This window comes from Crocuta crocuta, unplaced genomic scaffold (genome assembly GCF_008692635.1).
Source record: "Crocuta crocuta isolate KB4526 unplaced genomic scaffold, BGI_CrCroc_1.0 scaffold367, whole genome shotgun sequence".
In the NCBI taxonomy this organism is placed as follows: Eukaryota; Metazoa; Chordata; class Mammalia; order Carnivora; family Hyaenidae; genus Crocuta; species Crocuta crocuta.
In genome coordinates, this window is record NW_027527936.1 from 22,444 (window position 1) to 92,419 (window position 69,976).

Below are 69,976 nucleotides of genomic sequence, written 5' to 3' on the forward strand. Positions count from 1 at the left end.
GGCAGTGGGGGGGGGGCCCATCTACACATTAGCACCAGCCTGGGCTGCAGGTGGAGGATGGAGCGGGGGAGGGTGAGCAGCTGGAGACTCCGGGGTCGGGGTGGCGGGAGCTGGGGGGCCGTGGGAGAAGGCCGTGGTGCTCACGCCTGCCTGCTGTCCCTTCCCTGGTCAGGTGCACCTGATGAAGCCGGACGCGGTCCCCAAGGCGTGCTGCGCACCCACCAAGCTGAGCGCCACCTCCGTGCTCTACTACGACAGCAGCAACAATGTCATCCTGCGCAAGCACCGCAACATGGTGGTCAGGGCCTGTGGCTGCCACTGAGGCCCGGCCCCGCCGCTGCAGAGCCTCCCGCCTGGGTCCGGCCCTTTTCCAGACACAGGAAACCCTCAGACCCAGCCCGGAACCCGGGGCGGGTGGGCCGCCAGAGATCAACATAACTATGCCTCTCTTTTCTTCCTGTCAGGGCTGGATCTTCTCCAGGCCCCTCTGCCCCCTTCCCTGCCTGAGGTCTGTGAAAATCTCTTGCCTCTGGCCTGATGGTCTGAGTCACCGAGCAGGTTCCCTCCCAGCCTCCTCCCCCAGAAGCACGTGCTGACCAGCGTTTTGGGGGTGACATGAAAGTCCTGTCTGAGGACCTATCAGTGTCCATTGCTGGCCCAGGCTTGTGGTGATACGGGGTGGGCTGAGGGGCACCTGGAACCCAAAATGGCTACCTCAGCCGCTTTACTATCCATTACAGGGCTTGGCTGTGTGTAGACAGAGTCTAGTCCATCTCCAGTGCCTGCCCCTCCCAGGCATTTCTGGGCACTTTTGTTAGGATGTGGACCTGCCCTGATTGCTGTGTTGTTGTGGATCTCAGTTATCAAACTGCTGGCCACAGGCAGGAACAAGGGTCAACTCAAGAAAGAGCTAAATGAACCCTGTGACATAGGGCTCAGACCAATGGCATTTGTCTCCTCTAATCTTCCTGTGTTGATCTGCCTCTGCTGTCCGGGGACATACGGCCTTTGTAGAAACAAAAACCTGGGAAGGTTTCATTCCCTTATGATTCTGTCACCATGTTGAGCTTAGCTCCATGGAAAAGTTCTCTTTTTATTGAGCCTAGCACGGTGGAGAAATTGGGTGGCCCAGGATGACAATGCCCAGTACAGATGACATGATTACTCTTTCCCTTTGGCATGGCAAACATCGATAATCAACCTTAATATTTTTTTCTTCCAAATCTGGGTAGAATTTCAAAATGATCGGTATTGGAACTGCACTGTTTGCCACCATTTGCCATAAGGAGCAATCTGTTTCACCCACTGCAGGGCAGCTGGGACACTGGGCAGCCCCTGGCTGCGTATGGGGCAAGGGCGGGGGCTTCTCAGCACCTGCTTATGTTCAGTTGTCAAAAACAGGCTGGTCGCCATAATCTGTCTGCATCACCCCGGGTGCCCAGGAGCGCCGCCTGTCACTCTAGGCCTGTGAACCAAAGAAAAGGTCCCTGTCCCAGGGGAGTGACAGAGGCAGCAATTAGGCCGACCCGGGCGCAGGTTCCCGGAAACCACTGTTCTTGGAGCGGCCGCCACAGGCAGTTGGAGTGTTTATTTGATTTCTGACTTGCTAAGCCTGTAATTTACCTGCTGGCGCAGACAGAGTCCAGCTGCCCGAGCTCTGAAATACTGGGTCATTAAAAGCCGATCCCGGGCCCGCCCAACCCACAGGCACAGCCCAGCTGGGGCGGAACCACCCCTGTGCCCAAGGACGCGCATCCCCGCCGTCACTCTACACCCTGACGAGGGGCCCCGGGACGGCAGGCCTGGCGGCAGGTGTGGACGCCGGGGCCCTGCTGCAGGACAGCAGCCACTCCACAGGGACCTGGAAGGGACTGTGGAGCTAGTACAGAGGAAAAGATCCTCCCGTGTACAGCAGCAGGCCCAGACTGCAAGGTGGAAAGTTCCCCATCAGTTAGGGACCTAAACTCTGGCCTAGATGTCAGGAGGGCTGACTAGTAGATGGTTTCCTCCTCAGGGTCTCATTTTCCCATCTGTACATGACGGCATTCGGCTTCCTGGTCTCCACATGGCCCTCTGCCAGAAATCTGTCCGCCAACCCTTTCTCACACTGAGCCCAGATGCTGCCTCGTGACCTCGAACTGGGCACTCAGGTGGTGGTCACAGATGAGAGCTGGTATAAAGTACGGAACCTGTTTGCCATTCTAGTCCTTATCTAACACTTCCATCTTCCCAACATCAAGGATGATCATGTAGTTAATGATCTAATTTAAAGGCTAATTTAAAGTTAGCCAATTATTTTGGCCACCCTTTACTTCACCATGTATCTTTCATGCCCAGCCAATAGCCCAACACAATTAGGGATACACCAGGAATGTCTGTCAAATCACCCAAAGATTTATAGACAGGGATACACGTCACCTGTCACGCTGGGCACAGCAGGGATGACTGGAGGTTTTAACCCTCCTTTTTTGTGCACAACACCTGAAAAACAGCAAGCCTCTGCCGGCCTTCCTGGGTCAGACTTCCAGCAACCTTTGCCATCCAGGCAAATGGGATCAAATAGAAAAAGCCCTGAGCAGTGAAACCATTGTGAACGGACACAAAGCTCCTGCATTTTATGCCCTGCTTATTGCATGATTTGTTGCATGGGTCCGATTTCCAGTCACCCGTGTGTGGAACCCAGCACAGCAGCTGCAGGGGCGGCCCAGGCTGGCAGTCACGCAGCACAGATGCCACTCTCTCCCTTTCTGTTACTCAGGGTATGACTTGTTTATCTGGCTGCACGGGACCCGAAGGATACACACGGGCGGGCAGTCAGGCCCACCACACGAGGAATCAATGTCGCCGGCAGGGAGGGCATGCGGGAAAGGCTGAGGACGTGTGCACGGCCGTCTCGGGTCTGGCAGTGCTGTGCTGGCCTTGAGGTTGAGGCATCGCGACATCCGTGTTCACGGTTTTCTAAGGTGGGCACGTGACCTGTCCTGGAAAATTCCTGAAGGAACAGAGGCATCATAGCAAGAGTACAAAGTTTTGGAGCCAAATGGATTGGACTCCTTGCTCTTTTTCTGAAGTAGGGCAGGATATTGGTTCTTTCCTTCCAAGCTATTGTAAAGACCAGATCCCTACATACACATTTAGGACGATGTCTGCCGTAAAGACACTTAGCAACTGGCACCTGCTGGCATTATTGCAAGAGGATTTGCTGATCTGCTGAGCCCTTTCTGTGCTTGCCCGGAATGTGTTCCACAGGTGATGCTGTACTAATTTCAGAGCTATACTTTCTCCTGAAAATCTACATCCTGCAGACTCTGGAGGGAGGACCCTGTGTTTCCCACTTGCTTTCAAGGCCTGAGGAAAGTGCCTGGTTAAGGCCAGGGCCGTGACCCGCGTTCCCGTGTTCCCACGTTCCCAGGGGCCCGGGGATCCCGCCGGCCTGCTGAAGGTACAAAGCACTCAACCCACCTTTTAAAAAATAGGTTTTTCATTTATTACAAAAATAATGCAGTTTTGGAGGACAAACTGGAAAAAAAATCTGAAATTGTCACAGTTATAGGACTCAATATTTTGGTGAATTTATTTCTAGGCTTTTTTCTTAGGACACACATATATAGATGTTTACATGGTATAGATACGTATTTTTACAAAATTGGGATCATACTATATCATAAATTGCTTTGAAAGATGCTTTTCCCACTTCATCATGTAGTAAAAATTTTCCTGTTAATAAAGTTTTTTGAAAACATGGCTTTCTAGGTTTTTAACACCCGCAGCCTACAGGACTGTGTTCACAACTAAAAAGTAGGTCCCAAATCCCTTCCTGGAGTGTTGCTGCAGGTTTCTGGGACTGTGACATCAGAGCCAGCCGCACCCGAGGGTGGGAACTCGAGCTGCCGCTGACCAACTCTGGGGTCGCAACCTGACGGAGTCAGCGCACTGGCAAAACCCAGCCCTGTTTGAGGTCCTGAGGCTGAAGCAGTGCACACGCAGACCAGGAGGCCACCTCAGACGGGAGCCAGGCAGACCCAGAAGGCCGCACGGCGCCCTTGGGTACACTTCCGATGGACCAGAGCCTTCCCAAGTAACGGGGTTGGTGGTATACCGTAAGCAGCTGAATCGGGTAGCCAGGCCACTGCCCCCCAGACAGTGGGGACCCTCCTGTCTGGCAAGGAAGAGCCCTGTTTCCTTGGGTCTCTCCAGACCAATTACAGGGGCCATGACTGTGTCTCCCCCANATCCCTACATACACATTTAGGACGATGTCTGCCGTAAAGACACTTAGCAACTGGCACCTGCTGGCATTATTGCAAGAGGATTTGCTGATCTGCTGAGCCCTTTCTGTGCTTGCCCGGAATGTGTTCCACAGGTGATGCTGTACTAATTTCAGAGCTATACTTTCTCCTGAAAATCTACATCCTGCAGACTCTGGAGGGAGGACCCTGTGTTTCCCACTTGCTTTCAAGGCCTGAGGAAAGTGCCTGGTTAAGGCCAGGGCCGTGACCCGCGTTCCCGTGTTCCCACGTTCCCAGGGGCCCGGGGATCCCGCCGGCCTGCTGAAGGTACAAAGCACTCAACCCACCTTTTAAAAAATAGGTTTTTCATTTATTACAAAAATAATGCAGTTTTGGAGGACAAACTGGAAAAAAAATCTGAAATTGTCACAGTTATAGGACTCAATATTTTGGTGAATTTATTTCTAGGCTTTTTTCTTAGGACACACATATATAGATGTTTACATGGTATAGATACGTATTTTTACAAAATTGGGATCATACTATATCATAAATTGCTTTGAAAGATGCTTTTCCCACTTCATCATGTAGTAAAAATTTTCCTGTTAATAAAGTTTTTTGAAAACATGGCTTTCTAGGTTTTTAACACCCGCAGCCTACAGGACTGTGTTCACAACTAAAAAGTAGGTCCCAAATCCCTTCCTGGAGTGTTGCTGCAGGTTTCTGGGACTGTGACATCAGAGCCAGCCGCACCCGAGGGTGGGAACTCGAGCTGCCGCAGACCAACTCTGGGGTCACAACCTGACGGAGTCAGCGCACTGGCAAAACCCAGCCCTGTTTGAGGTCCTGAGGCTGAAGCAGTGCACACGCAGACCAGGAGGCCACCTCAGACGGGAGCCAGGCAGACCCAGGAAGGCCGCACGGCGCCCTTGGGTACACTTCCGAGGGACCAGAGCCTTCCCAAGTAACGGGGTTGGTGGTATGCCGTAAGCAGCTGAATCGGGTAGCCAGGCCACTGCCCCCCAGACAGTGGGGACCCTCCTGTCTGGCAAGGAAGAGCCCTGTTTCCTTGGGTCTCTCCAGACCAATTACAGGGGCCATGACTGTGTCTCCCCCAAGGGCCTTGGGCCCCTGCCACAGGCTGAGGCTACAGCCCAGTAAGCCTCCCAGGACCCCACTTAACTAGGAGGAGGCAGGCCGAGCTTCCTAACCCAGCTGCCATGTTCTGGCCCTTTGCAGCCATGTCACCCAGGCCTTGGTTAACCTCTGTGTATAGTTCTTCCCTGGATACAGGATAACACCAGCACTGGGAGGGGCGCTGGCACTCCGTGGGTGCTACCAGGGAACAAGAGAAAGCAACAAGGTCATCACAGGAGTCAGTCCCCTCTTGGGAGGTGGCTATGCCATGCCCTTTATACACATCCGTTCCTGGTGACTGGCCTGTGATGCCATAGTTTGCCCTCAGAGTGGGGGCCTCTGCTTTGAGGGAAGGTCTCCTTTGGGAGCTCTGTAGGGTCAAGGGTAACCATGTGGTCCATCTTAGCCACAAGGAGACAGAAACCCCAAGCAGGAACTCAGACAAGGGCTGGGAGTTCACTGGACACACGGAAGCCAGAGGAAGGGCTAGCAGGCCATCGTCTCCCACAGGAGCTATCCTGGGGTCACGAGGAGTGGGAGGCACCAGGCTCATCCAGATCTCAACTCAAGATGAAAAAGCCCAGCCCCGTGGATGCTGAATGGTCCCAGCAACCCAACCAGAGAGGTGCCTAGTGACCACAGGACTCAGTCCCTGCTCGGGCCTTCGGCAGGTGAGGGATGCTTGAAAGCCACCTCACTGAGCAATATACAGAAAGAGCATGGAGAGAGAAGCCAGCCTGACTTGAGCTCCGAGCAGTGGCTGCATTAGGAGGACCAGACTGTGAGCTCAGCATGGGCTGAGACCATTTGCTTAAGCCATCAGCAAACTCTTTCTGCAAAGGTTCATGTCATAAACATTTTAGGCTTTGAGGCTGTGTTGGTTACTTTTATGTATCAACCTGGCTAGGCCACCACGCCAATGTTTGGTCAAACACCAGTCCAGATGCTGCTGTGAAGGTACTTTTCAGATGTGACTAATATTTAAAGCCACAGGCTTTAAAGCAGATTACCCTCCAAAAGGTAGATGGGCCTCATCCAATCAAAGGCCTCTAAGAGAGAAAAGACGGAGACTGCCGGAGAGAGGAGGACTTCTACCTCTAGAGAGCCTTCACACTTGAATTGCAACACCAACTCTTCCCTGGGTCTGAGCCCGCGTGCCTGCCCTACGGAGCTCTGACTTGCAAGCCCCACAATCACGGAGCCAAGTCCTTAAAACGTCTCTCTCTATGCACATATCTACACACATCCTATTGGCTCTGATTCTCTAGAGAGCTCTCACATGGGGGTCATACAGTATCTGTCACCAACCACTCAGCTCTGTCACTGTGATAGGCAAGCAGCCGTAGAGAATATGCAAACACACATGTGGCTGTGTTCCAATCACTTTATGCACAAAAAAGGCAGCAGGCTGGATTAGACCCATGTAGTTGGGTGACATCCTGTCTCCAGACAAGTAAGCACAGTGCGTGGCACAGAGAAGGCGTTATGAGTTATAAAGCATCGCGTGAAAAATTCTGTACAACGGGGGCACCGGGCTGGCTCAGTCAGTAGAGCATGGGACTCTCGACCACCAGGTCGAGTTCAAGTCCCATACTGGGCACAGAGCTTACTTAAAAAAATTCTATAGAGTAAATGTGAAGAAATAAACAAATGAATCGTGGAGAGTGAGAACTACACTTGCTGCCTACAAGGCGGGCCAGCGTGAGTTTAGGGGCAGAGGCAGCAGAAGACAGGGACTTCTCCACCATCTTTGATTTCCACCGTCCTGACAGTGATCTGACAAGGGCTCCTGGCTTGAAGATATATTACTTGGCATCTCAGGGAACCACCCAAGGGAGGAAAGAAAAGCCATGCCCCATCCCTCTGCCAGCCCAATTCAGCAGGACACTTAGCCGTAGACGCACTTTGACCTTTCCTAGGAACTGGCTGGACGCGGCAGTACAAGAACTCGGGTTTATTTTACCACAAGAAACGTCCAGGAGCCACACTGGCGGGCCTAGGAGAAGCCGTGGCAGCAAAGGCCCGGAGAAGGCCACGCACAGCCTGTCCACGGCGGGGAAGGCGGCCCCTGTGCCGGCTCCCGGGCCCACGGCCACACCCGGGAAAGAGCCAGAGGGAGCCCAGGCCTGAGAAGAGCTGCTGCAAGCTGACCCCAAGAAGGGCCACGACACAAACCCCTGGTTGCCACCAAGGGGAGGGACACCGCAGGTGCTGGCTCCCAGGCTGACGGCTCCTGGACACGCAGGGGCAGTGCCGAGACTGCGCGGACTCACACGTACTCCCCACAGTCGGCGATGATCACCTTCTGCTTTGGCTTCCCATCCTTGCTGCCCTGGGCCTTTGTGGGGACAGAAGAGGGGGAGAAACGAGGGAGGGTGGAGAGTAAGGAGCGGCTCTTGGACACCCTGCCCATCGGCCCACCCCTCCCTGAGCAGAGGCAGCCCTCCTTGGGAGCAGCCGTGGCCCCTGTCGCCAGCTCTCCCGCAGGGCCACGCACCCCGGGCCCGGGGAAGCCACACACCTCAATCTGCCGCAAGACGTCCAGGCCGTCTGTGACCTCCCCGAACACCACGTGCTTGCCATCCAGCCAATCCGTCTTGTCACACGTCAGGAAGAACTGGGAGCCATTGGTGTTTGGGCCGGAGTTGGCCATGGAGAGCAGGCCTGGGGGAGAGAGAACGAGCACATGAGCCCCTTCTCCCCCGGCTCCCGGCAGTCGGAGGGACGTCTGTACAGTAAACAGGGAGGGGTAAGCGCTGCCGGGAGCTGGCATGGGAGGAGGGCCGCGAGCTGGCTACTGGCAAGATGGATGCTGTCGGCATCGGGTGAAAGTGGCTTCAGTAAAGGGTGGGGCTGGAAGCGTGGCTGAAGGGGGACAGACAGAGCAAAAGGCAGGGGGCATACACAACTTATTCAGGAAGTTTTACCTAAAAGGGGATTAAAAGGCATGGGTGACAGCTAACAGGGACAAAAGTCAAAGGACTTCTTTAAAACGGATACCGCACACGTTTACATGGATGGGCTCATCTAGCAGGGCAGGGGGTGTGGATTACACAGGAAGCGGGGGGACAACCATGAAGCCAGGCTCCTGGCAGGGGAGCTGGGATGGGGTTCGGGCCACAGCTCGTCCGCCCTGAGGGAAGGCGGAGCGGGCCCGTGTCAGGAGACTAGGAGAGGCCATGCTTGGAGTGTGATGTGGAGGCTTCGGGAGTGGAGGGAGGGAGGAACCGTCATCTCTGACTGGGACTGAGCATTAGTAACTACGGGACCCGAGAACCAAGGGCCCCTGAAGAAGTGTGGTCATAAGTTTCAAGATGACCATTCATTATAGTTGTTTTTCTCCAGTTGCTGGGGGACTAACCACTAAGAGAGAGAGGAACGTCTGACAGAGAGACAGGGTTGCGGGGCCGGGGGACTAGGAGCTCACAAGCTGGGCCCCAGGGGGTGCGGACAGGGAGGGGCAGTGTGTGAATGGAAGCCGCTTCCCCGACAGGCCGCAAGCAGGTGCCGGGTCACCAACCAGTTTGCCTGCAGACCCGAGCCCTCCGCCCGAACCACAGCCCGCTGCTCCAGCCACACAGCCACCGGCCTGGCCCCACGCGCCGCCATGTCCCGATCGGGTCCCACCTGGTCCCGTGTGTTTGAGGATAAAGTTCTCATCGTCGAATTTCTTCCCGTAGATGGACTTGCCCCCCGTGCCGTTGTGGTTCGTGAAATCGCCGCCCTGGCACATGAACTGCGGGATGATGCGGTGGAAGCTACTTCCCTTAAAGCCAAAGCCCTTCTCGTGGGTGCACAGGCATCGGAAATTCTCTGGCATGGAGACGGGATAAAGTGCCGAGGTTAAAAAACAGAGCGGTTCCTCGGGCCTTGGGCACACCTCGCCTTGTAGTCCACGTGAGACGCAGAAGTGAGTGACCGAAGCCAGGAGTGAAATGCCGGTGGCCGCGAGGCCTTATGGAGTCCCAGCCAAGCTGCTTTGACCACGTGATGAGGTGCTTTGTGACAGGCTGTGCCGTAGACCCGGCGGCCGGGGAGATCTGCGCCACCTCTCCTGTCCCAGGATCCGAACGCGGGCCCAGGAGCAGATGGGTGGCATCGGGAAACCATGATGCTGAGCACAGAGCCTGCTTAAGATTCTCTCTCCTGGTTTCTGTCCACCCCCTCCCCGGCTTGCATGCACGCTCTCTCTCTCAAAAAAAAAGAAAAGAAAAAGAAAAAGAAACAGAACAGATGAACATAGGAGGAGGGGAAAAAAAAAGAGTGAGGCAAACCCTAAGTGATGAATCCCTAATTTCTACTCCTGAAACTAATAACTGATATTATATGTTAATTCACCAAAATGTAAACAAAAAATTGAAAACTTAAAAAAAAAAAGGAAAGATGGATCTTAATTAAGTCAGAAGAGCTGAGAAGCAACTCACTTCATGTTGCAGAAATGCTAAAAGCTCAGGCACAAGGGTGAAGGTGGTCTGGCAAACTGGAAAGCTAGTTGAAAGCCTGTGTAAGAAAGTAGCTAACCCCCCTCCCCCGGCAGCTGCCTGGAACTCTACTCTCTGGTAGGTTAAGGCGGAGGGTCTCTGGACTGGGCTCTACTACACGTAGCCGAGGGCTGAGGTACTGTCATGACAAATGGAAATTAAGTGAAAGTTTATATACTGCCCTGTCCCTCCCGACCAAGAAGGCAAACAGGTGGATGCAAGAGCCTCCAGCAGATTAGACCCCTCGAGGACTCTGCTGTCCAAGAGAATAGAAGTTAGGGAAACAGACATCCAGGGTCAGACAGAGAAAGACCCCAACTGACTCACCCCACAGTGGAGGCCTCAGCCAGCAAGCCTTACCGATGCCTAGGAAGTTTCCAAGCCGGTTGTTAGGGCCCCACTCTTAAATATGAGGAAGGCATCTAACGTGAAAAGCAAAGACCAAAACAGACAGACCAAAAAGGGAACAAAACGTTAACAAAACAACTCAGGAAAAAGGGACTTGAAACATAAGCCACAGGAAGAAGAAACTTTAGTAACGTCCCCAGAAAGATGAAATATCACATTCGTGAGATAAGCACAGAGCGCTATTAAAAAAAAAAGAATTCTGACACACACACAAAAAGACACATAGGAAGGTTCCTGAAAGAGAGAAGAGAAAACTCAGAGGGGACAAAAGTGAAGAAGTAACTGAAAGAAATCTCCCCAACCAGAGGGCAGAACACGGTCGTGTGGGTGCGGTACACAGGAGAAGCCACTCTCTGAGGACGTCCACAGCAGTCCCTGGAACCCCAGAACATGTTACGGCCAAAGAGCCTTCGCAGAGGTGACGAGGGCTACAGATAGGCCTCAAGATGGGGAAAGCAGCCCCAGTTATCCAGACGGGCTAACAGAATCATGAACCTGTAACAGGGAAGCTTCTTCCAGCTGAGAGATTCAGCATGTGAGAGGCACTGGATCCGCCACGACTGGCCGTGAAGATGGAGGAAGGGGGCGCTGAGCCTTCAGAAACTGGGAACAGCCTTCAGCTGACAGCAGCAAGGAGGGGATACCTCAGTCCTACAGATGCAGGACACTGGATTCTGCCGACACCCTGAATGCCTCTGGAAACACTCCCCCAGGGCTTCTGGTAAGGAAGGGAGCGTCGGCCACCATCTTCACTTTAGCTTCCAAGGACTTCTGGCCTCCAAAACAGGAGACGATAAATTCGTGTTGCTGTAAGCCACTAACTTTGTGGTGATCTGTGACAGAAGCAATAGAAAACCAATACAGAGGGATCTCCACTGACTATCCAGCATGATGGATGTAAGATCTCTCCAAAGGCACATGCTTTCAGAACACAGGACAGACACCCTAGAGGCCTCTAGCACAGGGCTACCAAACAGCTCTTAAGCAGTAGCTTAAGAATCTGAATCTGCCCCTACACTATCCTACATTCTTTAAGAATTCACCCAAGGCAGGGGTACCTGGGTGGCTCAGTCAGTTAAGCCTCTGACTTTGGCTCAAGGTCATGATCGTTCAGTTTATGAGTTCAAGTCCCACATCTGGGCTGTCAGCACAGAGCCTGGAGCCTGCTTCAGATTCTGTGTAGCCCCCTCTCCGTCCCTCCCATGCTCATGTTCTCTTTCTGTCTCTTGATAATAAAGGCTAAAAATAAATAAATAAACAGTCAGGCATGGCTAGTGGCTACTATATTGGACAGCTCAGCACTAGACAGAAAAAAAGGGCTTTATATAAAGGATCAAGAATCAGAAGGACATTAGACTTCTCTAGAATTCTATACCCTATCAATCAAGTGAGAAGGTACTTGTGTTTAGAGTTCAGTCTCAAAAAACCTCCCTCCCAAGCTCTTTCCTGCATATGCTACAGAAGCAGGTCTTCTACTAAAATGAGGGATACACTAAAAAAGAAGACAGCAGAGAACACAGCAGTGACACTAGCTGGGCAGAAGGCCTGGAAAGCAATGGTCCAGGGTGGAGAGAGTCAGGAGGCTGCAAGGAGGACTTTCAAAGGAGAGGGAAAAGGCGTCTGGGTGGCTCAGTTAGCTAAGCATCAGACTTGGGCTCAGGTTATGATCTCACAGGTTGGGAGTTTGAGCCCCACATCGGGCTCTGTGCTGACAGCTCGGAGCCTGAAGCCTGCTTCAGATTCTGTGTCTCCCTCTCTATCTGCCCCTCCCCTGCTCATGCTCTGACTCTCTGTCTCAAAAACAAATAAACATTAAAAAAAATTAAATAAATAAATAAAACATAAGGAGAGGGAAAGCGACAGAATACCTGGTGTGTGTGAACATGAGGAGAGATTCATGCAGGCAGCAGGATTCGGGAGAGCATCAGGAATAAATGCACTAACTAAGCTTGCATGAAAACAAGACAGTGATGGACCCCAGGAAAACAAAATGGTGTGTGTGAACAGAAATTACTACGGTATGATGTCAAACAGTTAAAATAACCTCCGACTTAACCAAGCTTATGGTCACTCTATACATAAAGAAGATGGAAGGGCAGGGAAAGGGATTTAAAAGCTGATTCTTTATCTCCTGAAGTGGGAAGCAAACAATGTCTAAAATGAAAAAGCCATTATTTAACATCATTGTTAAAAAACAGTGAACCAGCACCTGTAAAGCTTCAAAAATGCCTGCCCAGCCTCATTTGTTCCTAGATCCCAGGATCTGAGATGCCGCAAGTCAACGCGGGTCAGAAAGAGTGTCGAGGGCACAAGAACCATGGCGGCGAGAAGCTTGGGGAGGCCCACCGCCCCGCCGCCGGCCTCCCGCCCGGAGCCCCGCTCACCTGCCGTCATGGGAACGACGTCCGAACGCAGGAGCATCTGGAGGCGGCCGGCTGGCTTGTTCCCGATCTTGATGTCCATGTAGACCTGAGGATTCGAGCGGGCCTTCTTCGCAGCGGGCTCTCCCTGGGTGCAGGAGAAACCATTAGGCTGGTCGGAACCCCGACCCCCGAGTAGCAGAGTGAGTATTCTGACCGCATACTGAGAACCCAGCAGCTGCGAGCGGGCTGCAGCAAGGTGCTGACAGGGAAGGCCACGGCCGCAGCCCCCAGCCCGACACCTAGTGACAGGACACCTCAGCACCAGCCACCCCGAGCCCCACCCCGCAGGCTCATTACACTCACCCTCAGACATGCCAGCTCGCTTCACCCTGCCCTGCGGTCACAGACACTTTCCTGGCCCACAGCACACAGCTCTCAGCACGTTCAAACCCACCTCCTCCAGTGAAATAAGACGCCGCCTCCTCCCTCTATGCTCAGTCCTGCACACCCACAGGCTGGCTACAACAGAAGCCAGAGGGCAGCCCTCTGTTGCGCTCGGAAGACAGTGGGGGAAAGAGGGGCCTTGATTTATACCCCAAGGACACAAGGCCAAGAAGAGGGTAAGGAGACATTTGCAGGCATCCCATGTGTTCCACAGAGAAAAGTCAAATGTGCACGGAGGTCTCCTGCTGGCATCGAGGACACTGTCACTATTATTTGCCACTAGCAACAGTAGCAGCAAACATTCACGCAGCACTTGTCAAGTACGGGGTGCTGTTCGTACACTAGCTCATCATTTTTTTTTTAAATATTTTTATTTATTTCTAGGGGAGAGAGAGACAGCATGAGCAGGGGAGGGTCAGAGAGAGAGGGAGTCACAGACTGAAACAGGCTCCAGGCTCTGAGCTGGCAGTCAGCACAGAGCCCGACGCGGGGCTCGAACCCACGAACCGCGAGATCATGACCTAAGTGAAAGTCAGATGCTTAACCGACTAAGCCACCCAGGTGCCCCTAGCTCATCAATTCTTAATAACCACCCTAAAGAACAATCAGTACTGCTCTTTATCCACATTTTACAGGCGGGGAAACTGAGGTACAATGAAGGTCAGTAACTTGCCCAAGGTCAGAGAAGCGGTTAGGTGGTGAAGCTGGATTTCAGGCCTAAATCATCCCACCCCACTCCCGAGCCCAGGCTCTTAACCTCATTCGCCCACCTCACGTTTTAATTCCTAAGATTTAATACAAGGCCCCTACACTCACAGAATTATTGCCTAGAAAGGGACAGGCAAGAAACACCAGAGTAGCCTGCAAAAATGCAAAGACTTAGAGTGAAATAGAGACTGGCACAGGTGAGTGGAAGGGAGACAGTGAGGTGGGAGGAGGAACTGGGGAGCACCCTCCAACTTTCTCCCTCGGGACAGAGCGATGGGAGCCAACTAACAGTTCTTAGCAGGAGTCAGGGGCAAAGTCTGTGCTTTATTTATTTATTTTAATAAAATTTTTTTTAACATTTATGTATTGAGAGACAGACCAGGAGCCAGGGGAGGGGCAGAGAGAGAGGGAGCTACAGATTCTTACTCAGTCTGTGCTTTAAACAGATCATCCCAGCTGTCCTGATGAAGGACTAGACAGGTGGGCAGCTCAGTCCTGCGCACCCACAGGCTGGCTACAACGGAAGGTGGAGGGCAGCTTCTGCAATTATCCGCACGAGGCTAACTGGGGCAATGGGTCAAACTGGGAAGGGACTCAGCAAAGTCTTAGAAGAAAACTTGGTAGCATTTGAGGATGTGCTGGCTCTGTTTAAAAAACATTTTTTTTCCTTTTTTTTTTANAGCCCAAGTCAGAAGCTTAACCAACTGAGCCACCCAGGCACCCCTAAAAAAGTTTCTTAGAGAGAGACAGAGACAGAGTATGCGCAGGGGAAGGGCAGAGAGAGAAGAAGACACAGAATCCGAAGCAGGCTCCAGGCTCTGAGTCATCAGCACAGAGCCTGATGTGGGGCTCGAACCCACGAACTGAGAGATCATGACCTGAACCGAAGTCAGACGTTTAACTGACTGAGCCACCCAGGCGCCCTAGCGCTGGCTCTGTTTTAAAGAGGGGTCTAAGGTTACTCCTCAGACTGTGAAGGCCATGTGTGTGCTCTGCTTTGCAACCAAATTTCTGGCTTGGGTCGGTGTGTGTGTGGCTGGATGGTGGCAAACCGACAAGACGGAGAACAAGATTAGAGAGAGGAGAACACCCATGCTAGGTAAGTCTAGGCCGCCTGTGAGACTTGCAGCCGAAAGTTCTAAAAGCTACACACTAGAAACAGAGGCCAGGAAAGGCAACAGCACGGGAGAGGCTGCAAAAAAAATCAGTAACTGCTGGGGCGCCCGGGTGGCTCAGTCAGTTAAGCGTCTGACTGCAGCTCAGGTCATGATGTCGTGGTTTGTGAGTTCGAGCCTTGCGTTGGGCTCTGCACTGACAGCTCAGAGCCTGGAGCCTGCTTCAGATTCTGTGTCTCCCTCTCTCTCTCTCTGCCCCTCCCCCGCTCGTGCTGTCTCTGTCTTTCAAAAATAAATAAACATTAAAAAAAAAAAGAAACCAACCAAGTAGAGAAGGGGCGATGGAAAGAGGGAGAAAGACACCATGAGCCAAGAAGGAAATCCAAAGAACAACAGTCACAAGGAGGAGAGGGGCAGCTCGGAGTCGGGAGGGAGCACTGGCAGGCTCCTCCTGGGAAGGGAGAGCCTCGAACCTGCGTAGACTGAGGGAAGACGACAGCACCCCGGCCTGCCTCCCCTGAACCGGGGCAGCGACAGGGAGACCGTGAGCCTCTGCAAAGCACTTCAGTGAAGGAGGGACTGGGCAGGAGGGGTGAGGAGGAGCACTCGCTCACCTTCCTCACCTCAGGCTTCCTCCTCGTCAGCACGCAGTCCCAACAGGGGACTAGGCAGAGGGGGGCCTCTCACCACGTAGGGCACAAGGCTAAGAGAACTAGAGCCTCTCACTCACTCACTCAATACCACCTTCAACGCAACACCAAGAGTCTTTCATTCTCTCTACTTTTGTATATGTATTTGCAAATTTCTGTAAAAACTTTAAAAAAAAAAAAAAAGGTTCTTGTGGAAGCACCTGCCTTCACTCTCACCTCCTGGGTCTCCATTTTGGGAGGCTCCGACCCTTCTTCCTCTTTATTCTCTTCGAGAGTCTTCCCGGAAAACTTCTTCAACCAGTCATCATCTGACCACACTGGAAGAAGAATTGAACAAATGCTAAGAAATTCTGCTCACTAGCTGCTTTGGTCAGTAAAGTGGAACATAGTCCCTGGCCCTCTGAGTCAGAAGCTTCCACTGAGGAACTCCCAAGGGTAAGGAAAGTTCCCAACGGCAATGTCCGCCCTGAAGTCCAGCTTGTACGAGGCTAAGTACAAAAATGACATCAAGAGTGAAGACGCAGCCTCGCCAGTTCCAGCCCTTGATGAATGAAGCACCAAAAAACTGGTGCTTTCACGATGTAGACAGTCACCCTGAAAACCTCAAACTCTTTTCATTGCCCACAAAGGTGGCGCATGCCCTTTGCCAACATGAACCATCCTCTACTATCCAATTAGAGCAGCATTCAGTGCCTACTTCCAAGGAAACAGGAATAAAAATGCAGCTAAGGCCACACCGGAGGATGTGTTGGGAGAATCTGCAGTTGCCCCCACTCACCCGGTCTGGAGGAGCCTTCCTTAATCCTCATTGGCTTTGCCAAATTGACACGAATTGTCCGTCCAAAGAGCTCAGATTCATTCTGAAAAGATCGAAAATCCAGCTGCTTAGACTCGTGTCAGGATAAAAGAGTCAGACGGCTTTGCATTTGCTTCTAATACATCTGACACACGCTCATGCTTTATCCTCCCTTAATCCGAGCCCCCACCAGCAAGCTGCGTGCCCACCACACAGCAGCCCCAGGACTGCAATCTCCCCCAGGGTGGTGTTCCTCAAAGTAACTCCGGGTCCAGAGTGCTCTGGAATTACATGGGTGAATGTAGTGTCTGAGTACTTGGGTTCACCTTCAAAAGGCAAGATCTGCTTTGAAATGGTGAGAAATGATCTCTGAAGGCTAAGGAATATATTCTGTGAACGGGTACCAGAACAGGAGTAAAGGAGAGCTTTATCATCCGAAGATAGCTGGTACCAGGAAAGGTCACTTAACATAAATCCATTTAGAGCAGCGAAGACAACTTCCGTGTAAAAAGAGGAGGAAAACAAAACAAAACAAAACAGACCGGGACTTTATTGTGATGAAACTAAAAATAAGGGAAATATATTTCTTACAAATTTCAGGTTTAACTATGTACTAATTTGTAGAGCAAAGATGTAATGGGTGCTGATGAGTTTGCAGTGTTTTTTTCAACAAAATTCCATCAATAGTTGACATCATGCACTTCCTAGCTGATATGAAAATCACAAAGACCTCAGAGACACCACAAATACTCCAGAGATTCACCACTATTCCCAGAGACCTCTCCAGGGTATTCAAATCTTCTGCATGGGTAACACACTCTGCTACTATCCTTACTGAATTTCTCTTCTTACTTGTCATTGGTCTGACGCTTCATGAAATTCGGCCTCTTTTGCAAAATGTGTGATTTCACCGTGCAATCAACTTACATATTGTTTGTGATTTATTATCCTAGACATGGGGTAGCCTGTGAGAGACGGGCCAATAGGGATGATTAGAATTTATATCACTGGTGAATGGGGAAGACCGTCTGAGTAAGGACCAATCTTATAAGTGATCAATTCACAGTGCATATTTGCACACGATGACAATTTGTACTTCCCCGTGCAACCCTGTAACTTCGGAGGTTCAGCAAACCAATCTAGGCATAGGGACTCTCTATACCACCAGAAAGCAACTTGAGTTAGGAACGAAGATTCTCAGCCATACCATGTTGTCAATAGCTGCTGCTGCATCCTGCCAAGACAAGACAAGGTACAAGTTTAGCTTCCTGTGGTGTCTAAACACATACTCGGCAGCAGAAAAACAAAATAAAAAACAAAACAGGAAAAAGTCACATCTATACCTCCTGCCTGGGTTGTATGTGTGTCTAACAAACACTTCAGCAATCTGCCATCTAGAGGAAGGCCTAAGAAATAATCACCAGCGTGGTGAGGCAGGAATGAATGCTCAATAAGCAGGGCTGCAGGGGCTGTGCAGAGCAGAGCGAGAGGGCCAGGTCTGTGTTGTTAACCGTATAAATGTTATTAACTAATGGGAAGCTTTCCATTAAGCAGCACTTCACATCTCTATGGAAGCCTCAGCAAGGGGCCTAGACACCTAATCAAATGGAGACCGGCCCCCTCTGTAATCAGTAACAGCACAACACAAGCCAAACACTAACAACCAGAAGTAACACAGAATTTTCTCACCTCTGCCAACTCAAATTCAACAAAAGCAAATCCTCGGTGCTTTTCTGGAGGGGGGTTAAAAAAAAAAAAAAAGGGAAAACAAAACAAGGAATTCCACTGGGGTCAATGGGAAGAAATATGGTCACAAGGAAAGGTAAGTCAATCATATCCAGATGCTAGAAATTCTACCCAATCACTGTTTTGGAAGAAGGAATCTCCTTCTTTGATTCTTCCCAGTTTGAACAATATTTCCAGCAATATTGAACTTTGTCTTTTAGAAAACACGGCTAAAGGATAAACTGTACTTTTAATCTTTAAGGCATTCAATTCTTACCAAAGCCAAATTAAAGCCTTAACCTCTGCATACAAGGCAAGTAGAAAAATTAAGTTATTTAAGTTACCAATTATTGGTCCCAAATACACATTTTGAGCATCAACTTTGCGTAAATCATGAATCTTAAAACCTGGATTAGCATGCTCACTCTTTATCCTCAGAAAAATGCTGATCTAACTAAAAACGCCAAGCACAACAGTGCTAATCTAATTAAACCAACTAACTTCAGAGAACCACTATGACCTTATAGGTGTACCTTGCTTTATTGCACTTTGCTTTGTTGTCCCTCAAAGATACAATCTTATACAAACTGAGAAGGGAACCCTGAATCGAGCAATTCTGTCAGCACCAGTTTCCCAACAGTATTTGCTCATTTTGTGTCTGTGTCACATTTTGGTAATTCTCACAGTATTTCAAGATTTTTCATCATTATTTTATTTGTTATGGTGATCTGTGATTAGTGATTACAACTCTCTGAAAGTTCATGTCATGGCTAGCATTTTTCAGCAATAAAATATGTTTTAATTAAGGTGCTACACTGCTTTTTTAGACATAATGTTATGGCACACTTAATAGACTACAGTAGAGTTTAATGTAACTTTTATATGGAAAGCCAAAAAATTCATTTGATGCATCTTACTGCGATATTGGTTTGACAGCAGCGGTCTGGAACCAAACCCACAATATCTCCAAAGTCTGCCCATATTGTTTTCTACAGATAAAGATCCCAGGCCCAGAGAGTTTAAAGACCTTGCTAATAATCATGCAGGATTGGTGACTGATCTATGCCTAAAACTCCAATCTTAAAAAAGGCAACAAAAAGAAACCAGAAAAACTGCACTGTACCTGTGATAGCAATTGAAGGAAAACTCCCCCAGGTAAGCAGGGGCCAAAGCCCCTCAGTTGATGCTGACCTTCCCCGCTGTCCTGATTAACAGTACAGCTGCCAAGAAAGAAGCAGGGGAGGTAGGGTACCCAGCAGGTCGTTTGAAAGAAGTCTGATCTCNAAAAAAAAAAAAAAGAAGAAGTCTGATCTCGCTGTAGCTCAAAACCTATCTTCCTACTGGGCTAGTGAAAATGTTTTCTCGCACTCAACAGATGGGGCCTGCCAAGTTATGTTACAGCTTACAACCACAAGCCTCAGGACATTCCTTCTGTGTCCATATCACGATCATGCTGCCCTACTGAGGCACCCTCTTGAACTTTCCTACGTTATCAACCATATTTGGAATGCATATTTAGAATGTTTCCAAATTATTTTCCTCTTAGGGTCTGAACATGAGAGACATGAAAAGGACTCACCTGTTTCATAATCCAGAGGAATCTGAATATCTGTGATGTCTCCAAAAGGGATAAAAGCAGCATGAAGAACTTTGTCGTCCACCTCTTCTGCCAGCCCACCTGAAAAGAAGCCAAGCGCCTTCTGAACCACTGTCTTCCATTCTCTTGAGAAGTCCCTGCAGCCCAGTTAGCATGCGACAGCCAAGGAGAGGGGTTGCTCCATCCAGTCCTTTGGGTACAAAAGCACCCTTCTCATTTGCTCCCTCATCCGTACTTAATGAAACACACCTCTTCACCCTTCTCTCAGAGGCTCATCTGAGGGCCAGGATTACTGCAAGACTTCTTAACTGGCCTCCCTCTCCTCCCCACACAGCCAACTGGAGCGATCCTGGGATCATGCAGATTTTAGCCCATTACTTCTTTGCTTAAACTCCTTCAAAGATTTCCCACTGTCCTCAGGATAAAGTACAAACTCCTTAACAGCGTACACAAGGCTCTTCATGACCTGAGCCCCGCCAACGTCTTCACCCTCTTTCCCTTTGCTTCCTCAATTCCCTGGGTTTCCCCCAAGATGACCCCTATGCCCCACGTATAAGTCTATTTCACATCTTCGGGGTTTGGCTCGTGCTGCTCCCTTTAGGGAAACACAACTGCCCCTACTTTGGCTGCAAAGCGCTCATCAAACTTTGCTATTGATGTCATTCTCACTTCTACCGGGCAAATCAGGGAACTCCTTCCTTTGGGGCAGGGGCTGGGACTGAGCCATCGCTGCAGTGTCGATAAAATGAATGAGCGCGAGGATCTGGAGCCTCATAATACTCTTCTAACAATCCTCCGGGTCCAGGGGGTGAAGGGGTTCCTGTTCGAGCTCAGCCAGCTTGAAAGGGAGCCGGAAAGACCGCTACGTCTCGGGCTAACTCCTTGAAGCAAAACAATACTGCCATCGATCCCGCCTAGACAGCTGCTCGCCGCCCTCCGCGTTCGTGGACGCGTCCTGCCCCACGCCGGGAGCCCTTCCCCGCGGGTTCGCCCCGATTCCGCCTAACTCCGAGCCTGCTCACCCACGTACAGCACGCGCTTGGTGGTGGCCATCTTGGTCCCGCGCTCTCCTGCCGGAAGCCCGAGTTCAGCCCGCCCTTCCTCAAGGCCCCGCCCCCGGGCCCGCCCCGGCCTCTAGGCGCTCGCAGACCTCGTCCCTGGCTGTCAGTCAGCGTCCGGGGCGGTGGGAGGTGCCCTGCCGTGAGTGAGCTGCAGCGCCCCGGCGCGGTAGGTGCTGGTACTGTCGCAAACCGGCCTCGGCTAAATCCTCTCCGCGAATAAAAACCATCAGTAAACTATGGGCCACCCTCGCCTACGTGCCCTCGGACAACGTGCTTCAGGTGCTTTTTACTTTTTTTTTCTTAACCCCTTGTTTAATATTTATTGTTATTTATTTATTTTGAGAGAGAGAGATAGAGAGTAAGCAAGGGAGGGTGAGAGAGAAGGAGAGAGAATCCCAGGCCGGCTCCCTGCCCGGAGCACAGAGTCCCNNNNGCGGGTGGGGGGGAGGGGCTCGGGGCTCGAACCCACTAACGGTGAGATCATGTCCTGAGATCATGACCTGAGCCGAAGTCCACTGCTTAACCGATTGAGACACCCAGGTGCCCGGGAGTTGGCGGCTTTTTACCCCCAATCCACCCTCCAGCTTTTTCCTAGGGTGATCTTCAAAATAAATCTACACTCTCCAGAGCTCCCTTCTTAAACACTGCTGCTGATAGGTCACAAGGCTCCTAGAGCCCTTGACAAGGGGCCAAGTCCATGTCAAGTCACCAACTTCCATACGAACTGTGGCCCTCACCTCTGCCTCTGCTCTTCTGCTTCTCGCCTTCCTCCATCTGGAGGCATCCCCCAGTCCCTATCAGAGGACCTGGTCAAGCTTCACTCAGCCCCTGCCCCTTTAGAAGAGGCCATAGCTGCCAAATCCGGAAGCCGACTGGACCACACCCTGTACCTGTGGTCAGGTGTGTGTGTCTCTCCCACTTTGACACCAAGGCCTGTGCCCGTTGGCCTCACCAGCCTCAGGCCAAGCCAGGGAGGTGATCACAGAAATGAGGCTGTGAGATCTGATTATGGCATCTCCTCGGGTGCCTGGCACTGTTCCAGACCAACAAGGTCACTCTCAAGAAGAGTCTGACCAGGCATCCTTTATGTGGGTGTGGTTTAATTTAAAAAAAATATATATATATGTATGTATATATATTTGATCTTTGTTTCTAATACCTGGCACGGTTGGTCTTGCACCCCTGCACCTCAGCTACATAACAAACTGAGAAGTGATTATTCATGACAAACGGGTGAACTGCAGGTAAGAGCAGTGGGAACCTGCAGTGTTTTGCCTGGGGCTTGCTCTCACGACTCCCTGTTTCCCCTCCAGTTCAAGGAACTCCAAGGCCATGGTGGCTCAAGTGGAGTGAGCCGAGGGACAGCAGTAGGAGGTGAGGCCGGAAAGACCGCTGAGAGGTCAGATCATGTAGGGCCTCGCAGGTGATTGTAAGAATCTTGACTTCTATCCTGAATAAAGTGGGACGATGCCCCAGGTTTGCTCGGAGGGGTGATAGGAACTGATGGGTTTTAGTGGCACCGTTCTGGCTTCGGTGGAGAGTGAGGTCAGGGAGCAGGCTATTCAGTTGAGAGATGGTGGTGTAGACCAGGGGGAATGGCAGTGGGGATGATGAAAAGTGGAGGGATTCTGGATATATTTGGGCTTTTTGTTTTTTTTCTTTTTTTAAATGTATCTTTATTTTTGAGAGAGGGAGAGACAGAGAGAGCGAGTGAGGGAGGAGCAGAGAGAGAGGGAGACACAGAATCTGAAGCAGGCTCCAGTTCTGAGCTGTCAGCAGAGCCCGACATGGGGCTCAAACTCATGAACCGTGAGATCATGACCTGAGCCCAGGTTGGACCCTCAACTGACTGAGCCACCCAGGTGCCCCTGGATATACTTTGAAAGTAGATGGCAAAGAGTGTGAGAGAGAGGAGTCATACTATACGCGTTTGTTGTATGCACTGCGTAGGATTCTATATGCTGGCATTTTATTTCAGGAGTGTTGCAAATATATTAACAAGTTTGAGCTAAATTTTCTTTTCTCATACTAGCATCCTAGATTTGTTTGGCATCCATTCGTTAGTAGGCCCACAATCCTTATCTGCAATTCTAAAATTCAAAAAGTTCTGAGAATTAACAACAGGTGTCTTTTTATAGGAAGTATTTTTGCAGCAAACTCTTGGCAGCAAAGCCTGATCAGAATTGATGCGAGCCTATTTATAGTGTTTATTTATCCCACTTAATACGTTATACTGCAAAAATGTCAATATATTTGATTGTGGGAGCTGGTCCAAACTTTGTTGGGATGTTATACATAACTTACACATTGCATTATCTTTCTAAGCTCCCAAACCCCAAAGAAATTAAGATAAAGGATTGTGGACAAAGTTTAACCTAATAAAATGAATTGGTCAGCTTTCTTCTCTCTTTTTTTTTTTTAAGTTTATTTAACTTGAAAGAGAGTATGAGTGAATGAGTGTGGGAAGGGCAGAGAGAGAGAGAAAATCCCAAGCAGGCTCTGCACTATTAGGATGGAGACCAACTCGGGGCTCGAACTCACAAACCATGAAATGATGACCTGAGCTGAAACCAAGAGTTGCCACTTAACCAACTAAGCCATCCAGGTGTCTCTTTCTTCCTTCCTCCCTCCCTTCCTGCCTTCCTTCCATTATTATTTGAAGTAGTTTGTGTATGGTGGGGAGAATTTCCTTTTTTTTGAAATATGGGAAACTCATTTGTAAAAGGTATTTGGGTTTCATGTCCTGTGTGTGCTGTTATTGTTGATAGTGAGTAACTTACTTTTCATGGGAGTCACATTTCTCTCGTGCTATGGTGCCCTGCAGTACCCAATTGGGCCAAGCCTTGCTGATTCCATTTTTGTTGTTGTTCTTTTTAAGTTTATGTATTTATTTTGAGAGAGACAGAGGCAGCGTGAGCAGGGGACGGGCAGAGAGAGAGAGGGAGAAAGAGAATCCCAAGCAGGCTCCACGCTGCCAGCACAGAGCCATACGTGAGGTTTGAACTCACGAAACTAAGATCACAACCTGAACTGAATCCAAAAGTCTGACTCTTAACTGACTGAGCCACCCAGGCGCCCCAACAAGCCTTACTGATTACATTTGGAGAAGCCTGATATTGCAATTCAAGGAGATCAGACCAGTGGTTATTGGGCCATTTGATTTGCAGACACTACTGGCTTTTTTTTGCTGGACAGTTTGGGAAGAAAAGGGCTTTTCAGGAATTGTATTTAGCAGAATTATAGAGTGCAAATTTAAATTTTACCTCTAGGGGGCAGTCATGGATCATAAATTGGTAGGCTTAAAAAAATTAAACTGCCCTTTTAGGAATGTATTATTTTTCCTCACTTTACAAATGAGGAAACTGAGCCTTAAAAAAGCTAAGTAACTTACTTAGTTCATAGAAGTTGTAAGTGGCATAAGGCAAATCGGGGATTTTAACGTAGATCTAGGACTAGAGTCCATGCTCTTAACCATACTATATTCTCGGTTTCTTTCTCTCTCCCCTCTCTTTCCCTTAGAAACAGTATAACCAAGTGGTTAAATGCATCAATTCTGAGGTCAACCTGTCTGACTAGGAAGGCTTGGTCCATAATGAGTACCTGCAGGGAAAAATGGCATCAGAAATTGATTCCTGTGGAAAATAAGCCACCTACCTACCAATGTCTGGCTTCATCACTGACTAGCCCTGTGACCAAAGAGAGGCTACTTTCCTGCTCTGTAGCTCAAGTTCCTCATGATAAAAATGAGATGATAAGGAAATGTTTGCTGAGTCTTCAGCATCTGCAGATAGGCTATCCTACTCCATGACTCTGAGACTATATTGCTAATAAAAGGCAAGAAAGCACTGGTCAGGGCTCAAAGCAACTGCTTCTTGGAAAACTAATCAGAATCAGCAAAAAGAAGAGCCTGGTGATGAACTTGCCATGCATGTGATCTGTGTCTCAACTCTACTGATGACTTTTTGGGTCAGTAAAATTCCAACAAGTCACAAATGGAATTGGGGCTCAGATCCATTAGGGACCAAACAATCTTGTGCTGACAAGCTAAAGACTTATTTAAACCAACCAATCACCTTTCCTGCTGAAACTGGGGCTGTCATCCATGGAAACTCACCTTTGCCTTTGAATGGAGTCAGTTTTCACAGGACCTGTTAAGCCCTTGTATATTTCCTACCCCAAAGTAAACCTTTCCTGCTTCCTGAGTTGTTTGCTAACACTTAGTCTGAAGATACAATCTCACATGGCCTAGCTTCTTTTTTTTTAAGTTTATTTATTTATTTTGAGAAAGAGAGAGAAAGAGAGAGTGCACCTGAGCAGGGGAGAGGCAGAGAAAGAGAGGGAGAAAGAATCCCAAGCAGGGTCCGCACTGTCAGTGGAGACCCCAACGCAGGCCTCGATCCCACCAGCAGTGAGACCATGACTTGAACCAAAATTAAGAGTTGGACATTTCACCAACTGAGCCACCCCAGCTTCCCCTCACACGGCATAACTTCTGTATTTGATCAAGTTGCCCTGCTTTACCTGGCAGTACATTACATTGAACATTCACTACATATCAGTATTGATTTTTCCTTTCAAACCATGGATACTATTAGGAATAACAGTTCCTATCTCATAAGATCACTTTGATGATGAAATGAGATAATGCCTGTAGGGCACTTAAAGCCTGAGGCCGTAAGAACCCAATAAGTGTTATTGCTATTAGTTCAACAAATATATTTTTCAGTGCTACGATGTCACATTCTAAGGTATGTGTATCGGGAAGGGTCTGATCAGGAGACAGAAACCACGCTATTTGAGCAGAGAGAATTTCATCTAAAGGACTGTCAGCTATGTATAAAGTTGTTAACCAGTTAGCTGACAGGGCACAAATAGAAGGGGGTATCTTGGAGTTAGCAATTATTGGAAGCAATACCACCTTCTGGGCTGGGAGAGCGCAGGGAAGGTATTTAAAATTTTTAAACTCAAGGGGCACTGAGGTGGCTCAGTCTAATAAGCATCCAACTTCGGCTCAGGTCATGATCTCATGGTTTGTGAGTTTGAGCCCCGCGTTGGGCTCTGTGCTGACAGCCTGGAGCCTGCTTCCGATTCTGCGTCTCCCCCATCTCTGTTCCTCCCCTGCTCTCTCTCTCTCTCTCTCTCTCAAAAATAAGTAAACATTAAAACTTTTTTTTTTTTTTAATTTAAAACTCAAGCTGTGTGGAGAGGCTGGGCAGAGCTGAAACTCCAATCTCTGAGGAGGGGTACTAGTCAGCTGTGGTTGGAGTTTCTGAGTGAAGCACTGGATTCACAAGCCCACACGGGATCTGCCGTGGCTGTGGTGAAGAAGTTTGCTGGATGATACAAGTTCGGGCCATGTAGGGGGAGAAGCCGGTTCCTTCTCCCTCCAACCTCGCTGATCCTTGTACCACCTACCGACAGAGCCCATGGGGAGCCTGCTTTCGGCAGAGCAGAGACAGCAGAGCAGAGACGGGGTTGGCAGGGTCTGGGCCCTGTCATCACAGTGTGGAGTGTGGAAGGGTGGGGTGGAGTTACTAGACAAGAGCTTAAAGAACGGCACCGTCCCTCCTTTTGGCTGTTCAGCATCCCTACGCACACAGCTTCATGTATTTGAACTTCCTATGATACAATAAAAGCAACTCTCTCTACCTAGCAAAATAAGTGTCTTTCATACAGACGGAGGCATCTAATCTTCTCCCTGAAATGAGGAGATGCAAAGTTGCAGTAATGGTCGTATCCATTTTTGAGATAGTCACACATCCGTTTCTAAGATATGGTAATTACTCTTCAAATGCAGTCATAATTCCAGCTGAATATTCATGTGAGCTCATCATCTTCTTTCTGTAAGCACTCTGGTGCATTCAAAAGAATTCTTTGGGGACGCCTGGGTGGCTCAGTTAGTTGGGTGTCCTACTTCGGCTTGGGTCATGATCTCACAGCTCGTGAGTTTGAGCCCCACATCAGGCTCTGTGCTGATAGCTCAGAGCCTGGAGTCTGCTTCAGATCCTGTGTATCCCTCTCTCTCTGCCCCTCCCTGGCTCATGACCTCTCTCTCTCTCTCTCACTCAAGAATAAACATTAAAAAATTTAAAAAAAAAAGAATTCCTCCTAAAGCATGGTCCTTGTGGTTATCATTATTGCTATAATGACCAAGTGAAACAACCACTTTGTCTCCTGGTACTTTCTCTTTTTTTAAAGTTTGTTTGCTTATTTATTTATTGAGAGAGAGAGAGAGAGAGAGAGAGAGAGAGAGAGAGAGAGAGANGTACTTTCTCTTTTTTTAAAGTTTGTTTGCTTATTTATTTATTGAGAGAGAGAGAGAGAGAGAGAGAATGGATGGGGGAGGGGCAGAGAGAAGAGGAGAGACAGAATCCCAAGCAGGCTCCACACTGTCAGTGCAGAGCCCACCGCTGGGCTCAAACTCACAAACCATGAGATCATGACCTGAGCCAAAATCCAGAGTCAGACTCTTTACCAACGGAGCCACTCGGGTGCCCCACTGGCACTTCCAATAGGCACTTCCTCACAGTCGACCATGGGTGATAGTTCGTACAACGGTGAACTCCTCGCATGCCACAGATTGCATTGTCCATGGGTGAGGAGGTCAGCACGGAGCCCAATCCAAGAACACAACCAAAGCAATGCCAAAAAAAAAAAAAAAATTCCCCTTCTGGCACATTTTCTCAGTTAGCCAGAGGCCAATCAGGAGATGGAACCCACCAATTATCTGAACAGGGAGAACTGAATATAAATAACTGCTAACTAGGTATAAAGTTGTTAATGAAGTCACAAAAGGAGCAGTTAAAAAACCACCAAGGAAGCGTAGAGGTAGCAGTTGCAGGAAGCAGCAGCCACCCCCAGGGCTGAAGGAGCTCAGAGAAGATGTGTGTGAGTCTGGAGGAAGTCACGGGGGAGCTGCAAGGCAGGTCTCAAAGGGTGGGCATACCAGGAGGATGCAGGCATCTCTGAATCTGGAAGAGGGCTCCACGGGGCTGAGGCCCAGACCCCTTGGGGCCCGGGGCACCGGCTCGCTGGTGCTGGGGTCTCTGACACGGCACAATGGGGCTGGCTTTGCACGGTCTAGGAAACTGTGAAGTGGATGCAGCTGCTGCTGCAAGAAGGCACTGCCATTACTGGGGAGTCAGAGCATGGCTGCAGTGGTGCAGGAAGTGGAAGCCATCGGGAGAGCCCACGCCGAGTTCACAGGGCACAAGCAAGGGAGTTTCTCCCCCACCCCCCCATGGTTGCACACCCCCTCCACATATAGGCACACCTTGGACACGGTGCTGATTCGGTTCCGGACCACGGCAGTAAAGCAAGTAGTATAATAAAGCGAGTTAAAGGAATCTGTTGGCTTCCCAGTGCACATAAAAGTTAGTTTAGGGGGCGCCTGGGTAGCTCAGTCGGTTCACTGTCCTACTTCAGCTCAGGTCATGATCTCACAGTTTGTGAGTTCGAGCCCCACATAGGGCTTTGCACTGACAGCGTGGAACCTGTTTCAGGTCCTCTGTCTCCCCCTCTCTCTGCCCCTCCCCTGCTCATGCTCTATCAAAAATAAACATTAAAAAGTTTTTTAAAATAGTTAGTTTATACTGTACAGTAGTTTAAGAAATACTTTTTTAGTACCTTAATTAAAAATACTTAATTGCTAGGGCACCTGGGTAACTCAGTCAGTTAAGTGTCCAGCTCTTGACTTTGGCTCGGGTCATGATTTCACGGTTCATGGGTGTGAGTCCCACATCTGGCTCTGCACTGACAGTTCATAGCCTGCTTGGGATTCTCACTCTCTCTCCTCTCTCTCTGTCCCTCCCCCGCTTGTGTGTGCATTCTCTCTCTCTCAAAATAAATAAATAAGCTTTAAAAAAATACCTCATGGCTAAAAACTGCTAACCATCATTTACCTTTCAGGAAGTCATAATCACTTATCACAGATCATCATCACAAATATTATAATAATGAAAAAGTTTAAAATATCGTGAGAATGACCAAAATGTGACACAGAGAGGTGAAGTGAGCACATGCTGTTGGAAAAATATTGCCAACAGATTTTGTTGATGCAGGGTTGCCACATTTTTAAACAAAAAACAAAAACACAGTATTTGTGGAGCACAATATATTTTTTTAATGTTTTATTTATTTCTGAGAGAGAGAGACAGCGTGAGCAGGGGAGGGTCAGAGAGAGAGGGAGACACAGAATCTGAAGCAGGCTCCAGGCTCTGAGCTGGCAGTCAGCACAGAGCCCGAGGCGGGGCTCGAACCCAGGAACCCAGGAACCGTGAGATCATGACCTGAGCTAGAGTTGAACGCTTAATCAACTGAGCCACCCAGGCGCCCCACAGTGGAGCACAATAAAGCGAAGAACCCTAAAACGAGCTATGCGTCTATAATCATGCCTTTTTATTTTCTTTGATTTGATGCTTCAGCATTTGGGGACCTTACTGACTCTGGAGGGACTGCTCCCCTCCGGGCTAACTCACGCAGCCTTTACAGACAGCACACAGTTTGCCCTAGACCATGCCTTTCATATGAAAACCAGCCACGAGTCCGGAGCTTTGGACCCCCCCCACCTCCCCCACCTTCCCTAGTGGGCGCTCACCCTCGGGGCCACTGTTCACTCTGCACCTGCTCTAATGGCCGCAGGGCCAGGTACCGGACAACTGAAGACAGCCCCAGTACTCCGGAGCCCACTGAGATTATTCAAACTAGCCGATTCTAGACCCACTCACCTTGCCTTGCCCATCCCTTCCAATGAAACCCGCAATCAATCAGTACCCTTCCCACATCTCTCCCGTACTCCCTCTCCCTCCTGACCCACCCTGGTGCTTCCCCACCCGGCCCTGCATGGTGTGACCTGTCTTCCTGTTTCTAGGGGCCGTGACTAAGCATCCTCCTTCATGGCAGCCCTTTCTGTGTGTGCGTGTCCCACCACATCGGATAAAACACACCCCAGGTCCCCTTAGGGCCGTCTGTAGCAGCCTCGTTGGCAGACCCCACGGGGGCCAGCTAGCAAAGCAGAGTGTGGGCTTTGGAGTCCCAGCTCGGCCTCACAAAGCCCAGTAGAGAAGGGGGGTGGGGTTTGAAGCAGAGGGATTACAGCCAACGCGCTGGCCACTGGCCAACTTAGATAAGGTCCTTTCATTAAGGGGTTTCTAGTCCAGCTGTGCCTTTGTGACATGCTTCACCTGAGACGTCCACACCGGGAAGGCCAGCACAGGGCACCTGGGAGCGCTGGGCTGTCAGAGGAGGGGTCACTGTAGGGACATCCAGCAAAAGCCATAGGAGAGGAGGGAGGAACCTCCAGATACCCAGGAGTCCTGGGGATATCCCGGAGCAGAACATTCTGGCAGAGACAAGAGTGAGGGTGAAGGCCCTGAGACAGGAAGACGCCCGCCTTCGAAGAATGGCAGACGCCGCGCGATGTTGGTTTTACGTGTCAACCCGGCAAGACCCTCGTGCCCGGTTCTCGGGTCAAACACCTTCTCGCTGCTGCTGTGAAGGCACTTTCTGGATGCGATCGCTACTTCCGTCAGCGGACCTTGAGTGAAGCAGGTTACCCTCTACGATGTGGGTGGGCCTCATGCAATCAGGGAAGGCCTTAGGAGCAAAGACCGAGGTCCTCCCGAGGGAGAAGGCGGTGCTGCCCCCACGCGGCAACACAGAAATTCTGCGTGAGCCTCCAGCCTTCAGACTCAAGACTCAGTCCATCAGCCCTTGCCTGAATTTCCAGCCTGCTGGCCTGCGCTGTGGATTCAGACCTCCTGCCCCCGTGTGATGGGAGCCAATTCCTCAAATCTCTCTCCAAGTCTATAACGTGCATCCTATTGATTCTGTTTCTCTGAAATAATGTGACGAATGCAGGCCAGGGCAGCACGAGAGAGGGGGCGACAGGGAGAGGTCTGTGCAATGGGCCCGGGGTGAGATGTGGAGTGGGGAGCTGAGGGTGTGGGGCCGTGTGCACGCGGGGAGGGCTGTGGCCTTTCCATGGGCCGGGGGGTCATCAGAGGGTGCTGAGCAAAAGGGTGGCCTCACCTGACTTGCGTGTTCAAAGCTGCCCTGACTGCTGTGAGGAGAATGGACCGAGGGGCGCGGGCGGAGCAGGGGCCTGGCGGGGAGGTGAGAGCCTGGGGGAGCTAATGGAGAGAGTGCACAGGTACCTCTTAGAGATTTGGCCATTGGGCGCCTCCATCTGGGCTTTGGGGGCTTGAGCTGAGAACCTCAGAGCTTGGAGCCGCCTGGGCCGCGACCACACAGGGAGGCCAGCCGCTCCGCCTGGGACTCAGGCCTGTGTGCTCCCCTTCGCACCTCACCGAAGGCTGTGTCCTGGAGCCTGCTGTAGCTCCCCACGCCGGTCCCAGCCGGGGATGGGCGGGTAACACCCGCACCTCTTCCACGCTGTTCTCTGCACTGGGTCCTCCCACTGCAGATCACAGTTTCCACAGAAAACAGGGACAAGCCTGGAAAAACCCAAACCTGGTTACCCATTAACGCAGCCCTGAGTGAGCACCGAGTGGACGGGCCTCATTCTCTCACCAGAGCTGGTTACAGTTAGTCCAGGGAAGGCACACGGGTTTCACCTCAAGTGCCAATCCTTTTAGTTAAGTTCTGGGTAGAGGGTCTTAACGAGGGGGAAGTGCGGTAGTAATCTATCAGCGATGTTTCCAGTAATCAGTAAAGGGGCAGGAGAAAGGAAAAGCTGTTCTCTAAATTCCTGTGACATGGGCCTACCATGTAGGGTGTTTAAGGATCGGCACAAGGGTGGGATATAGGGCCGAAGCAGTCGTACAAGTAGCTTGTGTGGAGTCTATTCATTTATTCAGCAAATAATTTTCCCAGGCCTACTGTGTGCCAGTCATGACGCTCAGTGTAAGGGATAAAAAGTGGAAATGAGGGGCGCCTGGGTGGCTTAGTCGGTTAAGCGTCCGACTTTTGCTTAGGTCATGATCTCGCGGTTCGTGGGTTCGAGCCCCGCGTCGGGCTCTGTGCTGACTGCCAGCTCGGAGCCTGGAGCCTGTTTCAGTCTGTGTCTCCCTCTCTCTCTGACCCTCCCCTGCTCACGTTGTCTCTCTCTCTCTCTCTCCTTGAAATAAATAAAACATTTAAAAAAAAAAAAGTGGAAATGAGCAGGTTCTGTAACTCTGCTATCTTAGTCAGGTGGGGCCACCAGCCCCAGTCAGGTGGGGCCACCATAGCAAAATGTCACACACTGGGTGGCTTCAACAGAAATGTGTTTTCTCACAGTTCTGCAGGCTGGGAAGTCTAAGATTAAAGGTCCACCAGTGCAGTTGCTAGTGAGGGCCCTCTTCCTGGCTTGTAGACAGACCCATTCTCACTATGACCTTCCACGGCCTTTCCTCTGTATGTACGCTTGGGGTGTAGGAAGTGAGGAGAAAGCTGTCAGCACAGAGCCCAATGTGGAGCTCGAACTTACAAGTCATGAGATCAGGTCCACAAGTCATGAGATCATGACCTGAGCTGAAGTCAGAGGCTTAACCGACTGAGCCACCCAGATGTCCTGAGAGAGACAGTGATTGAGAGAGAGAGATCTTCCCCTTCTAAGTCCACTGGTCCTATTAGATTTGCACCCCGTCCTTCGTTTCATCTTAATTATGTCCTAAAGACTATATCTCCAAATACATTGGGGGTTAGAGCGACTTATGAGTTTTGGTAGGAGGGGACACAATTCAGTCCATAGCACATGCCCTTATGGAGAATATCATCTCACGAAGGTTGACAATTCAACAGTATAAACACGTGAACAGAAATATAATTATAAGTCCTATTGAAAAAGAAACAGGGTGCCATGACAGAGAACAGCAAGAAGGAGAGCCTGATACAGGGTGATAAGGGCTCTCTTGGGATATGACATGTAGGTTTGGACCTGAAGCATAAGAAATAGCCATTCAATGAGAAGGATGTTCCAGGAAAAGAGACCCCCAAGTGCAAAGGCCCTGAGGTAGGAAAGAATTTAGTATGTGTAGGGAACCGAAAGGACAGTTTTTGCTTTTAAAAGATCATTCTGGTTTCTTTGTGGAGAAGAAACAATGTAGGAAGAAGGGTGGAGGAGGTAAACCAATTCCAAGGCTCTTCCGTCATCCTGGCAAAAGATGATGGTGGTTGGAACTAGAATAGTAAAAGCAGAGGCGGTGAGAAGTTGATTGATCCCGGTGTATATCACTTGAAGCTAGAGTTGGTAGGATTTGTTTATTGATTAGAGCGCGGGGGCATGAGAGGGAGGCAAAAAGCAGTGATTCCTGGGTGACTGGCCTGACCACTAGGTGCAGGTGGGCGGCCTGGATCTGGAGGGGTTAATCAAGAGTTTCTAATTTGGGCTTGTTTGATTTGAGATGCCTATTAGATGCCACCGAAGAGAGAAGGAGGCCATGGTGAAGCCAGCAGGTTATAGGAAAGGTGTGTCATAGGAGGCACATGAAGAAAGTGTTTCAAGGAGGAGTTTGTTCAACTGCATTGTTGAGGGGATTAAGAGGGGCAACAGCATAGAATTACTGTTGGGTTCAGCAAGGGGGAATACATTTGCACCCTGGACTGCCTTTAGATAGGAGGTGAACACTTCTCCATGTTCATGGGCACAGAAGAGATGGATCCAGATATGAGCTCTTTTATAAACTTAGTGATGGAAGACAGTGGAGATTGCCCCTTTCCCTAACAAAATGCCAACAAAATGAACTCATGAGTTGTACCATTGTCAGAAAGAGGCATATGGGATCATCAAAATTCCATCAAACACATATTAGCTGATAGGAGCTACAACATCATCCCTCGACATGGTGACAATGCCAAGGGCTCTTGTAATAGTGGAGATGCTGACCTCAAGCACCAGAAATGTTTGCAGCTCACCAGATCTCACTGGATGAAAACGTCATCTGTAACTTCAGTCAATGAGCAGAGATGGTTATTAGTCAGGGTAATGAATGTTAGCTGCTGTAACACTCAGCTCCTAACTGTAGATGGCTTAATAGGAAGTAATTTCTCATTCATGTCACTGTCCAGTGCAGGGTGGTGAGGGCTTTGCTCTACACGGTCTCTCAGAAGCCCAGATTTCTTCCACCTTTGGATTTTACCTCCTTTTAGGTCTTTGAAGTCCGATGCACACAGCTGATAGATGGAAAAGAGAAAGGGTCCTATAGGAAGTTTGTGTGGGCCAGGCCTAGAGGAGATAGCATCACTTCTGCTCACATTCCATCTGCCAGATCTCCGTCTCATGTCTACACAACAGCCCCAGCTGAGGTTCCCACTGACACCAGGATCAAGCACCTGATGTATGTGTGACGATAGCTGCAGAGGATGTTAGCCCTCAGTGTCAGATTTTCCCCATTGAGGCCCCAGACTTTGAGGAGCAGAGAGAAGCCACCCCCCTCAACCTTAAGGAAACCCTACAATTGTATAAACTCTAATCCCTTGATGAATTCCTTTTTCTATATTATTCATACTGTTTCTGCTTCTCTGTTCCAAGCTTGACTGATACAAACCATGAACTTTGGCTGAATGTGCTTGCCATTCTGAATGGTACAAATGCCAAAGAAGTTGAGCGCCTTTAACTTCTAACAAAATTGGGGTACTTTTTGATCCAACATTTATATTACTAGCAATTATTAATGTCTTTAAAAATATTTCTCCCTCAGATTCAGAAGACTTTTCTTTCTGATACTTAAAAGAAACATTTATCCTTGGGGCGCCTGGTTGGCTCAGTCAGCTAAGTATCTGGCTTCAGCTCAGGTCATGATCTCGTGGTTCATGAGTTCGAGCCCTGCATCAGGCTCTCTGCTGTCAGCATAGAGTGCTCTTCAGATCCTCTGTCTCCCCCTCTCTCTGTCCCTTCCCCGCTCTCTCTCTTCCTCTGTCTCTCAAAAATAAATAAATAAGCATAAAAAAAAAAAAAAGGGGCGCCTGGGTGGCTCAGTCAGTTAAGCTTCTGACTTTGGCTCAGGTCATGATCTCGTGGTTCATGAGTTCAAGTCTCAGATCAGGCTCTGTGCTGGCAGCTCAGAGCCTGGAGCCTGCTTTAGATTCTGTGACTCCCTCTCTCTCTCTGCCCCTCCCCAGCTCATGCTGTCTCTCTCTGTCTCTCAAAAAATAAACGTTTAAAAAACTTTTAAATAAATAAAAGAAACATTTACCCAAACACCACTGTCTCCTTCTTCTAGATGTTCATCTTTAAAATTTTCCTGTGGGGTGCCTGGGTGGCTTAGTCGGTTAAACACCCGCCTCTTGATTTTGGCTCAGGCCGTGATCTCAGTTTCTGCCTTTGAGCCCTGCATCAGGCTCTGCACTGGTAGTGTGGAGCCTACTTGGGATTCTCTCTCTCTTCCCCTCTCTCTGCCCCTTCCCTGCTTGTGCTGTCTCTCTCTCCCACAAAATAAATTAAAATTAAAATAAAAGATTTTTTTTTCTGTAAGCTCTGGATCTTCTAAGAAAATGTTAAAATCCTGCCCACTTACTAGTTATCCAAGTATAATGCATCAACAGTAAAGCCAGTGGAAAGGGTAAACTATTTAGAAGCTCTAGCATGTGAGTAATTTGAGGATAAAGATAAACTGATGATTCCTCTAGCGCACAGAGAGCTTCGTAAAGAATGAGCAACGCAGTGTGTGCCGTCTGCAGAGACGTGGGCGAAGTAGCAGAGAAAGCCACGGGGGTTTCACAGAAGTGACTATTTTAGGAGGACCATTTACCAATATTCATGATGGTATCCAATGAACTAATGAATCTGTATTATAACTTATATTTATAAAGAATTTACTATTCAGTGCAGTTACTGTGTACCTCTTGCCAACTAGTATGTTTAGTCGGCAATATTTCATCTACCGTCCTAGTTGTAAGGGTGTGCACTTGCTGGCCAGCCCTGGTTAGCACAGTGCCTGCCACCGTGCGGGCTGGAGGTGGGGCGGAACTGGGCGATTTACTTAGAAATCACTCCCCGCTTGCAAACTCTCCTTTCAGAATTCAAATCACAGAAGTGTTTTGTTTGTTCTTCTTAAACGAACGGGAAAAACATTTCCCTAATGCAGTCAAAACCTGGGTCCTCACCCTTTGTACACCTCATTTATTGTAGGGGCCCTTTCTTTCCCATCCAGTGCTCCTCACCCAAGTGCATGCACTCTTCTGCTGTTTTTACTTCTCCCCCTTTGGCCTTGAGTCTTCCTGAATCGAAAATAGATAAGACAGGCCAGTAGTCCTCAAACTTCAGGGTACAGAAAACGCAGATTCCCGCGAGTCACCCCAGAGTTTCCAATTTTGACACCGTGTGATATTTTCCGGATCACTTAGAACTCTGCCTTTTTTGCTCCCCCCCCCCCTCCGGCTACCTCCCCATCTTCCAGATCCAGAGGCAGATTCTCCAGCCCCACATGACCAAGCTCTGTCTGCAGAAAGAAGGTGAATGAGGCTGCAGAGCCGCCCAGGTCATACAACCTGGTCCCAGATCAGGGACTGCTAGTCTCAGCCAGAAACTAGAACTTTCTTTAAGGCACAGGGAAGCAGTTTCCATTGTTGAATCCCTGCTATGTGCCCGACACTGTGCGATGTATTTTTTCACGCATTGCCTCATTTAATGTTGACAACAAATCCTATGAGCCCAGGACCATTATTGATCCTGCTTCAGAGAGGAGGACACCACACATCAGTGAAAGGGAAGTCCCAGCAGGGAGTACAGGGCAGAGTTGGGATACGAATCAGATTTGTCTTTAGCCCTGCTCTTTGCCTTCCTACATGCACACCCAAGAGCAGAAGCTAGAACTCAGATCTGGAATCGACCCCAGAATTCAGTCTAGCTAGCCATTGTCTACCAGGAAGAAAGGAATAAGGTTAGTGCTTCCCTCTCCGTGGGTTGACTACCATCGGGGTCCACCCCCCCAGCACCCTGATACAAAGGCACCTTCCCACCCAGCACCCAAGATGCTCCCAGTATCCAGAACGGGGAGTCAAGCTCCCAGTTACCTTCCATGTTATTGGCATGGGAGGCCGTGGGAGCAGGCCTGCAGACTCTGCCCCAAGTTTTACCTGTCACCCCTCTCCATCAGACAGCTGGCGCCCTAGCCCAGATCCCAGCCCTCTACCACTCCAGTTCTCCCACTTCCACTTGCAGCCACCACCCTCCCCCCCGCCAGTCTCTACCTAGAAACTTGAGTAACCCTGAACAATGCAGTTCAGACCACTTGCATAACCCATCCCCAGCTACAAAACAGTCTGATGGTACTTAGGATAAAATCCAGCAAACTCACTTCTCTCAGCAAACTCACTTCTCTTTCCGCCACAAAGGTCTTCTCTGAGCTCACGTGGCAAGCCACACTTCCCCTCACCAGAACATTCTTCCTCTTTCCCCGGGCTGTCCACATCCAATCCTTAACATGTCATCTTCTTGCAGATGCTCCCCTGAACCTCCAATCTGCATTCCATTCCACACCCCCTTATTTGATCACAGACCCTGTTCATCTCTCTCTCATTGTTCTACTTGTTGTGTCTGGTGCTCCTGTTTGACCATAAACTGTGTGAGAGGAGTTGCCATCTTGGCCTTTATGATGGTCAGTTTCACAGGTCAGCTCGACTGGGCCATGGGGTGCCCAGACATTATTCTGGGTGTGCCTGGGAGGGTGTTTCTGAATGAGAGTAGCATTTGGATCAGTAGATTCAGTAAAGCAGACTGCCCTTCCCAATGTGGGGGGGCAGAATCCAATCCATTCAGGCCTACATAGAATGAAAAGCTGAGGGAGTATTTGCTCTCTCTCTGCCTGCCTATCACTGAGTTAGGACACTGGTCTCCTGCCTTCAGATGTGGATGAAGACCAGAACTTAGAATATGGGCTTTCCTGAGTCCCAGCTGGCTGACTGCAGATCTTGGGATTTCTCAGCTTCCATAACTGCATAAACCATTTCTTCTTATCTATCTGTCTGTCTATCTATCTATCTATCTGTCTATGTATCTATGAATCATCTACCTATCATCTTCTTTTGGTTCTGTTTCTCTTGAGAACTCAGGCTATTAGAGACTCGTTTATATTTATCTTTCCAGAGCTTAGTACTTAATAGGCATCCAATAAATATGTGATCAATGGATGAATGGTAAAAGCTAAAAGAAGACAAAGTAGGCCTCACATGAGAAAAAAAGGCCCAGGGCTCTGAAACCCAGGGCTGGGAAGGTGGNCTTCACAAAGACTAGAGGCCTATTTAAGGGGAGGAAGCCCTTTGACTTCCAAATCTGTCCCCAGTTTTTCCAATGTTTCTCCTGATTTCCTTTCCTCTCACCTCAAAGGAGAAAGTGCTCCCATTTCCCTTTTCCAGATCATTCCACCAACCATCCTTCCATCACTCCTCATCCTCCTCTGTACCAAGGACCTCCTGATAACATCCTTGTTCTCTGGAAACATCTGAAGTCTGTGACTACTGTCCAGTAGCCTTTTTTTGTGTGCCCCTTGTCATTTTCTGGCTCTGTCTCTGGCCCTTTGATTATGCGCTCAGTGAAATGAGAGTAATAATAGTAATAGCTAAAATGTATTAACAGTGTCTTTGCCAGACAATGTTCTAAGCACTGAAGAGGCACTGTTGTATTTAATCCTCACAACAACCTCATCAAAGAGGTTCTAGTCTTATCCCAGTTTTACAAACGAGAAAGCCAAAGAGGTTACATGACTTGCCCAAGGTCACACAGTAAGTGAGGTGAATGACATAGATGCAGTTGCAACAAAGGTCCCGACTTTCCATCTCATCATCTCCTTGTGTGCCCTCCCTACACTTGCTAGGATAAAGCCTTCTCCCCACTGCCTGGCTCCTCCACTCATCTTCCCTTCAAAGGCTTCCAGAACCTTTGGGGCCTCACTAAGTGAGCTCACAGTGTCCTCTGCTGGCATCTGCCTCTCACTGCACCTCCCGTCTCTGACCTTAACTGGCCTTTTATTAGTTGAGCCATTTGGCTGAAAGCCATAGAAACCAGCTCTGGCTAACTTAAAAAGGTGGGTGTGTCGGGTGAGTGAGGAGAGCATGGGATGAACATGAGAAGGGTCATGGAGCAGCGCACGGATTCCAAGACAGGGTTGAACAACCAGAGCAATTCACAGAAGGGCAGGCGTCGCGCGCCCCCAGCAGGAAACCATGGGACTTTTCTCCTAGAGCACTTTGATCAATGTGCTTCTGCTGTAATGACCCTGCTGTAATGGAGGTTTCTGTGCCTCTCCATTCAAAATTCAAAATTCCCAGGAGACCATCTGACTGGCCTAACTTGAGCCAAGCCTTTTCCACAAGTGCAGACTGAGGCTACGGTGGTTCTACCTCCTCTAATGGCCAGGCTGGCCTGTAAATACCTTGATCCGCTCCTGTATTCCCAAAGGCCCTTGGAAGTCTTAAGAGCTGGCCAGGCGTGCGGGGTGTGTGTGTGTGTGTGTGTGTGTGTGTGTGTGCAGGTTGCCAAAGGATCAGACATTCCCTGGGCTCAGTGGCTACGCAAACCAGAGCAAGGGTAAGGAAGGAGCGGTGCCAGGGCCTGGCAATGGCAGAGAGGAGAAGGAGGTCACTAAGAAGATCAGCACCAGACCAAGGAAGTTGATTCCTTTCACCCTCCCACTCATCCCTACTCCAATCCTGAGCCCATCATCTCAATCGCCTTTGGTTCTTGAATTTCAATTAAAGTTTCTGTTTCACATTTGACTCAAAGCTCTTTCTCAGCCCCACCCCATGAAGGGCAGACTCAAGGCTCCAGCGGCTGGAGCAGGTGGGAGCTCTTAGGCACTCACCCCCTTCCTTGTGATTGCTTCTCTGGTGTGGGTTTTAAGGTGGAGTGAAAAAGGGAAAGATGGGTTCTCATGTGACTGCCCAGAGCGAGTTGGGGGAGGCCTCTTCCTGTGGGTCATAACCGCTACTCCCCTGCACGAGTAACCACTCATCGGTTGCTGTGCTTTTAGTGTCCAACAGCAACAGCTGGTGACTTCAGACTTCCAGACTGTAGCATCCACAAGAGGGTGAGCTCCTGGCTTCCTGCAGGACAGCAGCGGTGTCGGCTCTGGTGATGGCAGCAGCAGGTGCAGTGAGCATGGGCTCTGGCTAGCATCATTTTCCCTTCTGCCCCTCCAGCCTAGGGGGGCGGGTAGTGGCCTCCTCCAATTAGAACGCTCTGGGCAACCTCACTGTCTGCTTCCTCCATTCTCTCTTTCTCTTTCCGCTGGCTGGAGCCCCCAGGGAATGGTGGAACCACGGTAGAGGGAGCCTCAGTCCCAAATCCCTACCAGAAGGAGAGCCAGACGACAGCGACCCTAGACTCCATGTAAACAAGAAAGAGACTTCTCTTTGAGTTATTGTATGTTGGTGTCTATTTGTTACAGCAGCTTAGCCTTTGCTGCAACTAATATAGCACTTTCACAGCCATCGTGTGTATATTTATGTGAATGTCAAGTGCTTCGTTAAGCACTCTATCTTCACTGTACCCTCACACAGCAAGTAGTTCTTCTTATTATTCCCATTTACAGACTAGGAAAGTGACTTGCAGAGGAGTGAAGTAACTTGTCCAAGGGCTGGCTAACTTGAAAGCACTTGGATAGATAGAGATAGTTTACATACAAATACATAATGTGTGTATACAGAGATATATATATATTTGTATATACAGAGATACAGATATAGACATCATCTGTTCCCATTAGGTTTGTTTTCTGCTTGTCTCCACTCTCTGCCTTCTGTGTGCCGCTCCAGGAGGCTGCTGTGGGGACTGCCTCAGTGGGGCTTCTTTGCCTGGAAGAAGTGGCTTCCAGAATCTCTGGCTTCCAGTCGAGTTTGGTCAATGGGAGACATAAGTAGGAGACTTCTGGGACGCAGGAATAGAAGGAAGTCAAGGTGCTTATTCCACCCACCCTCAGTCTCTCCCTACCAAGCCATGTGCTGGCAGTGCTGTGTTCCCTTACCAAAGACCACAGCTTCCCTTGGAAGACCCCCTTCTACAACAACAGCTCTGCTCCCTCTCCTTGCCCCTTGAGGTCTGGAGGTGGTAATGGCTCTCTAAGGGTGCTAGTCCCAGTGTTGGATAATCCCTTGTTGATTTCTCTCAACCCTGCCCATATCTGTGCACATAGTTCCCTCACTGACCTATCTTCAGCCATCTCTTTGAGTGCCAACTGTTTCCTGTCAGTACTCTGATAGTAGAGCTTGTACATGTTTTTATAATCTAGCAACTTCTGCTGTCCTTGGTAAGAACACCCACCTGTCCTTTCTCTGGGTACATACTCTTTGGGAGGAGTTGGCCTTATCTAAGGGTAGGCAAGTGACTCAGCCCTGGCCAATCAGTGCACTGTATCTCCTATATTCAGTGACTCTACTCTTCTGAGCTTAGCATGGATCCCAAACCAGCCAGCGAGAACCAGCCTAGGATGCTGGCTGTCTGCACCGAGGGAAGAGAAGCTCTCTTCTTCTCTGTGGCCCTCCAACCTGAGAGTATGCTGGCCCAGAGATGTTGGCAGATATCTTGCCTATGTGGATCTCAAGAATGAAGTCAACATGGGAGAGCAAAGCCAAGCCCTGGAAAGGGGTCAGATATTAATGACACTGTATAAGCCCCTGAATCAAGCCATCCCCAAAGTCCAGCCTACTCTTGGGTTTTCTACATTTCTTTTTGCTTAACCCATTGTGGGTTGGGTTCTCTGTCACTTACAACCATGAGTCATAACTGATAGAGAAATATGCCAAGCTGATATATGTTTTCTGCAAGAAAGCAGAAATCTCCTCTAGATGATGAAGGAAGGAAAGAAAGAAAGAGAGAAAGAAAGAATAAGAAAGAGAGGGGGAAGGATGTAGAGTGGCCCATAGAACCAAAAGAAAAGCAGAAGTAGGTCTTGTATGTGGACGTGTACCAGAGTCACTTCCGGGGATTCAAATGGCAGGAATGAGTGGACAGTCATCAGAGCACTGCCATGGAATAAAACAGCAGTAACCGTCTAGTGTCCTTGAGTCACTTTACTCAAGATTCAGATTAGCTTGGGTGGGGGTAGGAGGTATCCATTTCACCCTACTGGAGTCTCATGCCCAACCTTTGTCCACAGGAAGGCAGGGCACCTGGACTGATAATTCCACCAAGACTGTACTCAGTTGGGGCTGTGTAATTCCCCAAAGCAAAATCTGTTCGAAGCACTTTGCATATACTAACTTACTTTAATACTCAGAGTAGCCCTTTGACATAGGTACTGTTATTGTTATCCCTTTTTTACAGATGAGGAAATTGGCACACAGAGAGGTTAAGTAACTTGCCTGTGGTCACACAGCTGGTAAATGGTAGAGCTGAGATGAAAACCTGGGAAGCCTGGCTCTGGAGTCTACACATCTATCTAACCCACTGCACTATAGGGCATCTCCAAAGTCCCCTGCAAGGAAATGCTCAAGGGAGGAATCCAGGGGGGAGGGGAGGGTGGATTTCCATTCTCTCTCTATCATTTGTTTAGCCACCATGTATTAACAGGAAAAGAAAAAAGATAATAGATTTCTGTTTTGGAAAAGAAAAAAAAAAAAAAAAAGCCCTGCTTAGCCAATAAGGGAGAGAGGAAGGAGCCCAAAGCTGGTGATCTCACTCTCTCCCAGGCACAAAAAAGACTGAACTATCTAAGACCCAGGGGGAATTCTAGCTGTCACCAGAGTGCAGGACCCAAGTCTGAGGAAACCCAGGGAGCGAGGACAGTGTTATCCATCATAAAGTCATCGCTGGTACCCAGCGTGAGGAATGCTAGCACTTTGGTGAAGCAAATTGAAGTGGCCCCTGCCTGCAGACCTCTGCCCTCATCAAACCTATTGGGGTTTCCCTCTGTGCCCGCTCTTGGAGCCTCCCCCCCCCACACACTGTCCCATACAGCCTGCTCTGTCCTTCTCATTCTGCGGGAGTAGGGCCTGCTCTTTGAACAACATGGAGGATGTGTTGTCAAGGCTCCAAGCCTGAGAATAACAAGGCTGCAACAAAGTCCCAGAAGTTAAACCACATTCCTCTGGCTCAGCCTTTAGCTGCAGAAAGTGGGAACCCCAACTATCTCTTCGGAGGAACACAGGTCAGTCAGTGTTAAGAGTGATTTGACTCTCTCAAGTCAGATTGGAGTCCTCTCTGTCGCTGATGAGCTGTGTTACAATGGGCAAGTTGTCTAACCTTTCCGAGCCTCCATCCACTGCCATGAAATTAAGTAATGATGGTAGGGCTGAAATTCAGTCCCCATGCCTGGTACAGCTGAACTGGTTGTTAAAACTTCAAAATACTTCCGAATTGATTGGTAAATAGGTAACCATAGGCCTCCCCCCACCCCATCCCTAGCTTCCCTCCTGACTATTCCCTTTGATCCAGCAACTAAAGTGTTAACTTTTGGCAGAATGAAGACCTACTAAGTCTTTGGTCTAGCACTAAGGTCAGCATCCATTTTGATTGGCGATGCTCATGTCTGCATGGATTGTTAGATATTTTTAATGGCAGTGGTCATCTGTGGGATTAAGTGAGATGATGCAGATAAAGGACTTGGCAGAGTTTAGTACATAGTGAAGCAACTCAGTAACATTCACTGTTATGGCTTTAAACACCAAACCTAAAGGCAGAGACAGGATCAAGATCAGGATCTCAAGTGTTATAAGCAGGTGAAGATGGGTTATGACTGGCGGGTCAGGAACAGTCCCAGATTCATGGGCGAGGCTGCATGAGTGGTCCTGCCTGGTTTCAATAACCAGAGAAGGACCAACATATCCTGTTTCACCAGCTGCCCTTTGCCTTCCTTTCTCTGCTTACCTGGGGTTCTTGGATCCCATGCTGATTCCAGGGTGGGGGATGGGGAAGTCAGGAGCCGCCACATGCTGCCTTCTTGTAGTTCAGGAGAGCTTCTTTTTGTTTATTCTATTCCTAGCTCTACTATTACAGCTACTGTTGGAACCCCATGTCTCGACTACCTCAGAGTCTGAGAAGCTGTTCCCAGGAGGCTGGGCTTTTTTCGCCTTTCTCATGCCTTGGAGGATCAGAAAAAGAAGATTCCAATCCCGGGTCCCTGCCATTAAGGACTTGAAAGATGTTAAAGAGAGGCAGTATTTTTCTTCTGGCTAGGAGTGTAGGTTCTGGAGCCAGACTGCTTGGGTTCAAATCCCAGCTCTGCAGCTTTACTAGCTTTGTGAGCTTGGGCTAGTCACTTAAGTGCTCTGAGCCTCAAATTCCTCATCTGTTAAATGGAGTCATAATAGAACCTGCCTCATAGAGTTCTTGTGAGGAACAAATTAGGTAATACATATAAAGTATGTATCTCATACTTATATAGAGCCAATGCCTAGCACAAAGTAAGCTCTCATCAGGATGTTAGTTGTTAAGGAGCTCACAAGTGTAGTGGAACAGAGTCATGCCCACATAATTCTGCCCAAGATTGCAAACAGTCTGTCCACTCTTCTACTTGAAATTCTTCCCCTGCTCCACTGAGCCTCTGGCACCAGCTCCCACATTTTATAGACTGAGGTCAGAGAGAGAAAGGTCTTGACTCTGGGCATACATGGCATCATTGGAAAAGGAAGCGCCCCATTTTAGAGTTTCAGATACCGCTTCCAGCAACGCATGCTGCTTCTTCCCACTTCCTCATCCGTTGGATTATGGTTATCTGTGAACAGGGGTGAGTTCTTGCCTATCTCCGGGTCCCCAGGGCCCATAGCAGAGAAGGTGCTCAGGAAGTGACAGTGACAGGGCTTTCAAACACCTGTCCCTGTGAATCATCAATCAAGGCGCCAGGGATGTGCCAGCTAACTGGAGGCCCAGATAGTGCTGTCCATCCTATTAGGGCTCCAGAGAGAAGACAGCTTGCAGCCGGGAGAATGGGACAGCAAAACGGGGGTTTCACAGGGAATGATTCGGGGTTCTACAAAGAGCCGTCCGTTGGTTTCTCCCCTGGGAGCCTGGCCCGGGAATTTTCGGGACCAGTCGTTGAAACCTCGCCTGCACTCTTGGCTGGCCTGTCCTGATCCCCTATCGCCAAACCTCAACTTCTGCTCTTTCGGCAGAAGCGTCGCCCCTTCCCCCCTCCCACGCTGCTCTTCAGCATCCCCGCTCCCATTCGACCAATCCCCAGACGCCCTGCCCCACTTTTGACAGATGCCTGGAAGTCCCGCCCCCGCACGTGGCCCAGAGGGAGCGATACCTGCTCCCCTCCCGGCCAGCCCCCTCCCAGTTTGGAAGAAAAAGGTTTCTTCCCACCACCTTGGGTGGGGAGCTCTTAGCTGCCAGTGCAGCCAGGACAGCCCGACCGGGCTTTGGGGAGACCCCTAAGTGAGGGGAAGAGGTGTTCCCGGGGCCCTGAAACCTTCCAGACTCACTCAGTGTAAACCACCTCGAGTTTGTGTCAACATCCGAGGCCGGAGACTGGGAGACTGGCGGCGGCTGGGGACCGGCTCCGTCTGCGGGACGGGAGGATGGGAGGGTGCGGAATGGAGGGTCCATGGGGTAGGCAGAGGGACCTTCTGGGGGAGATCCCGAGAGGCCTCTTGGGGGTCCGTGAGCAATTAAGGAAGGCCTGTGTGGAGCGGATCGGAATCAGGGGCTGTAGGGAGCCCACGACCAGCGTGGGTCCAGATAGAGGCTGGGCGCCTAGCCATCCGCGCCGAGCTCTCCGCGCCCGCCCACCCTCCGCTCAGTTCCTCGCCGGCAGCGCAAGGGGTGTGTTGTGGGGGCGAGGCGAAGGCGTGGGCGGCGACCACCCCAGCTCTTCCCTCCACCAGTCAGCTACTCTGCAGCTCCCCGTCACCCTCCTCCAATTTCGGGTGGGACTTGGAGGGGGTCGCATCTTGTGACTCATTCCCTCTTCCATCCCCACCCCCGTCTGGGGCCCTGGGAGGGAAGGCTTAGAGACTCGACTGTGGCTTTCCCGTTTCCACGGCAACCATGCGGTTGTTTGCGCGAATTCTCTTCAATCATCACCTTTGGCCGCCGACTTAGGTCCGGGGTCTGAACCCTAGGGCGGGGTACAGATGAGGGCAGAGCCCTTCCCCCTTCCTCGCGACTACGAGAAGGTCAGCGCGGGCGGGCGGGGCGCGCTCCGGCAGCCGGGCCTCTCTGGCCATCCCGTCCCCACCTGAAACCCCGCCTGCCACTCCGCTCCAGCGCAGCCAACCAACGCGCGATCTTCCCGGGATGAGGCGGGGCTTATGCAAATCGTGTCGCCTCCGAGAGACATAGTGATACAAGAGCTGGGAGGCGGCTCCGGTGCGGACCTCGGAGAGCCTGGCCTCCAGCCCGCGAGCCAGTCTCGTTCCCCGCGGCCCGCCGAGGCTCAGAGCCATCCAGCGACCCGGCGAGCGGCCTCAGGTAATGCGGGCGGGGCCGGGCACAGGCCCTTGTCCCCTCCCCCTCCACTCTCCATTCCCATTCTCCTCTCTTGTTCCCCTCATTCATCTCCTTGACCCCTGGGTCCTCCTTAGGCGGCAGCATCTGGAGGGCTGCCCCTGGGCAGGGGACTCCCACCCTAATCCAGGCCCCATGGGTCTCAGGGAGGGAGGCAGAGCCGCCTTCTTACTCCCAGCTCAGGTAAGAACACCCACTGCTCTGGCCCCCCAACACACACACACACACACACACACACACACACACACACCCTGGGGGTGTGGTGTTGCTGGTGCTCCAGGAGGCACCAATCACCCTTCCCCTTTGCATATGGGTAGTCAGTTGCCCAGCACCATGGCAACCTCCCACCTCCACAGATAGCCCCCACCCACGCCACCCGGCCCCCCAGCAGCACCCTGTGCACTTCACACCACAAGGCCCCTGTCCCCGAAGACAGCTCCACCTCCACAGAGAGCCTACTCCCACCTCATGTTGTCCCCTCAGACTGTCCCCACCTCCCACCCCTCAAGCTGACAGAACTCACAGCACACCTGGGGGAGGGAAGACCCCCCCCTCCAATTCTCCTTCTCACACTCCCTCAACAGCACCGCCACCCTCCATGGTCCCAGGGCCAGGCACAGGCCCTTGTTTGGCCTCTTTCATCCTGGCTGGAGGATGAACCAGGGGCACCAGACCCCAAAGGATCACCCATACCTGTCTGTCACTGCTGTCAAGGTCCCAGCCTTCTTTCCCCCCACCCTTCACAGGCACTGAGTCCTCTTATTCTGCCTCTCAAACATCTCTAACTTGGATCTTTTCTGGCCTTCTTGCACCCAGTCACTCCCTCTCTCCTATCTTCCTGCTGCCCCGCAAGGACCTGCCAAAACTCCACGTGGACTGTGTCCCTCGTTTCCCTAAGGTGGCCTGAATCTGGAGGGCAGAAGAGCTGAGTTCAATCTTCCCTTTGCCTCACATGCTGTTTGCCTTTGACCAAGTCACTTCCCTCTCTGATCCTTCATGAAGTGGGGAAGGGGGCAGGACAGAGGGTGGACTTGATGAGATGGTCTTGAATGGCTTTCCAACACTGACACGCTCTGGTTCTGTGGCTAATTTCTGAGCAGATGGGATCATTTCACTCTTGCCCTGAACCCTTAGGGCATTTCAGAGAGGAGGCCTGGGGAGGGGGCATTTAGTGCTCACCCAGGGGACATTGCTTCTTACCCAGTCCTCCCCTTCCCACACACACTCCATGCCCAGGCCCCTTCTCAGCTGTCAGGAGTCCCTGCCAGACCACCAGCCCATGTGGCACGGACAGTTCCAAGGTGGAGTTGATCACCAGGGCCCCTGCTTTGTTTATCACTCCCTGCCCCTCATTAAGGAGGAGAGGGAGAAGACCTGACTGCCGCCGCTATGGCTGCTGCTTGGAGAAGAGCAAAGGGAGGAGAGGAAAGAGAAAAATCTCCTGACCAGGGAGCTGTTGTCACCATGGCAACCGTCTCAGCACCAGCTTCTCTGAAGCTGGGTGAGGGTGTGGGATTATTGCCTCCCTCAATCCCTCCTACCCTCGCTGCCACCTCCCCATTTGAAGCCCACAATCCGGAGTTCTTCCTTCCTTCCAGAAGAAGCCCATGAGCGCAGAGGGGCAGCAGCTTTGTGTATGGGGCAGTGCCAGTTCCTTGATAGCCAGAGGGCAACCCTCAGGAGGTAGCAGGAGAGCCTGCCCATGTTCAGCAGGGCCACAGTTCCAACAGAACATGCCCCCAAGGCCTTTGCCTTGCTGCTGCTGGGCTGTAGTTGGCCTTGGGTGAATCCTTCCTTTCACCAGGTCTGGGTTCCACGGTCTCTGAAGTGGGTGCCATGGCAGGAGAACACGGATAAACCAAAGAGCCTGACGCCATTTCAAGGAGGAAGAGGGGGGTTCTGCCCCTCTCATGTAATCCACCAAGGGGCATTCATTGGACAGCTCTGTGTGCCAGACATGGCCTTTGGGTCTCTGCCGGCAGTTCTGTGCAGCCACAGGGCAGAGCAGGACCGGTGTGCAACAGCGGTATACTTCTGGTATACTTGTATCGTATACTTCTGGGCCAAACCAGAGATGGTGTTGCCTCAGAACAGAGAAATCAGAAGAAAGGCACTTCCTCTGAGGCAGCTGAGCCCTTGGGCATGGCTTCGCATGCAGTCTCAGCCCCTTTAGCTGTGCCTCTGGCCCTGACTATGGGGAGAGAGAGGACATGGTGAAGTTTCCAGGAGAGTGTCAAAAGAGAGAACGACAGGACTTGGTGCAAGTTGGACCTAGGGAAAAGAAAGAGGGGAAGTAAAGGTAACTAACATCGCATTTCCACCCTGAGATGTAGGAGGAAAGGGAGGAAGGGCCGATGGAGAGGGAAGAGGTGGAGGGTGTCTGGTTGTAGATGAGGGAGTCAGAGGAGCTGTTGGGCCACCCCGAGGGGTGGATATTTTCTAGATGTCAGATACAGTGGCCTGGAGCTCAGGAAGATGGACCCACTGAGGCCAATAGGGAGATCAGAGCTAAGGTTTTCCCAGAAGGCAGGCAGGAGTGGGGAAGATCTGTGCTGGACAAGAGGAATTATAAATTGAAGACACTAGTCCAGGCAGGTGGCATGGATTCAGCCTGAGTGCTCATATGGATCCTTCCACTGACCTGCTACATAACTCTGAGCCAGTTGTCTCCTTTCTCTGGGTTCCAGTTTTCACTAAAATAAGGGGATATCTTTTTTTCTTAAGCTTACTTATTTGTTTTGAGAGAGACAGAGAAAGAGAAAGAGCTAGTACAAGCAGGGGAGGGGCAGAGAGAAGGAGATCCAGAATCTCCAGCAGGCTTTGCACCATCAGCACAAAGCCAGATGCGGGGCTTGAACTCACAAACTGAGATCATGACCTGAACCAAGATCAAGAGTCTGATGCTTACCGGACTGCGCCACCCAGGCGCCCCCAAATAAAGGAATATCTTACGGGGTCTGCCAGCTTTGATCTAAGAACAATAGAGGAAATGAAGAGAAATGAAGGAGGAGGCATAGTAAGCCTGGGACCAAACTGGGGCTGGGGACAGATGTGACCCGAAGAGATAAAGAATTGTGGGAAGGGAGCACAAGACAGGAAGCAGTAAAGGAACGGAAGGCCAGAGCCACACAGACATCATGACACACACATGTGCTCTACAGATTTGCGGTCTCAGACATTGACGTGCTCCCACCCACACCCAGCCCCTTACACAGACACAGGCGCACCCCCCAGAAGAACGCAGGAGAGGCCCCACCTCTCCTGTGGGACACTGCCCCCCACCCCCCGCCGGGTTCTCTAGCTTGCTTGACTACACCCTGAACCTGCAGTGCACTTTGGACTTGGGGAGGGGTCAGCAGGGGATGTAGCCTCCTTCTTCTGCCCATAGGTGTTCTAGAAGCATCCTTGTGCCCCTTGCAGCTGCTTTGGACCCCACATTCAAGGTTCCTGAGGATGGCATGCCTTCCCCTCCCTGGCTTCTCCTGAGAGCACAGAGGATTCCTCATCCTCTGGGGGTGGTCGGCGGGGGAGGATGTTGCTACCCCTGCTGCTGCTTGATCTTCCTCATGTCACAGTGGAGGAATGTGAGGCCCAGAGATATCCTGTAACTAACCTGAAGCCACATAGCAAAGGAGGGGGCATGGAGCAGACCAGTCTCAAACCTGGTTCTTCAGGGCACCCCTAGCAGTAAGGATTAGAAGCCACACTGGCATGCAGTGGACAATGGGAGAGGAATTTCTTCTGCTAGTCCAACAGCTTCCTTTTCCAGGGTATCTTCGTGACAGGCTACCCTGGGGTCGGAGCCTGGTGCCCTTCCAAAGAGAGGGACACATCCAGGCAGGTCAAGCTTACCTCCAGGGCCAAGTCCTAGGAAACGGAGTTCCTGGAGGGACATTCCTCCCATGGAGGTCAGCCAAGAATGTCCACCTAGCCTTCAGGGCCTGGCAAGGCCTCGCTCCTGATACACCCTGGGGAGGGCCTGAACCTCCTCTGCGAAAACTCCTCAGTCACAGGCTACGTGAGGGGCTCCTGTTCCAGCCGGGGACCGACTCTTCATCCTCCCCAAACCTGCTTCTCAGCAACACCACCTGCATTCATTCAGCCCCAAATCTGAGCCTCTGCCTCAACTTCTGTGTTGCTCTCATCCCCCCATTCAGTCACCCAAGTCCCACCTAGCATGTCACAGTCCATCCATGTCACTCCACGGCCTCTGCTCGGTGTCACCATCTCTCACCTGAACCATGCAGCAGGCCCCTCTCTACCTTCCCCTACCCAGGCCACCTTGCACACTGGAGCCAAAGGAAAAATTCTAAAACACATTCCTACTCTCTTATCCCAGCACCTGCTTCAGGACCTGCCATTTGTAAGCATTCTGTGTTTATGGGCTGAATGCTATCTTCCCAGCCCTTGCTTTAAAACCCCTATGGGTAAAAGCCAAACTCCTTGGCATGAATTGAAGGCCCTTGACAACCGGCCAGCTACCTCTTTGACCCAATTATGAGCTATTGAAGGTTGGCCCGTATCTACTTTATCCCCATCACTGGCACGGGACCTAGCACAGCCAGCCTCAATAAATGCTTAGGGAATGAGTGACTAATGAAAAGCAGGATTAGTCAGGGTCATCAGTGCTCTCAGCTAGGACTTCTATTTGTACGGAGGAAGGAGAGGGACAAGCTTCCTGCTGGGGTGGCCCAGAAAATCTTGAGAAAGAACTTGGGAGACGGTGCCGGGGGACATACGAGGAACCTTCTTTAGTTCCCTGAGAAGAGCCCGCAGAGGCGGGAAGGGGCCAAGTGTGGAAAGCTCTAAATAACAAGGAAAGGATTAAGACCCTAGGGGTGTGTGGGGCTATGTCAGGTGTAAACAGGAGAGGGGAGGATGAAGACTGTGGCATCAGCGCCGGTCAGTGAGAAGGCCGGGAGCTGAGACCCTGGGGTGGTCATTCTGGGTGGAGGTGAGGGCAGGAGACTCATCCTGCTGTGGAAGGAGTAATCCTGGCTGTGGGAATGTTGGACTTGTTATGGGAGGGGTTGTTGTGGAGAAAGAGAACCTGTCCTCTGGGGGACGTGGGGACCGCTGCTGAGGTGGCCTTGCCCTGAACCAAACTGAGGGAGCCCCTGTCCTCTAGGCCCTGCCATGGGGAAGACCAACAGCAAGCTGGCCCCAGAGGTGCTGGAGGACCTGGTTCAGAACACTGAATTCAGCGAGCAGGAGCTGAAGCAGTGGTACAAGGGCTTCCTGAAGGATTGCCCCAGCGGCATCCTCAACCTGGAGGAATTCCAGCAGCTCTACATCAAGGTGGGCGGGGCCAGGCAACCCCAGGGGGCGGGCCGGACGGCCGGGGGCGGGGCCAGGCAAGGCCAGGGGGCCGGACCGGGTGGCAGTGGGCGGGGCCAGGCAATCCCAGGGGGCGGGCCAGAGGGCTGGGGGCGGGGCCAGGCAAGGCCAGGGGCGGACCAGATGGCCGGGGCCGTGGCCAGACAACCCCAGGGGGGCGGGCCGGGGGGCAGCGGGCGGGGCCAGGCAACCCCCAGGGGGAGGACCAAACGGTTGGGGGTGGGGCCAGGCAACCCCCGGGGGGCAGGCCGGACGGCCGGGGGCGTGACCAGGCAACCCCAGGGGGCGGACCGGATGGCCACGGGCGCGGGGAGACAGCAAGACTGCCGCTTCACCACAACCCCGCATCCGCGCCTCAGTTCTTCCCGTACGGCGACGCCTCCAAGTTTGCGCAGCACGCTTTCCGCACCTTTGACAAGAACGGCGACGGCACCATCGATTTCCGGGAGTTCATCTGCGCCCTTTCGGTCACCTCCCGCGGGAGCTTCGAGCAGAAACTCAACTGGGCCTTTGAGATGTACGACCTGGACGGCGACGGGCGCATCACGCGCCTGGAGATGCTGGAGATCATCGAGGTGCGCTTGGGGGGATCCGGGAGGCCAGGATGCGCTCGGGTGACGCGCCCCTGTCTTCGAGGCACGTGCTCTCCAGCCCTCTCCAGTCACCCTACTGTGGGACCTCAGGAACATCCCCGCTGCACTCCACTGTCCCCGCCTCCCGGACCCAGTGGCTAACTAGCATTGGTTGGGCGTGCAGTGTAAGGACAGGCCTTATGCTAAGTGCTTTACCCAACAACCATATGGAGTAGGTACTGACAGAAACCCCATTTTACAGATGTGGAAGCATAGCAAATGGTGGTTCATGATTCAAATCCAGGGAATCCGACTCCAGAGCCTAAGTGTCTAACTCGTTATTTTTTCAACAAGTATGCCAGGCACTGTTCAAAGTTCCTGTTTTTTGGGGGGGAGGCGTGGGGAGGAACCTTCCTTCTATAGTGAGAATATTTTAAAACAAAAAGACAAAAAACCCTGGGTTATGTCAAGCAGTAACTGTTAGAAGATAAGAAAAGCAAAGCAAGGGGAGCTCTAGCGACGGAGGAGATGTAAATAGGGTGAAATGTGAGCAGCAACCTGAGTAAGGTGAGGGAGCTAATCATGTAGATTAGTCTTGGGGCGGGGGGAGTATTCTGTGCAGTGGGAACAGTAAATGCAAAGACTCTGAGGTGAGATTGTTTGCAGTGTTCAAGGAGTAGCCAGGAGAGCACAGTGAAATGAGAGAAGTGAGAGAGGGGAGAGTGGAAGTGGTCAGAAAGGCAGCCAGGAGCCCAGTCTCACAGTCTGGCGTAGAGGCTTGACTTTATCCTGAGCGAGATGAGAAGCCATTTAGAGCTCTCTGTTCTGTGTGGAGAACAGACGAAGGGCATGGGAAGGGAGCAGGGGCAGGGAGACCAGTTAGGAGCCTTCCACTGCAGGCCAGTCAGGAGCTGATGGAGACAGCAACCCTGGAGGAGCAGTGCAAGTGGTTGTATATGGGACCTCATGCAGAATCTGGGCTGACAAGATTTGCAGAAGGATTGGACTTGAGGGAGAGTCAAGAACGTTGTCAAGGTTTTTGGTCTGAACAACTAAAAGGATGAATTTGCTCTTTACTGAGAAAGGGAATGCTCTTCCCCCAGTTTTAGACATCTTTGGTTACAAGATAACCATTAAATATTCAGTCTTAGTGACCATACGTCACCTTACAGTATCCTCCCCATCTCCCAGTGTTCTGTCTGCCCACCCCTTACCTCCTTCATTCGCGCCCCCCCCCATTATTCCTGCTCACTGTGGGTGTTCACAGTCCCTTCCTTCCCCCCACCCCTGCCAGGCTATCTACAAGATGGTGGGCACTGTGATCATGATGCGTATGAACCAGGATGGGCTCACGCCCCAGCAGCGTGTGGACAAGATCTTCAAGAAGATGGACCAGGATAAGGATGACCAGATTACACTGGAGGAGTTCAAGGAGGCGGCTAAGAGTGACCCATCCATTGTGCTACTGCTGCAGTGTGACATGCAGAAGTAGAGGGTGGTGAGGGGCAGGGCCCCTGGCCAGGAGGGCTGTGGCCACCTCCCAACCCAATGACCTCTCAGGGGGAGGGGTACGCTAGCCTCACTCTCTGGCTCACCCACCCCTCTGCCCAAGCCCTTGCTCCCCTCAGTCAAGATCCTTGAGGGACCACCTCACCCTGGAAAGGAGACAGATCCTCAGGTATTCTGTGGTCTAGCCCCACCCCCAGTCTTGGCCCAAAACCACCTCCACTGGGCACAGAGAGTTGGCTTTTGCCCCAAAAGGCAGGGTTGAGGAGGGGGCTGTGGGTCTGCTTTGAAATTCTATTCTTCCTGGGATTATGCTTTACAGGATGTGTTCCCACAGATCCCAGTTAAAGGGCCACAGTGGGCCTGTCCTTTGCTGAGGATGTAAATTCCTTAAAGGTGGTCTCCGCCCTGCCCGCCTTGACTCTACCTGGCCCCTCCAGCCCCAGCCTTTGGAGCGTTCATTCAATCCTTTCTTGACCTAACGTTTATTGAGCACCTGTTCAATGCCAGGCACCTCTAGGTGCAAAGGTTATGGTAGTTTACAAGACACATTCCATGCCCTTTGGAAGCTCATACAAGAGGGTGAGGCAAACTTCCAGTGGTCAGGGTCTCATATGGGAACGCTGCACACGGTGGAGCAGATGGCATGGAAAGGCTAGCTAGTTTGAAAGAAACTATGAAATCTTTCAGCTCAGCTCCACCCAGAGCTGCAGAGAGATGGAATGAAAAGTGTTCGGAAGTCTAGGAACCATATGAGTGGAAGTTTTAAGAAACACTGATATTTATGCAATACTTATTTTTTTAGAACCCTTTAAAAGAGCTAAAGTCATTTTATTAGTTTAGGATATTAAAACATACTTTCTATTACTTGGTTTCTTGTAAAATGATTAAATGAATATAGAAAATGCTAATTTTGCAAAGCGGGGGAGGGAGAGCTGAGAAAAAAGAGGGAAAATACGAGCAAACTTACCAAATAACACTTTTTCTTATCAGATCAAGTCCTGAGGTGTCACCATCAGCAGCCTCTGCTACTTCCTTTTTAATGACCCTTTTCAAATCAGTGAGCAGATCTCTATTGGGCACTTGCTCTGGTTGGATGCTGACTTCAGAAACAGAAAAGACAAGGTTTGCTGCGAGTCAGACTCGTGTATCTTCCACATCTTGGTAGTTCCTTTCTGGATTTCAAAGATGGGCTTTTTTTTCACTGCTACAGAAACAGAAGGACCTAGAAGAAGGGGACCACCTGGCCACTGTTTGGGTTGCCAGACCGCACTTATGGACCAAAATGCCTAAAAAGTGCTGGGGACGTGCTCCATTTGAAAGGCTTTTTCTAACCCCAAATCCTCAGTCTGCCAGGTAATTTGTCATCTTCCAGGTGTACTGGCTTTGCTTTCCAATGTCTGCTTTCCGATTTTGGATTCATGAGCTATACAGCTGCATGCTTTGACTGCCAGAAAATTAATCTTGCTCCTTCAAGCCTTTCCCTTTATTTTCTACTGTACTTGTGATCAGAAATTAGCTTTGATGTGCCGTGACAGATTTCCTCTTGAACTGCTGGTGACAACAGTCTTGTACACAGGTGCTGTCAGCCCAGGGTAGGAGCAGGGAGTGATTGCTGAGTCAGAAGTATGGGATTGTATCTCCAGGAAAGAGATGAGGCATGCCTCTTCTGAGTGCTCACCTGCCCTCCCTTCTCTGCAAGTTGCTTGAGGATGCTGACCTTTGGTACCAGACTCTACTGGACCTTCCTTCTTGTTACTCTTGGAGGTAGCAAGGCCACTTAGCTGCCACTCTCTGTCTTCTGCCTATGACCAGCCATGTGGTGAGGCTGGGAATTCACATCCTCGGGCAGTAACCAGCAAGTTTTTATCCCTCAAGGAATGTTCCATTGCTCTGAGGAGCTGGTCATTAGGTGTATCTTGTGCTACCATTCAGCACCGCAGATACATAGATATTCAACAGCCTGGCTTAGCTGAGACTTCCAGTGGAAGGCTTTTTACAAAGTGGGGTTCCCATCCCCCAAACACTGAATCTAACCTAACTCACAATCGCACAGAACTTCATGACTTTCAGAGGCTTGCCATCTACTCCATCTCTTTCTATCCTCCAGCCTAGGATATTTTCGTTCTCTTTCTCCAGACTTGGGAAGTGAGGCACAGAAAGGGGGGAATCCCTTGTGCAAGAGCACACGGTCAGGAGTTGGCACAGCGCTAAGATTCGAATCCGAATCCAAGGCTCTACCAGGGTTTCTTCCCTCAGGGTCTCTCCCTCCTCCTCTGTCTGAATCTGAGTCATGCAAAGTCAACTGTGGGGCAAGCTAAGTCAGTACAAGTCTTGTACAAGCTTTCTGCTAAGAAGTTCCTGAGGTGGTGGTCTTCCAAAAAGAAACAGGAGCTCGGTTGAACTCCTGACATTTTTAAGTATCTTGCTGTCTGCTTCTGGGCAGCTCTGTTTTTAAAAAAATTAAAAAAAAATTTTTTTTTATTTACTTCTGAGAGAGATAGAGACAGTGACAGCGTGAGCAGGGGAGGGTCAGAGAGAGGGAGACGCAGAATCCGAAACAGACTCCAGGCTCTGAGCTAGTTGTCAGCACAGAGCCCAACGTGGGGCTCGAACCCACGAACCATGAGATCACAACCTGAGCCAAGGTCGGACGCTTAACTGACTAAGCCACCCAGGCACCCCAGGGCAGCTCTGTTAACAGGTCAGTGCTGTCTTGGGAAGCCTCTGACTCAGAACCCTGGAAGCATCTGGCTCTGTCTTTGCACTGTCTTTACTATCATATTCCTCCCTAAGAGAACTGTCTTTGTTTTTCTCCAGCTGGTGGGCAAGTCCTACCCATGAGAGCATGTTTGATCACTCCATGCTGCTCGACATATCCTGTGGGTGACATTTGCCAGTCAGGCCCAGTGATGTGAACACATAAAACCAGGCTAGGAACTGGGAACGCCATCTTGCTGATGAGAGGAGCACAGGTGGGCCAAGTCTTGCTCCCACGTGCTCCTGGATGTCCTAAGGGCTGTGTGCTCAGGAGCTTCTGTGGTAGAGCATTGGCCGTGCCCTGAGAAGAGAGGCAGGCCTCCAATCCCCGTGCCAGTATGAGGGACTTGCCATAGAGCTCAAGGTTAGCAGAGATTGAAGTATGACTTGCAGAGACACAACAATGTATAGACAGTGAAAACAATCTATAGAGTATATTCAAACTCTCCTTTTGAAGTTTTGTCTCTTTTTGCAGCAAGTCTGAATTGCAAGTTTCCAGCATCTACCTTCTAACTGCATTCTGTCCTCCTTCATCCTTTTGGGCTGATTGATGAGCCCCTTATTTCTTATCTCCAAAAATCATCAGTGGTCTACTTCAGATTCCCACTCCGGTCCTTTGAGCTGTAATCAGGATTATATAACTTACCTTCAAATCAAAAGTTAAGAAAAAGGAAGACCATAAGCAAAGGCACTGGATCTTCTCCTGACAATTTATAGAGGTAGAAATTCATTGTGCTGGAGAGAGAGAGAGAGAGAGAGAAGGAAGGGAGAGAAGATAAAGGAAAGAGAAAGAATGAGAGAATAACCTGGGGGGTTTCTACAGAGGGTACTAAGCTGACACTGTAAATGTCTTTACATGAAAATTTACAAAAGCAACACATTTTCCTGAAGATCCACCCTGGGTGAGGTTTTGTTCTGACTTTAGAGATCACTGTGGAAGCAAGGATACATTTCTTACATATTTTATTTATCATTTCTGGGGGAAAAAAAAACCCCTTCAAATCCTGCAGTGAAAAGTCTCAGAAAAACATGGAATTTTCTTTCTGAAAATTTCAAGGTTTTCTTTTACCTTTGCTGGAAGGTGGGGCAGGACCAGGCCTCCCAGGGTGTATGGCCCTTCCTGCTTGGTGGAGGCTGTGGGCATGTGGAGACCTGGGAAAATGGGGGAGCTGGGTGATAGAGGGGGGCATCCCAACTCATTCTCTAGTGTGGCCCCCTGTCCTCTCCACATGTGCTGCTCCTGACTGTCCCCACAGTGACTGTCCTCACTATTCAACCCTGTGCTGTGTGGTGTGTTTTTTCACTGACAGTGAATAAAAGGTATGACCATGCTGAGGGCTCTTATTCTTCTCTGAGCTAAGCTAGGGCTGGGGTGAGGGACGGGGGAGAAGAGGGCCGGGGGGAGCTCATCGGTGGGGGAGCCTCAGCAACCCTCTGGAGGCTGAGGTCCTTATTTTAGCAAGGACTCTGGTTATGTGGAACGGAGACCCTCTTGAGCTAGTTCAAAGAAAGGGGCGAGCAGATTACAAGGGACCCTCAAGATGGAAAATCAAGAATGGCTGGGCCTCTAAAGAACTGAAACTGGCAACAAGTCTCTCCCTTCTCTCTGGGCCTAAGAGGCTCTCCTCCTCTTGGCAATATTTGCATCTGTGTTCTTTTCCTCGGTTTCTCTTCAGATGTCCTCAGTTTCCCTGCAAGAGTGGCTGCATCTCCAACACTCTATCAAGACCTCCAATAGCTGACAACACTCTGCATCCCTTAGTTGCAGTTCTCAAGCAAAAGGATCTGATGGGCTCAGCTTGGCTTATAGTGGGAGCCCATGGTCCATTCATCAGTGGCTAGACCAGGTGCTGATATGTGGGCCTGTGTGCCGAGCAGTTTCCCCAGAAGGGAGCTAATGGCAGCCAGCAATGGGCTTTATTTCTCCCTCTGTCCAGTGAAAAGCATCATAGAGCCCAAATGAGTGGATAGTGGGGAGTGAGAAGAAAAGCCAGGAGCCAAGATTATAATTAGGCCATATGGTGCCCTTTGAGCAAATTAGGAAAAGCCACCCCTTCTGAGTGTAAGTATGCAGCTGGGCCAGTGGATGGCACCTTTGGCCTAATGAGAAAAGTATACCCCTTCTTCTGAACAAATACAGCCTTCTCATGCTATGGTGCACAGCTTGGCAAGTGGAACAAATCCTGGATTTCAGTCTCACCTGCCCTGCTGGTCAAGGGTGTTGTGTAGTGTGTAACCTTTTCCACCATCCACAGGAGCCCAGCCCAGGCCCTGAGACCTCCCCGGGATGCAGTTAGTGTTGATGTGTTTTTCTTAGAATTTCCCCTCCCTCCCCCCCTCCCCTGACCTGTAATGGCCAGAGAGGCACTGTTTGTCACAGGTAGTTGGGGGCAGTGGCAGCTGGAGGTGCCTGCTTTTCCTGAAACACTCAATTGCATTCACAAGGATTTTCTCAAGGACGCTTGGAGGGGGTCGGTTTCCTTGGCAGGAAGCAATTAGGACAGAGGAAGGAGGCTGACCTGGCCTCAGGGCAGCCATGAACTTTAGGAGGTGACTCAGGAGCCTGAGAACTTGGAGCTGAAGCCTCACTGGGGGGATGGGGAGTCGTATTACCTGCCTATTTTGGGGTGCACAGTTCCTGGGTTACCATCTCTTAAAAACTTCCCTGCTCTGGCCTTCATCACCTCTGTGACCCTGGTAATCTACCTCCTGCTTTCAGGCTTACCCTCTGTGCCATCCAGCGGTCCCTAAGAAACCAGAATGTTCTTCCTAAAGTGCAAGTCTGACCATGTCAATTCTTCAAAATCTCCCCTCTTCCCTCAGTGTGATAAGCTCCTTAAAAGTCCCCCAAGGCCCCTCCCCCCCATGATCTGCCTGCCACCTGCTGACCACCAAAGCCTATTTTCCCCCCCACACTCCCTTCACCCTGAATTTGAGCCACCCCATATTGCCCTCCATTTCTTTAAGGCGTCTCTCATGTTTCTGTGCTTGTACACAAGCCATTGCCTCTCCCTGAGCCACCCATTCCCTGACTCAGTGATGTCTTTCTCAGTGAAGCCCTCCCAAGCCTCAAACAATTGACCTCTCATGTGGACACAGTCCATCCTACTTGACCAAACTGCTTCCCTGTTTGATTCCCTGTCAGCTGAGCCAAGCACATGTTTAAGTCTCCATTTTATTTATTTTTAAAGGCAAGGAAATGAAGGTTCAGGGAATGGTAAGGCTGCAACATGAACTCAGGTCTTCTAACATCAGGGTTACTGTTTATTGTGCTTCAGATCTGTTGGGGGTGGGGGCGGGAGAAGGCTGAAGGAAGGCTTCATGGAGTAGGTGGCCTCTTGCCCCAGGTCTCACTGAAGACCAGCCAACCGGACCAGGCATGCTGGGTCAAGGCTGCCCAGGACAGCAGTTCAGGTGCGGGGATCCTGGATTCACGTGCAGAGGGGTGTGTTCCCAGTTTATCCATCTGCAGAAGAGCTGAGCCCTGAGAGGAAGTGCCGGCCAAAGTGCAGGAATGCAGAGAGCCGGGGAATCCCTGCTTGAAGCCAGTGGTCAGGGTGTGACAGGGAAGACAGAGACGATGGCCAGAAGCCTAAAGAGTGGAAAGAAGAATCTAAGATTGAGTTCTAACCCTTCCCAAGAGGGATCTAGGGAAAGTTCTTAAGGGAACTGAACCCGGAGTCAGACAGGATCCTTAGAGCCCTACTCGTGTCAGTGTGAGTAAGAGGACTGGATTGCTTTTGGTTTCAAGGGATCAGAAGCCGATTCAAACAAGCTAAAGCATAAAGGGAGGCTTGTTGGCTCCTGTAACTGATAATTCAGGCACTGATAGATCCAGAGGCTCAATGTTGTGCCCTCTCTCCCTCTCTGCACTTGCTTCTCTGTCTCTGTGACCTCACTGTCCACTCCAGATGGGCTTCTCTCGTGTTCTTTCACCTGCCTCAGGGAAAGATGGGTTCCTAGCTCACACTGTCCCAAATTAATAGCCCCAGAGAACAAAGAGCCAAATCTCCCAGCAGCCCTCTATAAGAGTGCAGGAGAGTGGCTCAGCCTGAGTCGCATGCCCATTCTTTGTTCAATCACTGTGTCCAGGGAAACAGGGCTTTCCGATTGGTCAGGTCTCGCTCACGTGCTTACTCCTGTGACCAGGGAGGCAGGGGGGTAGGGCCTGTTAGCACAATTGACCCTTGAGTAATGCGGGTTTAAGGGCACTGACCACCCCTCTACCACCCAGCATTCGACTATAAGCGTATAACTTTTGACTCCTCAAAAACTTAACTACTAATAGCCTACTGCTGACTGGAAGCCTCACTGATAATATAAACAGCCAATTGACACATATTTTGTATGTTGTATGTGTTATACACTGTATTCATACAGTAAAGCTAGAGAAAAAATGTTTTAAAAAATCATAAAGAGGAGAAAGCACATTTACAGTACCCAACATATATTTATTGAAAAAAAATCTGCATTCAAGTGGACTCATGCACTTCATACCCATGTTTTGCAAGTGTGAACTGTAGAAGAAGGTGGGAAAGGTTGCCAGTCAGACAAAACCAATAGCCGCCAGCTTTTGAGGGGCATTTGTTGAAGGGAGGTGGGGACTCTTACGGAGGTGTAGAGATGGACAGTATTGTCTGGCCTCATTTGGGAATTGGGACACTGTCTAGATCAGTGGCAGCTCCCTGTCAGGGCAGCGTGGGTTTCTCTTTCATGGGGTCTCTGCTGCCCTCTGCACACCTTTTCCCCATCTTTATCTGCTGATCGGCTCATTCTGCTTAGAGTTTCTACCCCCCCACTTAGCTTTATGTGGCACATAGCTGCAGCTTGGTAAGGCTGACCCAGGTCTCTGTGTCGAAGTCACTCTGCCAAAGGGCAGTCAGACTGGAGGGAGTCCGGGGCCATCCATGGAAACAGTCTATCAAGTCTGGAGAAGGGCAAGCTAAAGTACTTACCCCAATCCTAAAAGCTTTTATTACTTCTCCCTTCCTCCCACACAGGGTTTGGTTGGCTGCCCCCAGGACATGGCAGAGGCTGGGCATAACCCTCCATTTTGTGCCTCCTTCCAGCCAGACGCTCTCCAGGCTAAGCCAGTATGTTCTCCCGCTCCCCCACACCTGTGCACACCTCTAGGCTCACACAGCGATGCCCCTTGTCTGCTTCCTGACCTGTACCTTGGGAAAGATGGCATTAGTGGCTGCACCCCAGGCTCTGCACCAAGGGGAGACAGTGCCCTGGAACTCCAGGGTGGTGGTCCAAATAGTCTTTGGTTCCCAAGCTCCTTTTCTACCCTCTCTCTATTCAGTCGCTTCACAGCCTGTGACTAACCACTCCAACCTCTGCGCGTGGAACCTGTGAGCACGCGCCCTCTGGTGGCCCTCAAGGAGCCAGCAAGAAGCTGGGTTCAGTCTTGGGTGTCTCCGGGTCTGGGTCCCCCACCGGGATGAGGGGACCTATCTCACCAGGCACTGTAAAGGCCCGTTCGCCTTGGTGGGAAATAGCTGTCCAGCTGCGCCCTTTATTGTGTGCCCGGCTAGGAGCAGCGTCCTGCTCATGGACGGAGCTGTCCATCCACCACCACCTCCTCTGCCTCCGCCGAAGGGACTAGGGTCTGGGAGAAGGAAGGCCAATCGGATCCCCAGGGTCCTGGCACCAGAGGGGAAAGAGGCGAGTTAGCTTTTGGCGGAACGGAAGGGGTGAGACTAGCTTTTCATTTTCTCCTCTGGGGATCACCATCCTAGGAAAGAAAAGTTGCCAGGCCTCTCCTCTCTCGGTGCCCTTGAGCACCAGAGAAAAACACGATCCCCGAAAGCCAGAACCCGCGGCAGCCCGCAAGCCCAGCTTCAGGTCCCCTCCTCCAGGAAGCCCGAGAGGCCAANCGGGTCGCAGCCGGATCATGGACCCCGCGGAGCCCCGCGAGCCCCGGGAGCCCAAGCCGGGGGCAGAGACCGCGGCGGCCCCGCGATGGGAGGAAACCAAGACTTTCTACGACAATCTCGCGCCCAAGAAGAAACCCAAATCGGTAACATCAGGGCCTGGGGACGGAGGAGGGCAGGGGAAGGGTCACCGGGGGAGGGTCGTAAGCCCCCTGGAGAGGGACCCGTGGCGGCCCTCCGGGAGGGGAGGCAGCTCCTCAGCACCAGAATGCGCCGGGCCGTTGGCGCCGGCTCACGTTTATTTTGGGAGCTCTGCGCCGGTGGTGTTGTTTTTTTTTAACCGGGGCTCGGGTTCCACGCCAGGACCCCCTCCCCCATGCTGTCATCAGGGCCCAGCTCCTCCGACAGCGGGCGGCCAGGGGCGCGCGGACAGCACACTTGTTGGCAAAACGGGTTAGCGGCGCCTACGGAAGCGCCCCGTGCTCGGGTAACCTGACACTGGAAACCTGGCTCCTCGCTGTGCGCTCAGGTCCCTGCCCTCTGGGCATCGGGCTTCGGCCCCCCAGCGCCTGCATTCGGGCTCTGGCTCAAGGCCCTGCGCCCTGGGCTCCAGGTACTGCGCTGCCGCGTCCTAAGATGCACTGGGATCTTCGCTCTGTGTTCAGGGCTCCCGACGCTGGACGCCGCGGCACAGCTCCGGGCTCTGCTCCCATCGCAGTGGTCGTTAACATCCCCGTGACCCCCGTGGTGGTCTCAGCCCTCTGATACTCACACAGAGGAGAGAGCTCCTTTCCCCTTCGGACAGATTCGCCTTGGCATTGCTCATCCCTGCTTCCCAGATCTCACAGCGTGGGAAGGGGCCTGACAGAGGTTGGCCCACAGGCGTCCTCCAAACAGCACCAGCCTGACCTTAAAGCATCCTGCTGCTTCCCTCCACGGACCCTCCCCCAGGAGGCCCACCCTGTCAACAGTCATTCCCTGCAGCACCGCTAGGCCCTCCCTGCTCAGCAGTGGGGACTGAGAGGTGAACTGGGTTGAGTCCCTGCCTCAGGAGCTCACAGTGCTCCGAGGGAGACCCTGGACATAGTGAGTGCTCAGAGGAAAGACCCTCCTTCCATGGTGCCCTGGGAGCATAGGGGAGCAAGTGACTGCCCACCAAGGAAGGCTTTGTAGAGGTGGCATCTGAGCTCACCGTAAAGCCTGAGTAGGCAGCTTTTCCCAGGCAGACAGGGAAGCAGGATGGGCAAAGGCTTGGGGATGTCTTAGAGCGGGAGAGGGCAGGATCTTTGCGAGATGCATCAGAACAATGCCAGAGACCCACATAGGGCCTTGAGTGCCATATTAAGGATGCTGGGTCTTCAATGCGTTAGGGGTTTTAAAACTAGGTTCCACTGGGACCCCATGTTTCTGGGGGCTCTGCACATATGTGGATCAAATTTATTTTCATTTTCCTTCCAACTACCTCTTAACTGATTAAAAATGTGTAATAAAGCTCAATTCACTCAAATGTGCTATGTGGACGTCTTAGCACCTTGGATACCCCCAACATACTAATTTATGCTACAGTGCTGCAGGTTGATTTTTTTAAAGCAAAACTCAGAATAAATCTTTCCCTGTGAACTGCTTAATAGAAGATTATCTTGGAATTGCTGGCAATTATTGTCCCTGAGTATCTTGAGGCTTGTAGTTTAAACAATACAATTTTTTTTTTTATTTTTTTTTTTTTACCATTTGCAACCACCTATTGGTGTGACTCAGGACTTTCTCAATACTGTGCAAAAACCAACAAACACAGAAACAAATTAACTAGATGATGAAATTTAGGCCGCACTGGCAGCCTAACCCCCAGTTTCAAATTTATCACCTATACAACTGTGCCGCTTCTGTTATAATATATCCTGTTGACATTATAATATATTATGTACATGTAATACATTTGAATCAAATAGTAAATTAGTAAAAAAGATTTATAGTAATAAACTCTAGTAATATCTTTTTTACATATTAGGGTTCTGCCCTGGAGTTCATCGAAGTAAAAGGTTAATCTTTTTAAAAAGTGTGAAGACCATTAGAATGCTGTTGTAGGATTTTTCAGCAGGGGATTAACTTGGTCCCATTTCATTTTAGCAGATTGTTCTGGGGCTGTGTGGGATGGATGGGAGAGGCTGAGTCTGGCAGCAGGTGGCCCAGTGAAGAGGCTGGTCCCTGCCTGAAGAGGAAGCTTGACTAATGTCAAGGTCACGGCCCAGGGGATGGAGACTGGGACTGGGGTTGTGTGCAGGACTCACCAATGTATCTCCTTCATGGGACCAGGGAGCTCAGGTCCAGTTGTCTGTCATGACCCCTGACGCCTCATGGTCCTCTGGGACGCCCCACTCCTTCCTGTAGCAGCCCCTCCTCCCACAGGCTATTTTGGAGGCTGTAGGCCTCCTGGGCCCCATCAGAGCATATTCTCATTCCCAGAAGCTTGAGTGAAATACTTAAGCCCTGAAAGCCCATAGGAGCCCCTCACCTCATGGGGTCAGGGGACTCCTCAGTCCAGACCTAGCTTGTCACTCTCTCTTCCAGCAGCTCTTCTCCCAGTTTGACTTTTTAGAAATAACAGCTTTTGGCTGCGTTCCTCTCTTGGGCCCAACAGGCAGAGTCTAGTCAGTCTAAATGAGAGCTCCTCAGGCGGGCTGGGCAGGGCCACCTCTCCTCCGTTGTCCCCTGCACCGCCCCCCAGCACCAGTGGAAGGCCGAGAGAGCTGGCTGGACCGTGGCTCCCAGGAGCCCAGTGTTCTCAGGCTGAGTCCCTGGTGTGGGGCAAGGGTCTCCCTGACCCAGTTCCCAGTCTGGAATCTGGACTTCCTTTCTGCGTTCTGGAGGAGCCGTTCCAGGTATGCCTGACAACACATGAAGCGGTGGCCTCCCTCTGCAACCAGGTCCTGGGGCCTCTCCAAGTGCTTGGCTTTCCCCCAGCCCTGGCCAGCCCTTCACCTGTCCCTTCGGCTCTGCCTGGAGCATGGAGAGGCCACCCTCTCTGTATCTCTCATAGCAGTTCAGGCCCTCTGGGCCCCAAGAACCCATCCCACTTGTACAGTGTGAGAGCAGATGGAGCTGGCAGAAGGGTCCTGCCCTGGGGACCTCCGTTCCGAGGAGAAAGAGAGCCCTGCCCTCAGTCTTAGGACATGGCTTTCCCTCATCGTTTCTCTCAAATCTGTAAGGGGAAGTCTGTGTGGGGCAAGGGTCCCAAGGAAGTGGCTGAAATGGAAGGGATTGGGGTCATCTGGGAGCAATCAAGGAGGGGCTTACGGAGGGAGGTGCTGCTGTGTGGACAGAGGCCAAGTTAGAGGTCGGAGACTTGAGATCTTACATACCTGGCTCTGCCTTGACTTTGCTGTGTGACCTAGGGTAATACTCTGCCCCTCTCTGAGTCTATTTCCCCATTTATAAAAGAAGAAGGGGAACTGGGATGTTTTTCCCATGATGGCCAGAGGTGGGATGGGATGGGGTCTGAATAGCTCAGCCAGGGGGACCCAGAATGCAGTAGTCTGGCAGGGACTGTGGGACAGCAAGTGAGGAGCGAGACCTTGGCTGGCTGCCTGGGCTGGAGCGGCTGACTTGGGAACCTGCCTGAAGGGGCTGGGAGGGCAGCTGGCTCTCTGTCCTTGAAGGGGTGATGGGCCTGTCCCTGGGGGCAGTAAGAAGCCCAGCCCCCATCCTGAAGGCCAGCAGCCTCCCTGGGTTCATGAGAGTGGTCTTCCCACCACCCCTATCCCACCCTGGCCAGGCCTCTATCACCCCTTTCCTTTCGGTCTTTTAACCTTACCTTATTTCCTCGAAAGCTCACAGTTGCCAAGGGGATTGCGAGGTACCCAACCCGTGATCACGCAAACGAGGGTGCTTGGCAACTGGGAGAGGCGCTTGGTGAGCCCCGGAGAAGAGGCACCTGTCCGGGCACTGCCTTTCCCTGGCCCTGCTGGCCACACACACCATCTTGGTTGGGGTAAAAGTCAAATGCAAACTGAGGTTTACCACGTGAGCTTGGGGAACTCTTTGGTCTTCTGTTACTCCTTTGAGGTTTAAAGCTCCATTAGCCACTAGCCATTCGTAGCCACTTAACTTTAAATTGATTAAAACCCGGTGCGGTTAAAATCCCAGTTCTTCAGTCTCACTAGCCACATTTCAAGTTGCTCAGTGGCCACACGTATGCACACAGATAGCACTGAACGTGTCTGTTATCACTGAAAGTTCCACTGGACAATGCTGTTCTAAAGGGTGGCACAGATCTCTGCCTTGGGGGTTGATCATAAGCTCCATGGGAGCGGGGATCATGCCTGTCACGTGGTAATCACTCAGTGTCATCAACTGATGGGGACCCAGGCTTGACTCCAGAGAGAAGCAGTGGAGTTGAGTACGTGGCCCGCAGTGCTGGCAGCAGCAGCCAGACTCTGAGTCCGTTTATGAGTGTTAACCCCCACCTTACGCCTCAGTTTCCTCATCTATAAAGTGGGAATCACAGTTCCAGGAATGCTCAGGTCACATGGATGTGTTGGGACTCTGGCTGCCTGTGCACCCAGAGGCACACACCCACATTCTGTGAACATTGGGGTCCATGTGCCCATATGCACCAGCACTCCTGTATCCCTTGGGTAAATTCCTAGCAGTGCTATTGCTGGGCCATAGGGGAGTTCTATCGTTAATTTTTTGAGCAACCTCCATACTGTTTTCCAGAGGGGCTGCACCAGTTTACATTCCCACCAACAGTGTAGGAGGGTGCCCGTTTCTCCACATCATCGCCATCATCTAGAGTCTCCTGATTTGTTCATTTTAGCCACTCTGACCGGTGTGAGGTGGTATCTCAGTGTGCTTTTGATTTGTGTTTCCCTGATGATGAGGGATGCTGAGCATCATTTCATGTGTCTGTTGGCCATCTGGATGTCCTCTTTGGAGAAGTGTCTGTTCATGTCTTCTGCCCATTTCTTCACTGGATTATTTGTTTTTCGGGGGTGGAGTTTGGTGAGTTCCTTATAGATTTTGGATACCAGCCCTTTATCTGATATGTCATTTGCAAATATCTTTTCCCATTTCATCGGTTGCGTAATAGTTTTGTTGATTGTTTCCTTTGCAACAAGCACCCACATTCTAATCCTCCCCACGGATTATGAAGGGTCCAGATAGTGTCTGCGGTGGCACACCCTCTCCCCACTCCACTGCAGGTGGTGAAGGAGCCCTGAGGCCCTTCCAGGCCCTGACAGTGGCCTTCTAGGCCCTGCCTACTCTTCTGGGCTCCTCTCCACCCACACCTGCCCTGGTCTCTGCTCACCTTTGTGAATGCTCTGTGCACGTGCTCACCTCCTCATGCTTCCCTTCACGGGACTCCATCTTCTGGGCTCCACGCAAATGCCTCCTCTCCTATGACAGCCTACTGTGGACCCCTGTCATCAAAACTCTGCTTTCACCTGTGTTCTGTTACTCATCCCAACCCCTTTTGCGCCTCTGTTTACCTGCCTTTCTTCCCTACCAGCCCGTGACTCTGAGGGCAGGAGCCAAGTCATTACCAGGGCTACTCCCAGGCAGAGCCCAGGGACCTGGCACAAAGGACCAGTATGTGTTTGTAAAATTTGCATCAACCAAAAAAGTATTCTCTGAGCACCTCCTATATGTCAAGCAGTCTGAACAGATCAGGGTACCACACTGGAGTTACCGGTTCATATTAAGTTTCTTATGGCAAATACTGTTTCTCATTGAAACAGATTACTTAAGAGTTCAGAGGCATTACAGATGTGCTGAGCACCTGCTATGTGCTAGGCACAGTTTTAAGTACTAGAGATACAATAAATAAACAAGATAGCCCTGGTTCTTTCTCCCTCAGAACTTAAGCATGGTTCTTGCTTCCTCCCCAGATCTGTCTAGAAATGTTTAGAAATGGTTAAATAAGGGCTGTGCTAGATTTAACTAAAAAAGGAACTCTATGGGAGAGGTAGCAAACTAGGAGCGAGGAATGGCTTTCTGCAGGTGACATGTAGTCTGAGACCTGCAGTTTGGGTAGAAATTAGCTAGATGGAGGGGCAACGGGGTGACTTAGTTGGTTTAAGCATTCAACTTTGGCTCAGGTCATGATCACATGGGTTTTGCAAGCTCTGTGCTGATAGCTTGGAGCATGGAGCCTGCTTCAGATTCTGTGTCTCCCTCTCTGTCCCTCCCCCTCTCATGTTCTCTCTCTCTCTTTCAAAAATAAATAAACATTAAAAAAGAAGTTAGCTAGATGGAGTCAAGGAAAATGCAGATCAGGCAAAAGGGACATCATGTGCAAAGGCTCAGAGACAGACAGAAAGGTATGCTCAAACATGAGAAAGGTCATATTGAACAAAGTGGGATAACAGGAAGGTGACGGTGGAGAGAGGTAGAGGTCTGTCTCAAAGAGCTTCCTACTCCATACTCAAGGCTATGGAACAGAATTTGAGAAGAGTGGGTACACGGAAAGGGGGAGGGGCATCATCAGATGTGAACTTGAAAAACATCCCCTGACAACAATATGGATGACCTGTGGTGGGAGATGGTGATGGACTGGACTTTGGCAGGGAAGGCACAAAGAGGTAGATGAATTCTATACAGTTGACAGGTTTTGGTGATTGACTGGTTGATGGACTGATTGGTGGGGGAGAGGAATTGAGGAATGGGGAGGATTTGAGGTTGACATCTGGGCTCTGGCCTTAGTGTTAGGTCCATGGTGGTGCTGAGCATTGAGATGAGGAGGGGGTGGGGGATCAGGTTTGGAAGTACAGGGGATGGTGGAAATTCAACTTCGGGCATGTTGAGTTTGAGTGTCTGTTAGTCAACTGGGGTAGTTAGATGTATAAGTCTGGAGCCTAGCAGAAAGATCTGGGCTGGAGATACATTTTCTTATATAACTGCTATGTTTCCGGGCACCATTTCTTCCTAAGGGGCATATAGCTCTCATCTTGTAATGGAAGCCATCTGGAGACCGTCTTGAGCATCAGACGTACTCCGGCTACATACACTGTATTCATTTTTCCGTTGTGTCCAAATGGTTGACTAGACTGCCGACTGCCCAAGGGCATACCCCACCCACCATATCATGCCCCTTTGTAGGGAGCCATGATCTCCCTCAGTTCCTGGCTGGAGGGGGTCCTGACCCAGGTCTGCCCCTGCTCAAGGCTGAGCCTTCTTAGGGCAGAGACCGGGCCTGGGTCTTCTCCCTGACCCTAGTACCCAGAGAAGCTGGCACGTGCGACCTGCCTCAGGGAGTGTGAGTAACAGCCCTCCTCCCGCACCTGCCCAGCCCAAGCCTCAGAACGCCGTCACCATCGCTGTGTCCTCCCGAGCCCTGTTCCGCATGGACGAAGAGCAGCGCATCTACACAGAGCAGGGCGTGGAGGAGTATGTGCGCTACCAGCTGGAACATGAGAATGAGCCCTTCAGCCCCGGGCCGGCCTTCCCCTTCGTGAAGGTGGGTGCCACCCAGTGCCTTTCTGGGGATCAGAGAAAGCACTCCTAGGTGTTTGAGTAAGGAAAGGGGGCCCCTCTGGGCAGACGCCAGCCTGCAGGAACTTAGCGTGGCAAGGGGTCGGAGCCATCATGGGAAGAAGAAACTGCCCCATCCCCTGCGCTAATGCAGCTGCCCCACTCCAGGTAACTAGCTTGCTGGGTGGAGCCGGACTGGATTTCAGCCTCCACTCACCCTTTCAGCGAGGCGCCCCTGTGCAGCCGTCAACCAGCACGACGGCTGAGGTTGGGATGAGACAGTCCACGTCCACTGATCTCACCCCTGGCCAGTCTCTGACCACCCCTCTCCCCCTCCCCCCACACCCATTAGATCCCAGCTCACCCTCCTCCTCCCCAGCCCTGGCTACCAACTCTAGATATCAGTCCCCGGGGTTCTGA

General features: G+C 50.9%; 3 protein-coding genes across 3 annotated transcripts in view; 2 read left to right on the forward strand and 1 right to left on the reverse strand.

Moving 5' to 3' along the window:
• Positions 1-7,305: 7,305 nt before the first annotated feature.
• LOC144221476 (peptidyl-prolyl cis-trans isomerase E) lies at positions 7,306-20,745 on the reverse strand. The gene is made up of 10 exons (XM_077751939.1): positions 20,676-20,745; positions 19,636-19,734; positions 18,021-18,064; positions 17,539-17,565; positions 16,314-16,395; positions 15,752-15,852; positions 12,640-12,763; positions 8,994-9,179; positions 7,888-8,030; positions 7,306-7,704 (listed from the first exon to the last, which is right to left on the reverse strand). Exons 1-10 carry the CDS (start codon positions 20,704-20,706, stop codon positions 7,636-7,638), a joined length of 906 nt encoding a protein of 301 aa, XP_077608065.1. The 5' UTR covers positions 20,707-20,745; the 3' UTR covers positions 7,306-7,635.
• A 25,150-nt stretch (positions 20,746-45,895) lies between these two features.
• Positions 45,896-57,541, forward strand: HPCAL4 (hippocalcin like 4). Its single transcript, XM_077751940.1, has 4 exons — positions 45,896-45,999; positions 51,164-51,333; positions 51,732-51,947; positions 53,239-57,541. Exons 2-4 carry the CDS (start codon positions 51,172-51,174, stop codon positions 53,434-53,436), a joined length of 576 nt encoding a protein of 191 aa, XP_077608066.1. The 5' UTR covers positions 45,896-45,999; positions 51,164-51,171; the 3' UTR covers positions 53,437-57,541.
• A 4,565-nt stretch (positions 57,542-62,106) lies between these two features.
• NT5C1A (5'-nucleotidase, cytosolic IA) overlaps positions 62,107-69,976 on the forward strand; it is a 13,973-nt gene continuing 6,103 nt past the window's right edge. The window contains exons 1-2 of the mRNA XM_077752187.1: positions 62,107-62,232; positions 69,375-69,542. Of these exons, the coding sequence (XP_077608313.1) occupies positions 62,107-62,232; positions 69,375-69,542 (294 nt within the window). The remainder of the gene's footprint in view (positions 62,233-69,374; positions 69,543-69,976) is intronic.

Coding starts and splice junctions, on each gene's coding strand:
- LOC144221476 (XM_077751939.1), bottom strand. CDS start 20,706: ATGGCCACCACCAAGCGCGTGCTGTACGTGG. Junction 18,065..19,635: donor TCCTCTGGATTATGAAACAG/GTGAGTCCTTTT, acceptor ACCCCCCTCCAG/AAAAGCACCGAGGATTTGCT. Junction 17,566..18,020: donor TTGAATTTGAGTTGGCAGAG/GTGAGAAAATTC, acceptor TTGTCTTGGCAG/GATGCAGCAGCAGCTATTGA.
- HPCAL4 (XM_077751940.1), top strand. CDS start 51,172: ATGGGGAAGACCAACAGCAAGCTGGCCCCAGAGGTGCTGGAGGACCTG. Junction 51,334..51,731: donor TCCAGCAGCTCTACATCAAG/GTGGGCGGGGCC, acceptor TCCGCGCCTCAG/TTCTTCCCGTACGGCGACGC. Junction 51,948..53,238: donor AGATGCTGGAGATCATCGAG/GTGCGCTTGGGG, acceptor CACCCCTGCCAG/GCTATCTACAAGATGGTGGG.